At 44.9% G+C, this 72,089-nt stretch overlaps 1 protein-coding gene across 1 annotated transcript; it reads right to left on the bottom strand.

Annotated features, from left to right (window-relative positions):
• Window positions 1-19,824: 19,824 nt before the first annotated feature.
• On the bottom strand, window positions 19,825-68,519 carry LOC134892430 (myosin-6). Its single transcript, XM_063913609.1, has 39 exons — window positions 68,452-68,519; window positions 64,787-64,823; window positions 60,800-61,008; window positions 59,711-59,854; window positions 58,228-58,384; window positions 57,627-57,654; window positions 57,440-57,545; window positions 56,516-56,608; window positions 56,238-56,301; window positions 55,877-55,975; window positions 55,588-55,691; window positions 54,297-54,435; window positions 47,945-48,063; window positions 47,620-47,769; window positions 45,905-46,075; window positions 45,285-45,594; window positions 45,127-45,197; window positions 40,461-40,548; window positions 39,870-39,987; window positions 39,669-39,792; window positions 38,001-38,137; window positions 36,168-36,423; window positions 35,133-35,375; window positions 34,864-35,040; window positions 34,633-34,778; window positions 34,464-34,554; window positions 33,421-33,810; window positions 31,518-31,763; window positions 31,083-31,279; window positions 23,592-23,775; window positions 23,356-23,521; window positions 22,964-23,088; window positions 22,504-22,812; window positions 21,739-21,942; window positions 21,435-21,560; window positions 21,081-21,356; window positions 20,821-20,916; window positions 20,585-20,719; window positions 19,825-19,951 (listed from the first exon to the last, which is right to left on the bottom strand). The coding sequence occupies exons 3-39, from the start codon at window positions 60,998-61,000 to the stop codon at window positions 19,928-19,930; spliced, it is 5,814 nt and encodes a 1,937-aa protein (XP_063769679.1). The 5' UTR covers window positions 61,001-61,008; window positions 64,787-64,823; window positions 68,452-68,519; the 3' UTR covers window positions 19,825-19,927.
• Window positions 68,520-72,089: the final 3,570 nt, after the last annotated feature.

Here is a 72,089-nt window from a genome sequence, read left to right as displayed (position 1 = left end):
ATTATACCCAAATCACTGGATTCCTTTAAATAAATGTCCAGCTCTTTCTTAAAGTCCTTAGTGGGATCTTTCATTAGACGGGAATAAACAGACGAGTCCCTTAATTGGCGCTCACACTCAGCAATATACGCCCCAATGTCTTGAACAACTATCGACCCACCTTTATCCGCCTTACGGATTATGATGTCATTTCTGGTAGATAAATTCTTTAATGTGGTACGTTCTTCAAAAGTAAGGTTTAGGTATACTGGCTCATTCATAGCCTGTACACCTTCTTGCTCTACCATACGGATAAATGTCCTAATTGACGAATTCTGACTGGGGGGGTCGAATTGAGACTTGGGGACTATTTTTGAAAGCTGTCTCGGTATTGCTGAAGAAGCCATCTCCCGTGGTGTCTGACATGGGACTCTGTTGTTAAAATATTCCTTACGCTTCAACGTCCTATTAAGACGATAGACATCCGCCTTCCATTCCAGTGGGTCTGGGATCGTTGTGGGGACAAAGGAAAGTCCTTTGGCCAAAAGGCCATACTCTTGGTCGGAGAGAGTGGTTGATGAAAGGTTGAACACAAGCTCTTTTAGTGACGAGGCGGTCTTAGCTCGTACGATCCTTTGGTTTTGCTTGGACCTCCTCGTCCTCTGCCGCGGCCGCTTGTAGGGTTGCGATTGGGGCGTCCTTGGACCCCCTTCTGGGTCTGTCCTAAAGGGACCGCTCTCTCAGTAGAGGTTGAAGGTGCTGAGGTCATATCCGAATCACTCGCCGACGATGACATGCCAGGTTGTTCCCTGCGTCGCCAATTCTGCTGTCGGCGTCTAGAGAAGATTTGTTGCTGGTTAGACCTGGAGCTACCCAACCAGGGATAAACTTGCCTTTGTGAATAGTCTCTTTGGACTTTTGCAAGCTTGTCTTTTTTAAACCGTATAAGATCTTGACGGTATTTATCCATCTGGGTATTCAGTTTATTCATCCAGTCGGTCTGTGTATCCGCACAGATGATGGTTTTATGTTGTAGCTCAAAGGACTGGATCTGCTCTTTAACCAGGTTTAGCTCCCGGGTAGACTCCTCCACCACCAATAGAATAAGGTCCATCGAGCACTTATTTAAAATTGCCACCCACCGGCGACAAAAAAGTGCATTATAGCGACCTATCGTCGGTGAATTGGATATCCTGAAGCCACGGGGAATTAAATTACTCCGGTAATAATCGGATAATGTAATGCCATGATACATGAAATCACATTCCCTTTGCTTTAGTTTACTCCATTGTCGGTACAACTCCTCATTAGTGTTAGGCACCGTCTCATCAACCAATCTCCTTGCAACCAGGATGGCATTAGCCTCTGCATCAGAGAAACTTAAACGTTCACGTGCATCCTGATGTACTAAATCAAGAGTGGCATCCATATCAGGATTAATCTCCATAGTGCCACACAAAACTCAATCGTGTTGGAGACTATTAACATAAATCAGGGATTGCATATACCACACTCCACAGGCGTTGATTGGATTCTAAAAGGCTGCCAATGAGTACAGCCAAAGCAAATGTCAATGTCCTGGGGAGGTTTTATAAAGTGCCGGGCGCCCGGCACTTTATAAAACCTCCCCAGGACATTGACATTTGCTTTGGCTGTACTCATTGGCAGCCTTTTAGAATCCAATCAACGCCTGTGGAGTGTGGTATATGCAATCCCTGATTTATGTTAATAGTCTCCAACACGATTGAGTTTTGTGTGGCACTATGGAGATTAATCCTGATATGGATGCCACTCTTGATTTAGTACATCAGGATGCACGTGAACGTTTAAGTTTCTCTGATGCAGAGGCTAATGCCATCCTGGTTGCAAGGAGATTGGTTGATGAGACGGTGCCTAACACTAATGAGGAGTTGTACCGACAATGGAGTAAACTAAAGCAAAGGGAATGTGATTTCATGTATCATGGCATTACATTATCCGATTATTACCGGAGTAATTTAATTCCCCGTGGCTTCAGGATATCCAATTCACCGACGATAGGTCGCTATAATGCACTTTTTTGTCGCCGGTGGGTGGCAATTTTAAATAAGTGCTCGATGGACCTTATTCTATTGGTGGTGGAGGAGTCTACCCGGGAGCTAAACCTGGTTAAAGAGCAGATCCAGTCCTTTGAGCTACAACATAAAACCATCATCTGTGCGGATACACAGACCGACTGGATGAATAAACTGAATACCCAGATGGATAAATACCGTCAAGATCTTATACGGTTTAAAAAAGACAAGCTTGCAAAAGTCCAAAGAGACTATTCACAAAGGCAAGTTTATCCCTGGTTGGGTAGCTCCAGGTCTAACCAGCAACAAATCTTCTCTAGACGCCGACAGCAGAATTGGCGACGCAGGGAACAACCTGGCATGTCATCGTCGGCGAGTGATTCGGATATGACCTCAGCACCTTCAACCTCTACTGAGAGAGCGGTCCCTTTAGGACAGACCCAGAAGGGGGTCCAAGGACGCCCCAATCGCAACCCTACAAGCGGCCGCGGCAGAGGACGAGGAGGTCCAAGCAAAACCAAAGGATCGTACGAGCTAAGACCGCCTCGTCACTAAAAGAGCTTGTGTTCAACCTTTCATCAACCACTCTCTCCGACCAAGAGTATGGCCTTTTGGCCAAAGGGCTTTCCTTTGTCCCCACAACGATCCCAGACCCACTGGAATGGAAGGCGGATGTCTATCGTCTTAATAGGACGTTGAAGCGTAAGGAATATTTTAACAACAGAGTCCCATGTCAGACACCACGGGAGATGGCTTCTTCAGCAATACCGAGACAGCTTTCAAAAATAGTCCCCAAGTCTCAATTCGACCCCCCCAGTCAGAATTCGTCAATTAGGACATTTATCCGTATGGTAGAGCAAGAAGGTGTACAGGCTATGAATGAGCCAGTATACCTAAACCTTACTTTTGAAGAACGTACCACATTAAAGAATTTATCTACCAGAAATGACATCATAATCCGTAAGGCGGATAAAGGTGGGTCGATAGTTGTTCAAGACATTGGGGCGTATATTGCTGAGTGTGAGCGCCAATTAAGGGACTCGTCTGTTTATTCCCGTCTAATGAAAGATCCCACTAAGGACTTTAAGAAAGAGCTGGACATTTATTTAAAGGAATCCAGTGATTTGGGTATAATATCACAAGATGTCCGTACTGCCCTTACGGTGGACTTCCCGGTAGTACCGCTTTTTTATACCTTGCCTAAGGTACACAAGACCTTAGAGAATCCCCCAGGTCGACCTATTGTGTCAGCAAGAGGCTCGTTATATCAGCCTATAGCGGTCTACCTGGATGCCTTCCTTAATCCCTGTGTCCAAGCTTTGCCTTCTTACTTAAAGGACACATCATCCCTTCTGCTGCAATTACAGCAAGTGGAGTCGATACCTATTGATACCCTTTTGTGTAGTGCTGATGTGACCAGCCTCTACACCTGCATCCCACATGATGCAGGTGTGGAGGCTGTTAGAATGCTCATTGAAGGCAATGCTCTATACCGGGGTCCAGAGGTGTCCTTCTTTCTACATTTATTGAATTTGGTCCTTACAAGAAATGATTTTATCTTTAATGGGGAATTTTTCCTACAGTCTTCTGGTTGTGCGATGGGGTCCGCTGTGGCCCCATCGTACGCTAATGCTTTTATGTACCAGCTTGAAAATATTATGTTTTATCTTAATCCTTCAGTTAAGTCCAATGTCGTCTATTATAGGCGTTATATTGACGATCTTCTGATCTGCTGGGGTGGTTCCAGGGAGGAGCTTACCAGTTTGTGGGAGCAACATAATGCCTCAGAGCATGTAGTAAAATTCACATATGTGATTGATGAGAAGCAAGTTAATTACTTAGATGTTTCCATTACTCTTAGCTCTGGTCAGCTTAGTACCTCCATTTTTGTTAAAGACACCGACAGGAATACATTTTTGAATCATCAAAGTTTTCATCCATTGGCCCTTAAGAAAGGGTTGCCGTACTCACAATTTTTGCGGGTGCGGCGTATCACATCGGATCCTCAGGAGACCATTATGACCCTTAATGCAATGTTATTGAGGTTTGCACAAAGGGGGTACCCCATCAGGGAACTTGAGAAATCAAAGGAGGCAGTTCTCCGTATTCCTAGGCAACAATTATTGAACCCCAGGCCCGATCAGAACTTGGAGGGCGATAGACTACCATGGGTAAGCAGGTTCACTACGAGCTCTAAACGAATAGTGAGTAAGGCCAAACAACTATGGCCCATCATACAAACTGACACTGCTTTGAGTAGTCTATCTAACACTAGACTACTTCCCAGTCATACTAGGGGTAGCAATATAGGGGACCATATTGTTCGCCTTGATGTAACAAATATGGCTAAAAGTAATCAATCCCATTTTCTTAGACCTAAGATGGGGTGTTACAAATGCCTTGGATGTGCCACATGTAACACCTTACAAACCGGCACTACTTTTAATCATCCCCAAACGGGTCAGAAGATCCCCATTAGACATCGTCTTACGTGCACTACTACCCATGTAATTTATTTACTTACATGTCCCTGTGGTCTAGCCTATATAGGCAAAACTATACGACAATTTAGGGAAAGGATGGCACTCCATAGGAGTGCCATTAAAAAAGCGTTTGAGAAGGGCACAAGTGATCAGCCCTTTGCACGTCATTGTTTGACAGCTAAACATGGGGTGGCTAGCATTAGGGCTATCCTTATTGACCATACCCCTATTTCTCTGAGGGGTGGCAATAGGGATAGATTACTTTTACAGAAGGAGTCCCGTTGGATTTTTAGGTTGGGAACATTATCCCCTGGTGGCCTTAATGAGAATTTGGGCCTCCAATGTTTTCTTTAGGGCCATATAATATATATTTAATTTATCTTGTTGTGGGATTAGCTATCTGTTATTTGCTAAATTGCTCATTGTTAAGCATTAATGGTTAATACTCTGCTCGACTAATAATAGAGGTACTTAATATGTCACTATTGAGATATTATATTATTCTGACTAGGTATTGCTGACCTCTCCGTAGGCGATGATTTACGTGTATTTTAATTGTGTTGTCTTTTTAAATGTATCATGTTTTTTGTACAGGCTCTCTGGACGCCTGCAATTGTTTAATGTTGGTTTCTATGACAATCTCCCTGTCCCGCGGCGCACCGTGACGTCATCACTCAGCGACACGGAAGCGTGCAGCATGTGCGGGCGGGCGGCGGCGCCGTGAGGACAGGTGAGTACAATCTTTGCATTAATGTCGTTTTGTCTGTGGTGTATATAAATGTTATATGTAGATGTTTTTACTGTTGTCTGAGCCCTGAGGACGGGGTGATTTTCCCCGAAACATGTAGGCTAATAAAGGAAATTTTATCTTCATAACGATTAAGCCTGCTTGAGTGCCGCCGTCTTTCATTACCTATATATATATATATATATATATATACAGAAGATTCAGCTATCCTTAACCCAGCAAAATTACAGTCACAAGAACGCCATGGCAGCATTATACTGGCATGGTGTTACTCATCTGCCCAGCATGAGAATCAGAGGCAGAACTCTGGGAGGCAACGGAGTCATCTGCCGCCGGGCTCCTGCTCTGAAGGGGGGCACCTCTCCTCCCATTCTGTGACACCATTGAATTGAAAGTTAATTGATATCTGTCGCTGTCTTTTCAGTGGCCGACTTCCTCACTGGTCCCTGCACCTTACAAATCACACCCTCTTTATTATACTGAATATACACATTTTACAAGTATCACACCCAGGATTAGAACCCACGACCTATTATACTGGAAGCAGTCACCTTACTGATGAAGCTGTTTGCTCCTGTATAGGAAATATGAGAATTTTAACTATATGAAGATACTTCTCGGACAATTACACGTAACTTTATATAGTTAGAATTCTCATGCTTCCCGTACAGGACTAAATAGCTCCATCAGTAAAGTGTCTGCTGTCAGTATAACAGGTCATGGGTTCTAATCCTGGGTATGACTGCTAAGAATTGTGTGATTTAAAATAAAAGACAATTAAATGTATAAATACAGTATATAATTTTTTTTCAGAACACCACACACACACACACACACACACACACACACACACACACACACACACACACACACACACACACACACACACACACACACACACACACACACACACACACACACACACACACACACACTTATCTTAATATAGGAAATATGGGGGGCACCAATATTTATCTTGCCTCCGGGCAACTGGGACGAACTTACGCCACTGATGAGAATGCAATTAATGGCCACCCTGGGCCACATTGCCAGGTCACTCACCCATACAGTGCATGTGTATAAGTAGATTTAGGGCATTTTTGCATAACTCCGAGTTGTACAGAACTCGCTTCGGTCAGATCTGTTTTTCCTTGAAAATGAGCATTTTAAGGATTCAATTTTAAGGGAGTATCATAGGCATGTATCAAAGCTCTGTGCGATTCTGAGTTGTGTGTACGGAGAAGGGAAGCCTGTTTCTGACAGATTACTTACACCTAGCCTGGGAAACTAATAATGATGGTTGTGGCGGCCGGTATAAAATCAATGGGCTTGCAGATGCACAAACCCTGAATTAGCATTACGGATTCATGCGCATAAGGTAATATATCAGCTGCCCACAACTATAGCCACGTAATGTGCAATTTAGCATCAGCCCCTTCATCTGCACATAGAAATCAGGTGCATGTACACAAGGCTGTGCATTGCGCATGTTTGCCATTGGTTAAGACATACATTACATTTTTTAATGAATTCTTCATGTTCGTTGCCTGATGAATGATGGATCCAAAATATGTTAATACAGGTTGAGTATCCCTTATCCAAAATCCCACATTTTTGGTTCCCCTACTGAGATAATGACATATATTATACATTGGGGTAAATTTACTAAGATTCGTGTTTTCCCGTTTGAGGTCAAAGTTCAATCACGAATGACATCGAAAGTGTAAATATGCAACTTTTTGAATTGATTACGACTAATTTACTAAGCTGCCGTATTCTGCATTTTCGGGTTTTCCGATGACGATGTCATTTGTTTTTTTTGGCAGTGTTTTACGTGAGTGACTTGTAAAACACTGCCGACTTTAATACAATGAATCTCGTCCGGATCTGAGAGATCCGTGCTGGGCTTCATTGTGCACTTTGTTAAAAAAATAAATAAAGTTTAAATGTTTAAAAAAAATTGCGTGGGGTCCCCCCTCCTAAGGCAAACCAGCCTCGGGCTCTTTGAGCCGATCCTGGTTGCAGAAATATGGGAAAAAATGGACAGGGGTTCCCCCATATTTAAGCAACCAGCATCGGGCTCTGCGCCTGGTCCTGGTTCCAAAAATACGGGGGACAAAAAGAGTAGGGGTCCCCCGTATTTTTTAAACCAGCACCGGGCTCCACTAGCTGGACAGATAATGCCACAGCCGGGGGTCACTTTTATACAGTGCCTTGCGGCCGTGGCATCAAATATCCAACTAGTCACCCCTGGCCGGGGTACCCTGGGGGAGTGGGGACCCCTTCAATCAAGGGGTGTCCCCCCCAGCCACCCAAGGGCCAGGGGTGAAGCCCGAGGCTGTCCCCCCCATCCAATGGGCTGCGGATGGGGGGCTGATAGCCTTTGTGATAAGTGTTTGATATTGTTTTTAGTAGCAGTACTACAAGGCCCAGCAAGCCTCCCCCGCAAGCTGGTACTTGGAGAACCACAAGTACCAGCATGCGGCGGAAAAAATGGGCCCGCTGGTACCTGTAGTACTACTACTAAAAAAATACCCCAATAAAGACATTACACACACACCTTGAAAGTATAACTTTAATACATCCATCCACACCTCCATATACACATACTTACCTTATGTTCCCACGCAGGTCGGTCCTCTTCTCCAGTAGAATCCATGGTGTACCTGTAGAAAAAATTATACTCACATAATCCAGTGTAGTCGGCTCCTCGGTAAATCCTTTTGTAATCCGCGTACTTGAAAAAATAAAAAAACGAATACCCGACCACGAACTGAAAGGGGACCCATGTTTTCACATGGGCCCCCTTTCCCCGAATGCCAGAAACCCACTCTGACTGATGTCTAAGTGGGTTTCTTCAGCCAATCAGGGAGCGCCACGTTGTGGCACCCTCCTGATCGGCTGTGTGCTCCTGTACTGTCTGACAGGCGGCACACGGCAGTGTTACAATGTAGCGCCTATGCGCTCCATTGTAACCAATGGTGGGAACTTTCAGGTCAGCGGTTGACCGAAAGTGACCTCACCGCTGACCTGAAAGTTCCCACCATTGGTTACAATGGAGCGCATAGGCGCTACATTGTAACACTGCCGTGTGCCGCCTGTCATACAGTACAGGAGCACACAGCCGATCAAGAGGGTGCCACAACGTGGCGCTCCCTGATTGGCTGAAGAAACCCACTTAGACATCAGTCAGAGTGGGTTTCTGGCATTCGGGGAAAGGGCTCCCATGTGAAAACATGGGTCCCCTTTCAGTTCGTGGTCGGGTATCCGTTTTTTTTATTTTTTCAAGTACGTGGATTACAAAAGGATTTACCGAGGAGCCGAAAACACTGGATTATGTGAGTATAATTTTTTCTACAGGTACACCATGGATTCTACTGGAGAAGAGGACCGACCTGCGTGGGAACATAAGGTAAGTATGTGTATATGGAGGTGTGGATGGATGTATTAAAGTTATACTGTCAAGGTGTGTGTAATGTCTTTATTGGGGTATTTTTTTAGTAGTAGTACTACAGGTACCAGCGGGCCCATTTTTTCCACCGCATGCTGGTACTTGTGGTTCTCCAAGTACCAGCTTGCGGGGGAGGCTTGCTGGGCCTTGTAGTACTGCTACTAAAAACAATATCAAACACTTATCACAAAGGCTATCAGCCCCCCATCCGCAGCCCATTGGATGGGGGGGACAGCCTCAGGCTTCACCCCTGGCCCTTGGGTGGCTGGGGGGGGACCCCTTGATTGAAGGGGTCCCCACTCCCCCAGGGTACCCCGGCCAGGGGTGACTAGTTGGATATTTGATGCCACGGCCGCAAGGCACTGTATAAAAGTGACCCCCGGCTGTGGCATTATCTGTCCAGCTAGTGGAGCCCGGTGCTGGTTTAAAAAATACGGGGGACCCCTACTCTTTTTGTCCCCCGTATTTTTGGAACCAGGACCAGGCGCAGAGCCCGATGCTGGTTGCTTAAATATGGGGGAACCCCTGTCCATTTTTTCCCCATATTTCTGCAACCAGGATCGGCTCAAAGAGGCCGAGGCTGGTTTGCCTTAGGAGGGGGGACCCCACGCAATTTTTTTTCTGAAAATTTAGAACATTCCCCCCCCCTTCCCACTGAAAAACATGCACGGATCTCATGGATCCGTGCATGCCTATACAAACACGGGATAAAAAAGCAGGTCTGTTTTTTTTTAGCACTTTTTCACGATTTGTATTTTATCACGGCAGTGTTTGGCTAATGTCGGCAGTGTTTGTGTTTTGCACTTTTTAGTAAATTCCCGATTTCTAGCAAATTGCAGGCGTATTTGACCGATGGTGTATTGATTCGTGATTTTTTCCTAGGACTTCCAAAATATTACGAATGCCCTCATCACTGCCGTGATTTTTACTTAGTAAATTACCGAGATGACACTTTGATGAAAAAACGGCATCTCGGTCAAAATCGGGACCTTAGTAAATATACCCCATTATGTGTATATATAGATATATTATATAAATACACAGAGTCCACGGCACTCCCAAATCCCTAAGGAAACTGAAATCAGAGCTGAACAGCCGGTGCCCTCCCGATGGCGACAGCGGAGCTGCGTCCCTTAATGTATACTGCAAAGACAGGCGGCACTTGCGGCGTTTGAAATAAGGACAGACACAGAGGTCTGATGATCAACGTTTCAATGTCATATCGGCATTTTCGTCAGGATATATAATATAATATACATATATATTTGTCATTATCTCAGTAGGGGGACCAAAAATGTGTGATTTTGAATTTTGGATAAGGGATACTCAACCTGTATACTGTCATGGAACTATTCAGTGACTTCTAATATCTTTACATGTTACAGTGGGATATGGTCAGGGCCGGCAACAGAAATCTTGGGTCCCGGTATAGTTATATCTTTGGGGACCCCTCAGATTATATATATTAAAGTGCAACGGAATTTGCTGCGTTATATAAAAAACTGTAAATAAATATATATATATATATATATATATATATATATGTATTTATCTAGCTGTACGCATATATAAATATGCATATCTCTCTTTCTTCCCCCACACACATCAATGTCTCCCGCTCTCCTTCCTCCCACAGACCCCACAGCCTGTCTCTCCCCTGTGACTCCATGCTGCATTCCCAGCACTCCACCCCATCCAAAAGGGTATCCGTTCAGATGGTCGACCATGTTATGGTCGACAGTCATTAGGTCGACCATTATTGGCCGACATTGACATGGTCGACATGGACACATGGTCGACACATGAAAATGGTCGACACATGAAAGGTCGACACATGAAAAGGTCGACATGAGTTTTTTAACTTTTTTTTCTTTTGGGGATCTTTTCCATACTTTACGATCCATGTGGACTACGATTGGAACGGTAATCTGTGCCGAGCGAAGCGGTAGCGGAGCGAAGGCACCATGCCCGAAGCATGGCGAAAGAAGCGAGCCATGCGAGGAGACGCGGTGCACTAATTGGGGTTCCCAGTCACTTTACGCAAAAAACGACACCAAAAAAAGTTAAAAAAAACTCATGTCGACCTTTTCACGTGTCGACCTTTCATGCGTCGACCATGTGTCCATGTCGACCATGTCAATGTCGACCAAATAGTGGTCGACCTAATGACTGTCGACCATAACATGGTCGACCATTCATACCGGAACCATCCAAAAGCCCTGTATCCCCTCACCAATCCACTCTTACCCAGAGGAGAGACTCACCTGCGCTGCACTCCCCAGTATCCAGACCCAAACACCGCACAGCAGGTACCATGCGGCCCTCACCCCCCACCAGAAAAGGCCGGAGCAGGGCATGGGAATCCTGACAGTGGAGCTGCTGCCATGTCGCGTAACTGCCTGCAACAAAGCTGGACCCGAAAGGAGCGGGCGCACACTTGCTCTGCACACCATGTGTGATTGGCTCCTGTCACTCTGAGGCTGTGGCCATACCGCCGACAGCTCGCTGGCCTATTTGGATAAGACGGCTCACATCCCTTTACATTGTGGCCCAGTACAGGTATCTCCTTTGACCCCCCCGTCGCCGTCCTGGGGATGGTTAGAGAGGTAAATGTACAATTACTAATGAGTACAGTGATGCGTAACTTGAAACATAGATATTGGTTAAACTTTTTCTTTCTGCAGCGGGGTACACTGGGGTTCCACAGGAAATAACATCGGGGTGTAGAGTAGGATCTTGATCCGAGGCACCAACAGGCTAAAAGCTTTGATTGTTCCCAAGATGCTCTGCGCCGCCTCCTCTATAACCCCGTCTCTGCCGTGGGCAGATACTCTTGGTTACAGCAATTACATCAGTCACTAGCCAAAAAATCCTGACTCTCGCCCCCCCTAAGACCAGGGTGTCATCTAAATGGGCCATTTCTTCCTCACAATCCACACATGTTTCGGATACCTCATCCGATGTAGATGGCGCTTTCACTGACCCTTCAGACTCTGAAGCAGATGCTTCTGATGGGGAATTTCTGACACAGGTGGATGTTCCTTGTCGCTTGGAGGCTATCAGGCTGATACTTCAAATCAATGATGATGAAGGGCTTCCAGTTACCTCTGCGAAACCAGATAAGTTTAAACGACCGAAGGTTACTAAGTTGGTTTTACCTCATTCTGACCACTTGTGTACGAAGGTGCTAGCTCTTTATCCCCTCGCTAACAGAGTTAAGTAACAATTAGGAAACACCGCCGCCAGTGGACACACAAGTTGCGCGTCTGGTGGTCTCATCTGCTCTGCCTGTCACTACTGTCATCTCCCAGAGGGGACCGATGGATAAGCGCGTGGAGGTTTGCTCGAAGTCTATTTACACTCTTGCCTGAGCTATGCATAGGCTTACTATTGCGGCCTCTTGTGCTGCTAAAGCTATAGAGGCCTGGGTTCAGAAAGTTGAGGCGGAAATACCGTCTAATTTTCCTGATAATGCTAGGCAGTGTCTTTCATATATTATTACGGCCTCCCATTATATTTAGGAGGCGGCATCTGATGCAGGTATCCTGGCGGCCAAAGCATCTACTACGTCTATTCTGGCTCACCGGCTCCTCTGGTTGCGGTCCTGGTCTGTAGATCTGGACTTTAGAAAGTCCTTGGAGGTGATCCCTTTTGAGGGAAACATACTTTTTGGGGAAGATCTCAACAAGATCATTACTGATTTAGCATCTGCAAGGACTGCATGTCTGCCTAGTACTACTCCTTCGGCTCCGAAGGATAAGAATACTTCCTTTCATTCCTTTCGACCTCCAGGTTAGGCAAAGGGTCAGGCTTACGCAATACAGGCGCGCACTTCCAAATCCACTAAGCCCAAACTTAAACGTGCCTGGGCTGCCCATCAGCCTGCTTCCAAAACAGAGTTGAAGACAACTTCAGATGCCTGGGTACAGGAAGTCGTCACTCACGGATACGCCATATCCTTCAAAAAATGTCCCCCTCATCACTTTTGCCTGACAGATATCCCTTCGGATCAGGTAAAGGCAAAGACTCTCCGTTCAGTGGTTCAGTCCCTCCTGGACACAGGAGTGGTAGTGCCAGTACCTCTGGTTCAGAGAGGCAGGAGGTACGATTCAACGCTGTTCCTAGTCCCGAAACCGAATGGTTCCTTTTCGGCCCATTCTCAACCTCAAGTCTTTGAACAAGTTTGTGAGGGTCTCCAAGTTTTGTATGGAAACCCTTCGCTCTATTGTCCTGGCTTTGGGGCCAGGGGACTATATGGTATCCCTGGACATATAGGATGCTTACCTACATATACCTATTGCCGTGTCGCATCAGCTATACCTGCGGTTTGCTATTGGCAACCTCCATTATCAATTCCAGGCCTTACCCTTTGGACTGACTACGGCTCTGCGAATCTTCACCAAGGTAATGGTGGTGATGACGGCCCTGCTCCGCCGTCAGGGTATCAGGATCCTACCGTATCTGGACGTCTTGCTGATCCTGGCGAATTCCCCAGACGTTCTCCTCCGTCATCTGGATCTGACGGTCCAGTTTCTTCAACTGGAAGAAATCATCCCTGGTCCCTGCTCAGAGCATGGTGCACCTGGGAGCGTTGTTGGACACACACAATCAGCGGTTGTTCTTGTCTCAGGATAAAGTCTTGAAACGTCAGGTCAGGATGCAATGCTTCCTTTCTCGCCCGCGAGTATCGATACACTCGGCGATACAAGTACTAGGCCTCATGGTGTCGGTTTTCGACATGGTAGAGTACGCTCAATTTCATTTCCGCCCTCTGCAGAAGCTGATTCTTGCCAAGTGGGACGGCCTGCCTCACCGGATCAGGTCTCACATGATCTCCTTGTCTCCGGAGGTTCATCTGTCACTGAGCTGGTGGCTACAGGACCAACAATTGTGCAGGGGTCGTCCCTTCTGGATCTCCAACTGGTTCCTCCTGACGACGGATGCCAGTCTGAGGGGTTGGGGTGCGGTGTTGGAGCAACACTCTCTTCAGGGTCGGTGGACCAAGGAGGAGTCTCTCCTCCCGATAAACATTCTGGAATTGCGGGCAGTGTTCCATGCTCTGAAACTGCCCCAGCATCTAGTACAGAAAAGGCCTGTTCATGTACAGTCGGACAACGCCACCACGGTAGCGTACATAAATCATCAAGGCGGCACTCAAAGCCGCATGGCAATGATGAAAGTGTCAAAGATTCTTCAATGGGCGGAACGCCATCTGCCAGCCATCTTGGCAGTGTTTATTCCGGGGGTCCTCAAATGGGAAGCGGACTTCCTCAGTAGTCAGGACGTACACGCCGGAGAGTGGAGCCTTCATCCCGAAGTATTTCAACTCCTAGTGGACAAGTGGGGTCTACCAGATGAAGGCCTGATGGCGTCTCGACACAATCACAACGTTCCGGTCTTCGGAGCAAGGACAAGGGATCCTCAAGCGGAGTTCGTGGACACACTGGCAATTCCATGGAACTTTCGGCTGCCGAACATGTTCCCTCCGGTGTCACTCCTGCCCAGAGTAGTGAGGAAGTTCAAGCAAGAAGGAGGAATCCTACTTCTAATAGCTCAGGCGTGGCCCAGACGACATTGGTTCTCAGACCTACAGGGTCTCCCGCTGGAGCGTCCTCTTCTGCTTCCACAACGACCAGACCTCCTCGTTCAGAGCCCTTGTGTCTACCAGGATCTGGCCCGGCTGGCTTTGACGGTGTGACTCTTGAAGCTTCCATACTAAGGGCTAAAGGATTTTCTGAGGCGGTCATTCAAACTATGTTGAAGACCCGTAACCAGGCTTCTGCTCGGATTTACCATAGGGTCTGGAATTCTTACTTTACTTGGTGCGCATCTAACAATCATGTCAACTACAAGTTTAGTACGGCCTAATTTTTGGCCTTCCTACAACAGGGCCTGGACTTGGGTCTTCGGCTGGCCTCCCTCAAGGTTCATATTTCTGCCTTGTCGGTATGGTTTCAGAGAAAAATTGCGACTCTGCCTGATGTTCATACATTCACTCAGGGTGTTTTACAGATTCAATCCCCCTATGTCCCACCTGTGGCTCCTTGGGATTTGTTGGTGGTTCTTGAGGCCTTGCAAGAGTCTCTGTTTGAACCTCTTGAATCTGCGGACCTTAACTGGCTTTCTCTTAAGGTCTTGTTTCTGCTGGTTAATGCCTCTGCTAGACGGGTATCAGATTTGGGTGCCTTGTCTTGTAGGTCCCCCTATCTGATTGTTCACCGTGACCGGCGGTTCTTAGACCGCACCCAGGTTATCTACCTAAGGAGGTGTATTCTTTCCGCCTTAACCAGGAGATTGTGGTTCCGGCCTTTGTCTCTCCTGAATTGTCTTCCAAAGAGAGGTCTTTGGATGTTGTACGGCTCTCCGTATATATGTGAAGAGGACAGCCTTCGTTAGGCAGTCTGATTCTCTCTTTGTACTGTTTGGTTTTCACAAACGTGGCTGGCCTGCTAACAAGTAGACCGTGGCCAGATGTATTAGAATGGTGATTGCACATGCTTATGTACAGGCTGGCCTTCCAGCTCCTGCTACCATCAAAGCCCATTCTACTCGGTCTGTTGGACCTTCTTGGGCGGCCCGCTGTGGTGCGACCCTTGAACAATTGTGCAAGGCGGCTCGTGGTCCTCAGTGAACACGTTCATAAAGTTCTATGCCTTCGATACTTCCACCTCCCAGGATGCTTCCTTTGGACGCCGGGTTTTTGTGCCTGCTAGAGTGTGTCCCCTCCCATGAGGAACTGCTTTAGGACATCCCTGATGTTATTACCTGTAGAACCCCGGGCCCTCATTCCGAGTTGTTCGCTCGCAAGCTGCTTTTAGCAGCATTGCACACGCTAAGCCGCCGCCTACTGGGAGTGAATATTAGCTTAGCAAAATTGCGAACAAAAGATTCTCAAAATTGCGTATAGAAATTTCTTTGCAGTTTCTGAGTAGCTCGATACTTACTCTGCCACTGCGATCAGTTCAGTCAGTTATGTTCCTGGTTTGACGTCACAAACACACCCAGCGTTCGCCCAGACACTCCCCCGTTTCTCCAGCCACTCCCGCGTTTTTCCCAGAAACGGCAGCGTTTTTTCACACACACCCATAAAACGGCCAGTTTCCGCCCAGAAACACCCACTTCCTGTCAATCACACTCCGATCACCAGAACGAAGAAAAAACCTCGTAATGCCGTGAGTAAAATACCAAACTTCTTAGCAAATTTACTTGGCGCAGTCGCAGTGCGAACATTGCGCATGCGCAATTAGCAGAAAATCGCTGCGATGCGAAGAAAATTACAGAGCGAACAACTCGGAATGAGGGCCCCAGTGTACCCCACTGCAGAAAAGGAGATTCATGGTAAGAACTTACCTTTGTTAAATCTCTTTCTGCGAGGTACACTGGGTTCCACAGGGCGCCCACCCTGACGCACTTAGCTTCTTTGGGTTTGTATGGCATTAGCCGCTGATACCTTCTCCTGTCGTGAGAATGTAGTTGTATGTGGCTACTAACGGTTGTCGTCTCTTTTACGTGCTACTGCATTGGACTGGTTAACAAAACTGAGCTCCTGTGCATGGAGGCGGGGTTATAGAGGAGGCGGCGCTATGCATTCTGGAAACAGTCAAAGCTTTTAGCCTGTTGGTGCCTCGGATCAAGATCCTACTCTACACCCTGATGTTATTCCCTGTGGAACCCTGTGTACCTCGCAGAAAGAGATTTAACAAAGGTAAGTTCGTACCATAAATCTCCTTTCTTTTTTTTAAGTAGACTTATCTTGAAAGTGCTTTATTCACTCTTCATTTATCTTTCATAGACTGTAATGTATTTTGTTCAGTGTGTTATTATTTTTTGAAGGGAATAATCAATATATTCTGAAAGTTTACGGGATTTATGTTCTCAGAGATTTTACGTAAGACTGGGATCCTCCTTTTTCTGCTACAAAATCGTATTAAATTTGAAGGATTCCCTCCTGAAATCCTTTATTAATATGTTCCATTAATTAATTTATATCATTTAACTTGAGCCTCCCTTTATTAATCCCTGAAATGTTGTCACATAATGTCCTTGATGTGGCTTCATCACTTTTATTTTCAGATAAAGCTGTGGTGTAAAGTTGCAAAAACATAGAATTTAATGGCAGATAAGAACCACTTGGCCTATCTAGTCTGACACTCTTTTTAACCTTATTGTTACCGCAAACGCAATCAGATCCTTAGTTCTTGTAAGGGTATCCTTATCCCATGCATGTTTAAATTAGTGATGAACGGGTTCGGTTCCTCGGGATCCAAACCCCCCCGAACTTCACCCATTTTACACGGTTCCAAGGTAGCCTCGGATCCTCCCGCCTTGCTCGGTTAACCCGAGCGCGCCCGAACGTCATCATCCCGCTGTCGGATTCTCGCGAGATTCGTATTCTATATAAGGAGCCGCGCGTCGCCGCCATTTTCACTCGTGCATTGGAGATGATAGCGAGAGGACGTGCAGCGTTCTCTCAGTTTCTGTGTTCAGTGTGCTGCAAATATCTGTGCTCAGTGTGCTGCAAATATCTGTGCTCAGTGTGCTGAAAATACAGGTTGAGTATCCCATATCCAAATATTCCGAAATACGGAATATTCCGAAATACGGAATGTTTGGAGTAGAACAGAGATAGTGAAACCTTTGTTTTTTGATGCCTCAATGTACACAAAGTTTGTTTAATACACAAAGTTATTAAAAATATTGTATTAAATGACCTTTAGGCTGTGTGTATAAGGTGTACATGAAACATAAATGAACTGTGTGAATGTACACACACTTTGTTTAATGCACAAAGTTATTAAAAATCTTGGCTAAAATTACCTTCAGGCTGTGTGTATAAGGTGTATATGAAACATAAATGCATTCTGTGCTTAGACTTGGGTCCCATCACCATGATATCTCATTATGGTATGCAATTATTCCAAAATACGGAAAAATCCGATATCCAAAATACCTCTGGTCCCAAGCATTTTGGATAAGGGAGACTCAACCTGTATCTACGTTCTCTGCCTAAAAAACGCTCCATATCTGTGCTGCATTGTAGTATATAGTAGGAAGACAGTGTAGAATTTTGCTGACCACCAGTATATATATAGCAGTACGGTACAGTAGTCCACTGCTCTACCTCTGTGTCGTCAAGTATACTATCCATCCATACCTGTGCTGCATTTTAGTTGTGTGCAGTATATATAGTAGGAGGACAGTGCAGAATTTTGCTGACCACCAGTATATATATAGCAGTATGGTACAGTAGTCCACTGCTCTACCTCTGTGTCGTCAAGTATACTATGCATCCATACCTGTGCTGCATTTTAGTTGTGCGCAGTATATAGTAGGAGGGGACAGTGCAGAATGTTGCTGTGACCACCAGTATATATATAGCCGTACGGTACAGTAGTCCACTGCTCTACCTCTGTGTCGTCAAGTATACTACAAAAGTTCAGTAAAAATCTAAATTAAAAGTGTCTGATGAGAAGCGTAAACTTGCCAATATGCCATTTACGACACAGAGTGGCAAGGAACGGCTGAGGCCCTGGCCTATGTTCATGGCTAGTGGTTCAGATTCACATGAGGATGGAAGCACTCATCCTCTCGCTAGAAAACTGCAGTGCCACTACTAGATGGGCCAGGTGTTTGTGTCGGCCACTTGGGTCGCTTAGCTTAGCCACACAGCTACCTCATTGCACCTCTTTTTTTCTTTGCATCATGTGCTGTTTGGGGACTATTTTTTAAATCTGCCATCCTGTCTGACCCTTCAGTGCCATTCCTAGATGGGCTAGGTGTTTGTGTCGGCCACTTGGGTCGCTTAGCTTAGCCATCCAGCGACCTCGGTGCAAATTTTAGGACTAAAAATAATATTGTGAGGTGTTCAGAATAGACTGGAAATGAGTGGAAATTATGGTTATTGAGGTTAATAATACTATGGGATCAAAATGACCCCCAAATTCTATGATTTAAGCTGTTTTAGAGTTTTTATTGTAAAAAAACACCCGAATCCAAAACACACCCGAATCCGACAAAAAATTTTCAGGGAGGTTTTGCCAAAACGCGTCCGAATCCAAAACACGGCTGCGGAACCGAATCCAAAACCCGAAAAATTTATGGTGCACATCACTAGTTTAAATTGCTCTACTGTATTTGCCTTTACCCTCTCCGATGGAAGGCTATTTCACTTGTCCACTACCCTTTCTGTGAAGTAATTTTTCATCAAATTTCCCCTGAACTTGTAATGATACATCCAGCCAATGTAATGATACATCCATGAGATATTCTCCCAACTGTTCTGGTGAAGACTTGTACAATAGGAGAATTCAAGAATTAATTGGACATTTGTTAGAACTAGAAAATATATAGTAATATATAGAAAGGCAGACTAGCTGGACATATAGGTTGTGACAAATTCAGGGCCGGTTCCAGCGCTTTTTGCGACCCGGGCGGGAAATAGGGGGTGTGGCTTCGTGCAGGGGGGCGTGGTCAGTTACGCCCCCTGTTCAGAGTAGCGCCGCTGAAACGCTGTGCGGTGCGCGATGACGTCACCATGCACCGCACAGCAAAGGTCCTCTCCACGCAGGGAAACTAGACGCGTAGCGTATAGTTCCCTTCGTGGAGAGGACCTTTGCTGTGCGGTGCCTCGATGACGTCATCGCGCACCGCACGGTAAAGGTCCTCTCCATGAAGGGAAACTAGACGCTATTCATCTAGTTCCCTTCGCAGCGGGCAGCGGGACACAGCGGGCAGCTGGGGGCAGTAGCGGAGGGCAGCTGGGCAGTAGCGGATCTTGCCATGGTGCGGCGCCCTCCGGATGGCGCCGGCGCCCCGGGCAAAAGTCCTGCTTGCCCGTGGCAAGATCTGCTACTGGACAAATTCTATGTTACGGCTTTATGGTGACGCATTTTCCCATCCAGTGATTGTTTCCCCCACTGGAAACACATTACTCAGTATGCTTATGTTTATATGATTCTGACTCCTGATTCATCTTATGATCATAATTAGTGGAATAATCAAATTTAGCCCCCAAAATTAAGCATAGATTATGGCACATGGGTAAGTCTATTGTCTGTAAAATAATAGAAGTTCTGAATATGGTACATAAGGCAAATAAGTGTACAGACATTGTTATAGAGAGTTATGCATTATGCAGACACTCTTTATTTTAACGTTGATTACAGAGTATGTACAATTTCACTAAAACAGCACTCCTGGGAACGTAGCCTCTTTATTCTTCATCAAGGACCTTTTGCTGTATAAGAGACACAAAAAAAATTATGTCAGAGTGAAATCTACGAACCAAAGCTACATGTATCTTCAGTAAACAATATGGTCCGTCAGCCTGTGATTACTGATTGTCTGTGGTACATTTGCAGATTGTGTGGAACCCTATTCTTTGGTCAGTCTTTTATATGATCTATATATCACGGAGATCATCTTAAACCCAGACTGAACAGTGTTACAACTAAATCCTACCTAAGTCAGCTGGCCAATTATCATTGAGGGGCCACATATAAAGTGATTTTAATTCAGGTTGAGAACAGAATTTTATTATACAGTTAATTTCCAGTGTATGAAGAAGAAATTATGAGGTGTAAGAAAAACAGCAATAATAGGACAGGACAGGACCTATATCACTAGGGGGGCAGTGTAGATGTATGTGTGAAAGAACACCATACGGATGTACGATAAGTCACAGTGAGCACACATACCTATATTATATTGGATTATTATTGATGATTCTAAGTCACTGGTTTCTGGGAGACTGCTAATTGTTTCCAAGCAGGCAATCATTTTGGGAGACTGCTGATTTTTTCCCTGCAGTCAATCATTTTGTGCTTTACACTTTGTGTGAAACATACACATTTTCCTCTATAGCACTCACCTTGCCTCCCACATCTCTGCTCTTGGCTCTCAGCTTATTGACCTGAGACTCCGCGATGTCTGCTCGTTCCTCTGCCTCATCCAGCTCATGCTGAACCTTCCGGAACTTGGCCAAGTTTGTGTTGGCTTGTTCCTCCTATCAGTATAAGACAGAGATAAAACATGTTTAAAAATGGAAGGAAGAATAAAAATATAGGACAGAAAATAAGAAAAACGGGTGACAAGGTATTGACTTACAGCCTCTTCTGACTGTCTCTTGTAAGCCTTCACTTTCAGCTGCAGCTTGTCAACCAGGTCCTGAAGACGAGCCATGTTCTTCCTGTCCTCTTCTGTCTGTAGTGAGAAATTAAAGAATAGAGAAAGCGGAGATCAGAAATAAGTGTGCTGCGATATATTTATTAAAAATATGCAAATATATTGTATCTTATTCTTTTTCTGATAAACAATACCAGTTTACAATTTCATATTTTATTAATGTTATAATTTTTAAGGCATACCTGGTAAGTGAGCTCTTTAATGCGCCTCTCATATTTCCTCATCCCTTTCACAGACTCTGCATTGCGCTTCTGCTCAGCCTCCAGCTCATTGTCCAGTTCCCGAACTCGAGCCTCCAGCTTCTGCAGCTGTTTCTTGCCTCCTTTCATGGCAATCTGCTCAGCTTCATCCAGGCGTTGCTGAAGATCTTTGATGGTTTGCTCCATGTTCTTCTTCATCCTCTCCAAATGAGCACTCGTGTCCTGCTCTTTCTTCAGCTCCTCAGCCATCATGGCAGCCTAAATACAGGACATGTGTCACACAGTTATTAAACTATGAACTGGGTAAATCAGGGAAGTCGCTTTTTAGTTACATACATCAGTAATTGCTTTCTTGGCTTTTTCCTCTGCATTGCGGCATTCCTGAATTGCCTCTTCAACCTCTGTCTGTAGTTGGGACAGGTCAGACTCCATCTTTTTCTTCTGATTAATCAGGCTGGTGTTCTGTGTGAGGGAAATAGAAACATAACAGTCAAAGAATGGTGGGAACTAAGTCTGACTGATATTTATTTTGGGAGGTTATAAAATCTGGTAGCTGAAACTGATCACTTATCTACACAGTGACAAGCAACAAGGAATAACATATTATCTATGGAATGAAAAAATCATGTTCCCCTCTGACCTGAGAGTGGAGGAGTTGGACCCTCTCACTGGTCTCTATCAGCTCTTGCTCTGCAAGCTTGCGTGCTCTCTCTGTCTGTTCCAACAGTGACCGCAGTTCCTCCAGCTCAGCTTGGAGCAGCAGGTTCCTCCTCTCCACAATTGCAATGTTTTCTTTAAGATCATCATTGGCCCTTAATGTATCATCCAATTGAATTTGGGTGTCCTGTGAGCAACAACAAATCATTTATTCTGATGTCAGTCACTTCATGACGTGGGTTAATTCTGTACAGGTGATTTTATTTTTGGCCCTCTGTCAGGGGCCATTTTAAGAAAAGAGTTATCCTGTGTGTATATTTTTTATGCATGCTCCCTCTCCCTGGAAATATGGTGCTGATGGCTGCGACAATAACAAAGATTCTTGCACAGTGCCAGATTCTTTGCTATCTTTTGCACATGTAGCGATAAAACGTAGCACTACCGAGTCTGACTTCCAGTGCGTAATGGCGTAGGGATCCAAATGAATCCTTCTCCATTGGGATCTCTTCCCATAGGGAAATCATTTAAGTATTTTTGATGAATTTAAGTCACCAGACTAGTGTATGAAAATGGAGTTTTTACACCTGCTTTTGTTTAAATGAAGTGATGATGAATAGACCCTGAAGTGCGGTTTGTTCTTAAACAAGCAATTATATTTATTTTTTTCCACAGAGGAACAACTAAGGTGGTAAGAGAATTCTTACTGTACAAGTATGTTGGCTACTATTGTTAAAACCTAGCAAATTACCTTAAGAGTACTGTGTGCCACTTTCAGGTGTTTATGGGCCTCAGCTGCTGCACGATTAGCCTGGCTGAGCTGAATCTCCATTTCATTTAGATCACCTTCCATCTTCTTTTTGATCCTGAGGGCCTCATTACGGCTCCTAGTCTCAGCCTCAAGTGAAGTTTGCAGTGAATCCACCAGACGCTGGTGGTTCCTCTTAGCTTGCTCCATCTCTTCATCCTTTTCTGACAATTTCCGCTCAATCTCAGACTTTATCTGGTTGAACTCTAGCTGGATGCGCAGGATTTTACCTTCTTCATGCTCCAATGAGGCCTGAAGAGGAAAGGCAGATGTCACTACGCAAAACTTACAACAGCTTTGGATGAATCAAAGTGCTATTTATATGTGTATCATGGTTTGTATCCACACTAATATTGGACGGCTTTATTGTAACTGTTTCCTCTGATAACCCCAGTGTCCTCACCTCAGCTTCTTCCAGAGCTGTTTGCAGCTCCATCTTCTCCTGCTCCAGTTGCTTTCTAACCTTTTCCAGCTCATGAATGCTCTTTCCGCCCTCTCCCAGTTGCTCTGTTAGGTCTGAGATTTCCTCTGTGGAACAAATAGGTATTAAGTGAACGTCATAATAAAGATTTGCAATTCTCTAAGTTGTTCTTTTATAACCACTTACCCACCATGTACTCTTATTAGAAATGCATTTATTACAAAATATCATTTCATTGTATGAATATGTCATAAGAAGACCATATTGTTGTAAGGAATGAAGCATGCATGTATGAATGCTAAAATCAATTGTGGTCATTTAACTATATATATATATATATATATATATATATATATGGAATCATTATTTCTAACCTTGAAGGTTTTTGTTTTCCCTCTTGAAAGTCTCAAGATGCTCCAGAGACTCCTCATAGGCATTCTTTAACTTGAACAACTCAGTGCTGAGGGAGCGAGCTTCCTTTTGTGAGGACTCCAGCTCCGTCTGTGATTCCTCAAATTTCTGCTTCCACTCAGCTAGGATCTGGAAAACATGAAGGTGGTCAGAGCCATATTTCCACACTTTTCCCTAACATGAAATCATTTTTAATCACCTTATCAAAGTTCCTTTGTTTTTTGTCCAGTGCAGCAGATGCAGCATTTGATCTCTCCAAGTCCACCATCAGATCCTCTATTTCATTCTGCAGTCTGTGTTTGGTCTTCTCAAGAGATGAGCATTTTGCATTTACAGCCTCTACAGCTTCTTCTGCTTCCTGAAGCCGCTGCGCTAATTTCTTCCTACCAGAGAAGGTGTAGTAGTGCAGAAATCATAAGGCTATAGACAAGATACCTGAGAACTAGACATAATAATGATTCCAGGAAAAATGAACAAAGTAATAATAAATAATAAATGCTTATGCAAACAAATACAATACTTTGAGGGTCATGCATTCCCATATCCATGCAATGAACCTCCCATAGACTTTGTTTCAACCTACAAGTTTTTCACCCATCATGGCGGCACAGGACGAAGCAGAGCCTTCTAACAAACAAGCTTTATGCTCGTCTTATACAACAGCATGAAACATAATCCAAGCAAAAAGCTTCTCTGTTGAAAGGAATTTTAAAGCTGAGATGCATTAAGACACCTGAGCCGATGTTAGAGAAGCAATGGATCACTCAAGCAATGTGAGGAGGTGGTCAGGCATCACTCAGCAAGCAACCACAGGCTACATATACGAGAATAAAGCAGCAAAACAATGGCACAACGGATAAAGTTACAGTAGCTCTGTGTCACGAACCTCGGGCAGCGGCGACCGCGCTTGTCCCTGCGGGTGGCCTGGTCTGCCCGGCGCCTCTCTTCCCCTGTCAGTCTCCAGCTTCAGCGGCGGGTCGGCGCTGCTCTCCGGCGGCTTCCCGGAAGCAAGGGCGCCGCCATCACAAGCAAGGGCAAGGAGGCGGAGCAGGTCTGACGTCACCTGCCTGCTCCGCCAATCAGGCTAGGGCGGGGAATTTAAAATCAGATACCAGGCAGAGATCCGATGCCTGAGTATCTTCGTTTCTCCTGTGGAAGCTATGATCCAGAGCTCCCTCGTCCCTGCAAGCATCCTGTGCTTCCAAGCATCCTGTCCCTGCAAGCATCCTGTGCTTCCAAGCATCCTGTCCCTGCAAGCATCCTGTGCTTCCAAGCATCCTGTCCCTGCAAGCATCCTGTGCTTCCAAGCATCCTGTCCCTGCAAGCATCCTGTGCTTCCAAGCATCCTGTGCCTACAAGCAACCTGTGCTTCCAAGCATCCTGTGCCTACAAGCAACCTGTGCTTCCAAGCATCCTGTGCCTACAAGCACCTCCGTGCCTCCAGTTACCTCCGTGTCTCCAAGCACCTCGTGCCTCCAAGCACCTCCGTGCCTCCAAGCACCTCCGTGCCTCCAAGCACCTCGTGCCTCCAAGCACCTCGTGCCTCCAAGCACCTCCGCGCCTCAAGCACCTCCGTGCCTCCAGTTACCTCCGTGCCTCCAGTTACCTCCGTGCCTCCAGTTACCTCCGTGCCTCCAAGCACCTCCGTGCCTCCAAGCACCTCGTGCCTCCAAGCACCCCGTGCCTCCAAGCACCTCCGCGCCTCAAAGCACCTCCGTGCCTCCAGTTACCTCCGTGTCTCCAAGCACCTCGTGCCTCCAAGCACCTCGTCCCTCCAAACACCTCGGTGTCTCCAAACACCTCCGTGCCTCCAAGCACCTCCGTGCCTCCAAACACCTCCGTGCCTCCAAGGGTCTCCCAGCACTCCCTGTACTCCCAGTACCTCAGTGCCTTCAATACCACAGTGTCTCCAATATCTCAGTACCCCAGCCTTCATTATTTCTACAAGTCTTGTCTTACAGGAGACCTACAAGAATTCCTCTGGGCCTCCCGCCTGCCGTCTTAGTTCTGCATGAGGAAGACCTACATCCGGCCATCTCTACTACGACCCAGTGGCGGTTCCTCTTCCCGGTCATCGGAAGAAGCCCCGAGTCCACAACACTCCCAAACCAGGTCAGTGATAGTATACTCAGGCCCCATGGACTCGGGGGATCGGAACACGGACTCTAGTGCCATCCAGAACCTGGCTTCTCGAGTGCAAAGTCAGGAAGCAGCACAAGGTCAGGTGATGCAGTACCTCCAGCAGTTGTCCGGGCGTCTGGATCAGATTCAGGCGTCTCTGGCCTCAGTAATTCCGGCTCCTGTTCCAGCAGTCGCACCAGTTGCCGTTGCCAGCAATGTTCAACCATCGGCCGGTGTCACTCCACGCCTTCAGTTGCCTACTCCGTCCCGCTATAATGGGAATCCCAAAAATTGTCGTGGTTTCTTGAACCAGTGCGAGGTACATTTCGAGCTACTTGCACACAACTTTCCTACAGACCGGTCCAAGGTAGCATATATTATTTCTCTGTTGGAAGGTTCTGCTTTGGATTGGGTGTCTCCATTATGGGAACGATCTGATCCCATGGTTTCCAACTACACCAACTTCATCTCGTCCTTTCGAAGGATTTTCGACGAGCCCGGCAGAATGACCACTGCTTCTTCCGATTTGCTCCGTGTTCGGCAGGGCGCCCGTTCCGTGGGCCAGTACGTGGTTCATTTCCAGACCATTGCTTCCGAACTACGCTGGAATAATGATGCCCTGAGAGCTGCCTTCTGGAACGGTCTTTCCGACCGGCTGAAAGACGAGCTGGTTACTAGAGATCTGCCGGATCCATTAGAAGATTTGATTTCCCTTTGCGTCAAGGTGGATCTTCGGATGCAGGAGCGTGGAAGAGAACGTAACCGTTCGGATCGTTCCAGGTTCCGGAATCCTACTCCTAGGCCGGTGGCCTCACCTAGCTCAGATGAGCCCATGCAAATTAACCGCTCCCGACTGTCTCCGGAAGAACGACAGCGTCGTCGTGAGGGTAAACTCTGCCTTTACTGTGGAGCCGCAGATCATTTTCTTAAATCTTGTAAAGTCCGTCCGGGAAACGGGCAGACCTAGCTTGTTCCGGAGGAGTCAAGCTGGGAGTTACGACAAAAGCTTCTCCAACTTCGGACTGCTTGCTTCCAGTAACTCTAGTCTCCAATTCAGTCTCCAGGTCTTGTGAAGCCCTATTGGATTCCGGAGCTGCAGGGAACTTCGTTTCTTCCTTCTGTGCCCAAAGTTTGGGTTTAAAGTTACGGCCTATCGAGCGGCCAATTTCACTGACGGCTATCAACGGGACTAGAATTTCCAAAGGTCTCATAATGTGGCGCACGGGGCCAGTTAAGCTGCGGGTCGGGGCTCTACATCAGGAAGATTTGGAACTCTTGGTAATCCCAGAAATGCCCCATGATCTGGTTCTTGGAATGCCTTGGCTGAAAAGTCATAACCCCCACATCGATTGGAAGTCGTCACAAATTCTGTCCTGGAGTTCCTTTTGTCACACTAATTGTCTTACTCCTGTTTGTCCGCTCCGTGTTACCTCCAAAACGGATGAAGAGCACATTCCGGAGGCATATCAAGGGTACAAGGACGTATTTTCGGAACAAGCTGCTGACCTGTTACCACCTCACAGGCCTTGGGACTGCCCTATTGACCTTGTCCCAGGGAAGACGCCACCTCGTGGTCGCACATATCCTCTGTCTCTTCCCGAGACTCAAGCCATGTCGGAGTATATTAAGTCCAATATGCTCAAGGGATTCATTCGCCCCTCTTCCTCCCCTGCTGGTGCAGGCTTCTTTTTCGTGAAGAAAAAGGACGGGGGGTTGAGACCATGCATCGACTACCGCGGCCTAAACGACATTACTATTAAGAATAAGTACCCCTTGCCACTAATCACAGAGTTATTTGATAGGGTTCGTGGTGCCCGCATTTTTTCAAAACTCGACTTGAGAGGAGCTTATAATCTTATACGCATCCGAGAGGGGGATGAATGGAAGACTGCCTTTAATACCCGAGATGGGCATTACGAATACTTGGTGATGCCGTTTGGTCTTAGTAATGCTCCCGCGGTTTTCCAGGGATTCGTCAACGAAATCTTTCGTGATATGCTGTATCAGAGCGTTGTGGTATATCTGGACGACATACTGATTTTTTCCAAGAATCTTGTCGAACACAGGACTCAAGTCAAAGAGGTGCTACACCGTTTACAAGAGAATCATCTCTACGCCAAGCTTTCCAAATGTACCTTTGAAGTAACATCTATTCCGTTCCTCGGTTATGTCATCTCGGGGACGGAGCTTCGCATGGATCCGGAAAAGTTGTCGGCCATTCGTGATTGGACTCAGCCTCTTTCCCTGAAAGCAATACAAAGGTTCCTGGGCTTTGCGAACTACTACAGGAAATTCATTAAAGGTTTCTCCACCATTGTTGCACCCATTACTGCCCTGACGAGAAAGGGTTCTAATCCTAGTTTGTGGCCTCCGGAAGCCATTGTAGCTTTTTCTCGCTTAAAGTTAGCTTTCACGACGGCTCCAGTTCTCCAACAACCAAATTTCGAGGAACCCTTCTTCTTAGAAGTTGATGCATCTTCAGTCGGGGTGGGGGCTGTCCTCTCCCAGCATTCCTCTGATAAGAAATTACATCCGTGTGGCTTCCACTCTCGTAAATTCTCTCCAGCCGAACGAAATTACTCTATTGGAGACCAGGAACTCTTGGCAATCAAATCTGCCTTGGAAGAATGGAGATATCTTCTAGAAGGGGCTAAACATGTGTTTACCATCTACACGGATCACAAGAATTTACTGTACATCAAATCCGCACAATGTTTGAATCCTCGCCAGGCGAGATGGGCACTTTTCTTTTCCCGATTCTCGTTCATTATCAAGTACCGTGCCGGGACTCTCAATATTAAAGCAGATGCGCTTTCCCGTTCACAGGTTCCCACAGACGAGGATGAACCTCCGGAGCGGGGTTTAATTCTGAATCCAGTTTCTGTCTCTGCTGCTTTAACTACTCCAGCTCCTCCTCCTGGAAGAATGTCCGTACCAGCTAGATTCCGCCCAGGAATACTACGGTGGGTCCATAACTCCAAGTTTTCCGGTCATCCCGGCGCTCAGAAGATGTACAAGTTTCTGCAAAGGTCTTACTGGTGGAACACCATGAGGAAGGATGTACAAGATTGCGTTAATTCATGTCCCCAATGTACACAACATAAATCTCCTCGTCTGCCTCCTGCAGGGTTACTTCGTCCTCTGCCTATCCCTGTGAGACCCTGGACTCACATTTCCATGGACTTCATCACTGACTTGCCCTGTTCCAAGGGTTGCAACACCGTTTGGGTTATCGTTGACCGTTTTTCGAAGATGGCACACTTTGTGCCCTTGACTGGTCTTCCGACAGCACCGAAACTGGCTCTATTGTTTATCCGAGAACATTTTCGTTTGCATGGGTTGCCACAAGAGATTGTTTCTGACCGTGGAGTACAGTTCACCGCCAGGTTTTGGAAAGCCCTTTGTTCAACTCTACACATTAAACTTAAGTTTTCGTCGGCTTATCATCCCCAAACAAATGGACAAACGGAACGAGTCAATCAAGATCTAGAGACTTTTCTTCGGTTGTATCTCTCTCCTTCACAGGACAACTGGGTGGAGTTGTTGCCTTGGGCGGAGTTTGCCCATAACCATTTGTTTCATTCTTCCACTGGGGAATCACCATTTTTCGTCAACTACGGGTTCCATCCCCGTGTTCCGGAATTTCCAAGCCTTCCGATAATAGAGGTTCCTGCTGTAGCGTCCACTCTACGACACTTTGGACAAATTTGGAGAAAGGTTCATGCTAATCTTAAGCAGGTTTCTGTTCGGTACAAGTTCTTTGCAGATAAGAAACGGCAAGCCGCACCTCAATATAAAGTTGGGGACAGGGTATGGCTGTCCACACGGAATCTCCGGTTGAAGGTGCCCACCATGAAATTCGCTCCAAGGTTCATCGGTCCTTACCCTGTGCTACAAGTCTTAAATCCTGTGGTCTGTAAACTGGGTTTGCCTGCCCATCTTCGCATACCTAACGCCTTCCATGTTTCTCTACTCCGTCCCCTCATACTGAATCGATTCCACTCAGCACTCCCAAGGCCAACGTCCGTAGTGGCAGAAGCTGGAGCGGAGTTTGAAATCAAAGCTATTCTGGACTCTCGTTATCTTCATAAAAAATTACAGTACTTGGTGGACTGGAAGGGTTATGGACCTGAGGAGAGAAGTTGGATTGGGGCTACTGAAGTAACGGCTCCTCGTCTGATTCGGATCTTCCACTCCAGACATCCGACTAAGCCCGGGAAGTGTCCAGGGGCCACTCCTGGAGGAGGGGGTACTGTCACGAACCTCGGGCAGCGGCGACCGCGCTTGTCCCTGCGGGTGGCCTGGTCTGCCCGGCGCCTCTCTTCCCCTGTCAGTCTCCAGCTTCAGCGGCGGGTCGGCGCTGCTCTCCGGCGGCTTCCCGGAAGCAAGGGCGCCGCCATCACAAGCAAGGGCAAGGAGGCGGAGCAGGTCTGACGTCACCTGCCTGCTCCGCCAATCAGGCTAGGGCGGGGAATTTAAAATCAGATACCAGGCAGAGATCCGATGCCTGAGTATCTTCGTTTCTCCTGTGGAAGCTATGATCCAGAGCTCCCTCGTCCCTGCAAGCATCCTGTGCTTCCAAGCATCCTGTCCCTGCAAGCATCCTGTGCTTCCAAGCATCCTGTCCCTGCAAGCATCCTGTGCTTCCAAGCATCCTGTCCCTGCAAGCATCCTGTGCTTCCAAGCATCCTGTCCCTGCAAGCATCCTGTGCTTCCAAGCATCCTGTGCCTACAAGCAACCTGTGCTTCCAAGCATCCTGTGCCTACAAGCAACCTGTGCTTCCAAGCATCCTGTGCCTACAAGCACCTCCGTGCCTCCAGTTACCTCCGTGTCTCCAAGCACCTCGTGCCTCCAAGCACCTCCGTGCCTCCAAGCACCTCCGTGCCTCCAAGCACCTCGTGCCTCCAAGCACCTCGTGCCTCCAAGCACCTCCGCGCCTCAAGCACCTCCGTGCCTCCAGTTACCTCCGTGCCTCCAGTTACCTCCGTGCCTCCAGTTACCTCCGTGCCTCCAAGCACCTCCGTGCCTCCAAGCACCTCGTGCCTCCAAGCACCCCGTGCCTCCAAGCACCTCCGCGCCTCAAAGCACCTCCGTGCCTCCAGTTACCTCCGTGTCTCCAAGCACCTCGTGCCTCCAAGCACCTCGTCCCTCCAAACACCTCGGTGTCTCCAAACACCTCCGTGCCTCCAAGCACCTCCGTGCCTCCAAACACCTCCGTGCCTCCAAGGGTCTCCCAGCACTCCCTGTACTCCCAGTACCTCAGTGCCTTCAATACCACAGTGTCTCCAATATCTCAGTACCCCAGCCTTCATTATTTCTACAAGTCTTGTCTTACAGGAGACCTACAAGAATTCCTCTGGGCCTCCCGCCTGCCGTCTTAGTTCTGCATGAGGAAGACCTACATCCGGCCATCTCTACTACGACCCAGTGGCGGTTCCTCTTCCCGGTCATCGGAAGAAGCCCCGAGTCCACAACACTCCCAAACCAGGTCAGTGATACTCTGTTAATCTCACATAAATTAATAAAGTCTGAATTAAAATGCTAATTACCTAAGACAATCTCACTTACTTGGCCTCCTCTAGCTCCTCCGTCCTTTGGATAGCATCAGTCTCATATTTGGTTCTCCACTGGGCCACCTCTGCATTGGCTTTAGACAGAACTCGTTGCAGCTCTGACTTGGCCTCTTGTTCCTCTTCATACTGTTCCCTCAGAAGATCACAGTCATGACGGGCAGACTGCAGAGCATGGGCTAGTGCATTTTTGGCCTTATGGAAAGAGAAAGGTCTTTGACATAATATACAGATATAAGAAGCAAGCTCCCACAATGAATAAAAAAATAGAATGTCAAAAATCTGCTTTATCCCATAGTATAAGGTTTAGTATAAGTATTTAGTATAAGGTATATACTAAATAAACATTAAAGAACCAAAATCTAGAACAATTCCTAAATAACAACCATTTTACTGACATTGAAAAGACACCTTCCTCATCACCAATAATTACCTTACTCTCTTCCTCCATTTGCCGTTTAATGTCATCCAACTGTTGAGTGTACGTTTGCTTTCCTCGAGTCAGCTGAGACACTAATGCTTCCTTCTCATCCAACCTGCGGGACAGCTCCCCATTCTCTGTCTGCAGCTTTGCTTTCTGGGATGTAAACTCACTCAGTGATCTTTGAGACTCATCGTACTTGCTCCGGTGCTCATTCATCTGGTCTTCTAATGTGCGGCACAACTTTTCTAAGTTTGCCTGAATGTCACAAAAGACAAAAGCGAATGTTAGAACAATATAGTATATTTTACATTGAAATTGATTACACAGTAAATCAAGTTTATCACTATATATTTTTTTTATTTTTATTTATATACCTGAAGGATCTGCGGCCCATGTCGCAAAGTAACGATGTAAGATGTTCAGTATTGTGCACATGTGCAGTACAGGTCCTGCGTTGTTGGAAGCAGAACCGCTGTAAATGTGAGTTCATTGACAGTCTGCATCTAATTGGTGCCAGGGAGGGGGTGGCGATGGCAGCTGTTTCCCCAAACGGAGGAATGTCGCCTCTGTTTTGGGGCAGTGCCAAGGCCAAGATCTCTGTGTTCTGATGGGAGATTTCCTGGCTTCTGCGTGACCCCATGGGTCATGCAGCCAGCCAATGATGTCGCAGGTGATCCAATGCTGCATTCTATGATGCAGCACTGGATCACTATTGCAAGCAGGAGGCATCTACTTATATAAGACACCTCCTATTGCATTACCATATCTGTGCATCGCTTCCGCTTCCAAGGAAGCAGTAGTGATGCACCCTCCAACCACATCTGAATCATGGGGATCATTCCGACCCGATCGCTCGCTGCAGTTGTTCGCAGCGCAGTGATCGGGTCAAAACAGCGCATGCGCTGACGCCGCAGTGCGCCGGCGCATGCTGGACAGCCAAATGGCGTCGTTCCCTAGCGTTCGACTCTGCCTGATTGACAGCAGGGTCGGGAGGGGGTGGCACGGCAGCGTTAGGCCGCCGGTTTGGGGGCGCGGTCCGGCCAACGCCTGCATCACACATCACACGCAGCCGCTGCGACCAGGGGCAGCGACGAGCAACTCCCGGCCAGCCGCAGGAGCTGCGCTGGCCGGGAGTTGCTCAACAAGTACAAAAGCATCGCCGCTGTGCGAAGCTTTTGTACTTGTGTGGGGGGGGGGGACAGACATGCGGGGCGGACTAATGTCTGGGAACATGATCGTAGCTGTGCTAATTTTAGCACAGCTACGATCAACTCGGAATGACCCCCAATGCCCATTGTCATTTCTGCAACTTTGCAGATGCATGCAATTCTGCCAAATTGGATGCAAATGTGTTGATATTCATAAAGAGCACCATTTGATTTAATGACACAGGACAAAAAGTTTGACTCCAGTAAAATTGACAGATGGTTTAATTTAATGTCTATTTAATTTAGTAATTCATTTTTATGTGTCCTATAAATTCTTAATAGTAATACTGTTGTAGTGTCTATACTATCCATTGCCAGGCAGCACCACCCAATCAGCTGTCATTTCTCTAAATAAAGATTATGCAATTAAAAGTATAATAATAAATACAATACAACTGGAATTAAGAATTGTGTACTAATTCGGAAATACACAATTATTTTTAAAACAACCTCAATGCTAGACAGCAGCTGCAAAGTCTTTACAGAAAATCACTGTGATGGATTCATGTTTACACCCTCATCATATTCATTATGCAGAGGAAAACTTCAATTATATATGTTTATTAAAAGATGATAGAAGAGGAAGATGGTTACATAGTCATAACAAATAATGAATGAAAATGGCAGCCAATAAATAGAGTGATAACAATAAAACAAGATACTGTAGATATAAAATCCAGATGAAATCCAGATTACTCCTTTACCTTGGATTTTACCACCTGCTCCATGTTGGATGCTACATCATCTAGTTCCAGTTTCAGTTCACTCTTCTCCTTCTCCAGTTTCTGTTTCACTCTCTGCAGATTGTCTATCTGCTCACTGAGCTCTGCCACAGAGTCTGCATGCTTTTTCCTGAGTGTGGCTGCTGTGGCCTCTGATTGCAGAGTGGACTCCTCTAGATCTCTCCTGAGTTTCAGAAACTCTGCCTCCCTCTTTTTGTTGAGCTCCAGTTGCACTGAGGTGGCTCCTCCAGCCTCTTCTAGGCGCTCACTGATCTCCTCCAACTCTCTTGACAGGTCAGAGCGAAGCTTTTCTACCTTGGCCCGCGCTGTTCTCTCTGCTTCCAGCTCCTCCTCCAGCTCCTCAATACGAGCCTCAGGGGTAGAGGAAAGTTGAGATATAAACACATATGCGATAATAAAGGAACTAATATAACAGTGAAAAGTAGTATACAGTATTAAGCAAATTTCATGATTTAGAGGGCGATTCAGCTTGAGTCCCTTAAGTGTTTAAATTGCAATTCAGCCATTTCCACATTTCTGCTGCATGCATGTGCGAGGACTTAAATGGTAATGCGGCGTTGGTGGGGTGCAGTCCGGACAATGGAAGCATTTTAGTGTGGGGGGGGGGAGGATCCAGCATGTGGGGCAGTCTTGTCCTGTGCTGGGCAGCCCCCAGGGGCTGGCTGGGCAGTGGGGCAGGGTGCCATCTGCCCCTCGGGACAGTGCAATTTAAGTGTTCCAGGGCCATTTTTGCATTGCATTCCCTGTGAAAAGCTGGGTCACTTGCTTGAGTCTGCCCCCCAGGCTGAAAGTTGCCAGCCAGCCCCTGGCAGCCCCCCACATGCTAGAGAAAGAAGTTGTAGTTTTGCCAAATCTTGCAACACTACATCTCATACTGAATTTGGCCCTTAGATACATTCTGTAAAGCTATAAAATTAAGATGGCCACGAGAGATATTTAACTAGGGAAAAGTATGCTAATGTGATTATTACAGTAAATATTGGAAACATATTTTTTGCACATACCTGGTGCTCTTTAAGCTTCTTCTGTAGCTGTATGCTTTGTAATTGTTCATCCTCAATTTTGCTATTTTGCTGGCTAATCTCAAACTCATTCCTATTGGAGTAATATAATGTGTTACATTGTTAGAGTAATGCAATATTAAAATAAAAAATACTCAAGACAGATGCTCACTTCTTCAACTTCTCCTCCAGCTGTTGTTTGTCATTCTCAAGATCCATAACATTCTCTTGAGTCAGTTTCAGATCACCTTCCAGCTTTCGCTTGGCTCGTTCCAGATCCATTCTAATTTTTTTCTCCTGCTCCAAAGATCCCTCCAGCTGTGAAAAACAAATAACCGTCAGTAGTGACTTCATCCAGCTCTGCCCAGATGTCTCTAGTCTGCAGGCTACAGGTGTCACGTACATCATCAACCTGCTGCTCAAGCTTGGCTTTGGCCTTGGTCAAAACATTGACTTTGTCTTCTTCAGCCTGAAGGTCATCAAGAGTCTGCTGGTGAGCCTCCTGCAGAGCCTTCTTCTCCTTGGTTAGTTTGGCAATAATCTCATCTAGACCAGCCATTTCTTCAGTCAGGTTCTTAACCTTAAAGACCCAATTATTTAGATGACAAGAAAAATGAAAGGAAATGAAGACTCTCATATCTAAAAATGTATCTGAAAAAATGAAAGCCTCACCTTATTCTCTGTGGCATGCTTCTCCTTTTCCACTTTGGCCAAGGTCAGCTCTAGGTCATCAATATCCTTCTTGAGCTCAGAACACTCATCCTCCAGCTTCCGCTTCTTAGCTGTCAGCTCCGCATTCATCTCCTCCTCATCTTCCAGCCTCTCTGTCTCCTCTTTTAGCTTAGCCTCCAACTGAATCTTGTTCTTGATAAGCTGCTCACACCTCTCCTCAGCATCATTCAAGTTGTCTTGTTCCTGTTATATAGAGATATTTTTGAAACCTATTTCAAAAACCAGTAACTAAATAAAAAGGAAACTTCTGATAAAACAAATCTTTGCCGCGTTCCACAATGTGAGGACTTCCCACAGCCCACACACCACCGCACCCCACCTCTTCCTTTCTCCTCTGTATCCCCCTCACTGATTATTAGTTTTCTATAAACTTTAACAAACTATCTTCCAACAAAATAATGAAATCCTATATGTGAGCCAAATTAGTTTGCATTCGAAGTATGGAAAATGAATTATCCTGCATTCCTTTTAACTTGACTCAGCAAGGGTTTTTGTCAGAAACATGGATTTCAGTCATGTGTTTATGTTTTGGGACCCAAATATGATGGTTTAGGGGATGGTAATCAATTGATTTATAATTATGAACCAGAAGATACAGCTTAAAGAAAAATATAGATACCAGTAGATACACCTTTAAGAAAAACATATACAACAAATATTTTATTATTTCTTAAGATCAAAAATAAAATTATATATATAAATTTATATACTTGTCTTGAAATTAGCTTATAATAAAATAGTTTTAACCTAAAATTAATGCTTTTATTTCCAAAGATCACTATAGGGATGATGTATCAAACCTTCTAAGGACAAGTGGAGGACTTGCCCGAAACCAATCAGCTTCCAGCTATCATTTATCAAGTACATTCAATAAAATTATAGCTAAAAACTGATTGGATCCTAGGGGCAGCTTCTACACCTGCCCTCTTTAGAAAGTTTGATACATCTCCCTTCATATACTGTTAGCAGGCTTACAGATTGAACTTGTAGCTGCAGATCATTTTTCTCTTGCAACAAAGAGACCATCTTCTCCTCCAGCTCCTTGCGCCTGCTATCAGACTTCTCCAGGGCTTCCTTCAGCCTCTGGAACTCTTCCTTCATGTTTGCCATCTCTTTCTCTGTCTCTGCACTCTTGAGTAGGGGCTTGATCTTAAAATAAAGTTTCATCCAGGGCCAGTTCTTGACACACATGAAAGCTCGGATGTTCCATTGAATTACCAGAAGTGCATCTCTGACGCAAAATATCATAAAGTGAATTATGAAAAAGTTGAAAAACATACAAAACAAGAAAATAGGTAAATGACCCTCCTGTCCTCCTTAATGGTGTGACCCCTTCTTCATTGTAGGCTACCCCTTTTAATATATATATATATATATATATATATATATATATTATATATATTATTATAATTCATTGTGAGTGCAGAATTTATATGTGTGTGTGTGTGTGTGTGTGTGTGTGTGTGTGTGTGTGTTAGACACTTTTGTGTCCAGTGCAAGGGAATAGGAGGGCTGCCGGCCAGTCAGCCAGCCTGTTCTGTGTTGTCTTTCTCATTGCTAATATCCTACATATATTATGTATGGCACTCCATCATGTTCAGCTAGGATACTGACTGATAATTTTCTAATGTACTACTTCTTGACACTGTTTGTGTACTGTGTCTTTCTGTTGGTACTTAAAAAATTAAATTGGAAAAACATAAGATTGATGATTTATAGATGTAGGATAAGAGGTGAAATGATGCAAACTTTGTAACATATTAAAGTGCTGATACAATTTAGAAGCTGGGTACACACTAGCACAACGGGAATTTGTTCTGACATAGGATTGAATCACCATCAGCCTGATTTGCCCCTACACAATGGGGCGACTTTAATGAAGGACGGAACGACCATGTTCCGTCCTTCATTAACATAACACAGAACGCTAACGACGGACGCTTGGTTTGATGTGCAGCACATCAGGCCAAGCGTCTATCACATGCGACCATGGGAGCGCGCACTCCTGGGTACACACTGAGCGATGTAAGCGATATGTCGCTCCAAAACAGTTTAGTTAGCTAGAAGAGAGGATATATGACACTAAAGTTAATGGAGAAATATTAGCACTCCTTTTCTTACAGAAAGTATTCATGTAATACCAATATACAGTATATACAGTATACAGATAGATATAACAGTAAAAGTTAAAGATGCATAAGACAACATTAAATTCATTTAAGGAACTACGCTACATAATACAATTTGAAGAATAGCAGGACCAGACATTGGCCCTCATTCCGAGTTGATCGGTCGCAAGGCGAATTTAGCAGAGTTACACACGCTAAGCCGCCGCCTACTGGGAGTGAATCTTAGCTTCTTAAAATTGCGACCGATGTATTCGCAATAATGCGATTACTAACTACTTAGCAGTTTCAGAGTAGCTCCAGACTTACTCTGCCTGTGCGATCATTTCAGTGCTTGTCGTTCCTGGTTGACGTCACAAACACACCCAGCGTTCGCCCAGGCACTCCCACCGTTTCTCCGGCCACTCCTGCGTTTTTTCCGGAAACGGTAGCGTTTTCAGCCACACGCCCCTGAAACGCCGTGTTTCCGCCCAGTAACACCCATTTCCTGTCAATCACATTACGTTCGCCGGAGCGAAGAAAAAGCCGTGAGTAAAAATACTTTCTTCATAGTAAAGTTACTTGGCGCAGTCGCAGTGCGAACATTGCGCATGCGTACTAAGCGGATTTTCACTGCGATGCGATGAAAAATACCGAGCGAACAACTCGGAATGAGGGCCATTGTATTTATTTGTCAATTCACCTGCGCTCCAAAATCTTCTTAAACTCTTTTCTCATCAGCAATCCCCGAGATTGTGCTTGGATTCGAGTAATGATCCTAGAGAGCCGTTCATCCCTCATTTCTTCAAGAGTACCCAACAGACCGGCTTTAAAGAATACCTTAATGACATGGAAAATATGATGTCTGATATCTGCCTCCAATTCAAGGACATAAAGACATATTGCATTATTGTTGCAGGTCACTGATGCGGGCAGAGGCAGATTTTCCAAAAGGCAACACAAGCAGCTGCCTAGGGCCCGATGGACCCTGGGGGGCCCGTCTGCCACTGGACTTTTTCTTTTGTAGGCATTGTTCCCCCCAGCCTACTCTCTGTCTGAAGTAATGCGGTTCTCCTGATTTTAGGAGAACCGCATTAGGGAAGAGCCGGGTGCCTGCTCAGCAGCTGCAGCTGCAGAGAGTATCCTGCTGACAGTGGAGAGCGTGTGCTGAGCCCAGATTGGTGGAGTGTGCCTCTCCCCCCACCACCAGTTACCAACATGTATGTCTCCATGTCCTTGTCCCTTCCAGTCACTAGTGTACGTATCCATGTCCCGTCTTCCCATCCTCTGTCACCAGTCTGTACGTCTCCATATCCCCTCTCCCCAGCCCCAGTCACCATTTTGTACATCTCCACGTCCCCCAGTCACCAGTGTGCATGTCTCCATGTCCCCCAGTCACCAGTGTGTACGTCTCCATGTCCCCCAGTCACCAGTGTGTACGTCTCCATGTCCTCCAGTCAACAGTGTGTACGTCTCCATGTCCTTCAGTCACCAGTGTGTACGTCTCCATGTCCACCAGTCACCAGTGTGTACGTCTCCATGTCCCCAGTCACCAGTGTGTACGTCTCCATGTCCTTCAGTTACCAGTGTGTACGTCTCCATGTCACCAGTGTGTACGTCTCCACGTCCCCCAGTCACCAGTGTGTACGTCTCCACGTCCCCCAGTCACCAGTGTGTACATCTCCACGTCCCCCAGTCACCAGTGTGTACGTCTCCACGTCCCCCAGTCACCAGTGTGTACGTCTCCATGTCCCCAGTCACCAGTGTGTACGTCTCCACGTCCCCCAGTCACCAGTGTGTACGTCTCCACGTCCCCCAGTCACCAGTGTGTAGGTCTCCATGTCCCCCAGTCACCAGTGTGTACGTACCCATGTCCCCCCAGTCACCAGTGTGTACGTCTCCATGTCCTCCAGTCACCAGTGTGTACGTCTCCATGTCCCCCCTTCCCCCAGTCACCAGTGTGTACGTCTCCATGTCCCCCAGTCACCAGTGTGTACGTCTCTATGTTTCCCCTTCGCCCCATCACCAGTGTGTACATCTCCATGTCTCCCAGTCACCAGTGTGTACGTCTCCATGTCCCCCAGTCACCAGTGTGTACGTCTCCATGTCCCCCAGTCAACAGTGTGTACGGCTCCATGTCCCCCCTTCACCCAGTCACCAGTGTGTATGTCTCCATGTCCCCCCTACCTCCAGTCACCAGTGTGTACGTCTACTTCCAGAATGTTTTTAGTTTATGTAGATTTTTTTTCTTCATATTTTCTTATTTTAGGTATAGGTGGTGGGGGGTCCAGACAAGTAAGTTGCCTAGGGCCCCATAAGGTGTAAATCCGGCTCTGGATTCGGGGGAAATACAATGCTAATAAGCTATCACCTTTGTATGTCCAAACTTGTACTGAGTGTGGTCAATTTCCAGTGATCCTAAAAGTTTTTCTGCTCCTTTTCTACTGTCTATGAACTGCCCTTCAGGTATGGCCGCTGGGTTCAGGATTCGGTAACTGTAGAAGAAAATTAATTCATGAAAAAAGTTTGATTACCTTTACTACACATATCTACAAATGTTTAACAGACATACCGCTGCCTGAAATCCCCATACAGGATACGGTTGGGGAATCCCTTCCTGCAGATTCTAATTCCTTCCAGGACACCGTTACAGCGGAGCTGGTGCATCACCAAGGGATTGTCCATTTCACCTGAAACATAACAATACATCTTCATATGGCAACTACACCAAGAAGAGACATGGCTTTGTGTCTGCAGTCATTATCCGGGCTCAGGCACAACCAGTCTCATTCAGAGCAGATAAAAAAATGAAATCTACAGAATATTAAGGTGGGCATACACTATACAATTATCTGCCAGAACATCTGTCCAATCTGGCTAGTTGGAATGAAAGTCTGGACAATCGACCATTTGCTCTCAAACAATGGAAAAGACAAAAACTGTGATTCAGACAAATTAGTTAAATCAGTCATTTAACCAATTTGTCTGAACAACTGTTATGTCCATTTTCTAGTGTGTGGGAGCAAATGGTCAATTGACATTATCAGATTATCATTCTAACCAGCCAGATTGGACAGATGGTCTTCCAGATAATTGTAGTGAAGTGATTTGGATGGAAGAGGGCAGATGCTAAGTGCAAACCTGCATTTTCTATGATAAATACCTGGAGCCTTCCGTTCGTTTGGGATGAGACAACGTACAAAGTGAGGATGTGTGGTTTTCAGATTGGTCATTAGTTTGTTCAGATTCTCCTGTTGAAGTATAAGAAAGATGTTAAGAAACGTGGACACTTGCTATATTATTATAATTATTATTATTAATACAGGTTGAGTATCCCTTATCCAAAATGCTTGGGACCAGAAGTATTTTGGATATCGTATTTTTCCGTATTTTGGAATAATTGCATACCATAATGAGATATCATGGTGATGGGACCTAAGACTAAGCACAGAATGCATTTGTGTTTCATATACACCTTATACACACAGCCTGAAGGTAATTGTAGCCAATATGTTTAATAACTTTGTGCACAGTTTGTGTACATACACACAATTCATTTATGTTTCATAATTCATATACACCTTATACACACAGTCTGAAGGCCATTTAATACAATATTTTGAATAATTTTGTGTATTAAACAAAGTCTGTGTACATTGAGCCATCAGAAAACAAAGGTTTCACTATCTCAGTCTCACTCAAAATTCTGTATTTCGGAAAATTTGGATATGGGATACTCAACCTGTAAATTGTAATAACAGATTCTTATACAGAGCAACACATACCATTGCACTTTATAATTGGAGCAACAGTAATAGAACAAAACTGGGTAATAGCAGACAGTCAGAGGTAGGAAAGCCCTGCTCACAAGCTTACAATCTATAGGGAAATAATCATTGATACACAAGGAATGTGTGCTACCGATTGCATAATGGTTCTGCCAGATTGCAAAGTTCTCAGCGGGCTGAATGATTAGGCTTACCATATTATCCCTTTAAACCAGGACACTCATGAATTACACAGGATCTGTAGCTGGCTGACTTCATGCCTGCATTTCAACTGGTTTTGTTTATTTTATTATTATTTATTAGCAGTTTCTTATATAGCGCAGCATATTCTGTTGCGCTTTACAATTAGAACAACAGTTATAAAACAAAACTGGGCAAAGACAGACAGACAGAGGTAGGAAGGCCCTGCTCGCAAGCTTACAATCTATAGGGAAATAGGCATTGATAGTTGATACACAAGGATAGACGCTACCTGTTGCATAATGGTCCACCAGATTGCTAGGTTCTTAATGGGTTGTATGATATGATCACCCAGCAATGTTGGAAGACAAAATATGTGAGGTTATGTGGACTGTACAGAGGGGATGTAACTGGATAGGGACGCATTGAAGGTTATGTAGGTGGGTCTGGAATTTGGTAGGCTTGTCTGAAGAGATGAGTTTTCAGGGAACGTTTAAAGGTTTGGAGACTAGAGGAGAATCTTATTGTGCGTTGGAGGGCATTCCACAGGGTGGGTGAAGCCCGGGTAAAGTCCTGTAATTTTGAGTAGGAACAGGTAATACATGTGGATGAGAGACGCAGATCTTGTACAGAGCGGAGAGGTCTGGTAGGGAGATATTTTGAGATGAGTGAGGAGTTGTATGATGGTGCAGTTTGGTTAATAGCCTTGTATGTAAGTAAAAGTATTTTATATTTAACATGGTAGAATACCAGTAACCAATGGAGGGACTGACGGAGCGGATCAGGAGATGAAGAACGTCTAGCGAGGAAGATTAGCCTCGCAGCTGCATTTAAAATAGATTGTAGTGGTGAGAGCCTATGTTTGGGAAGACCAGTAAGGAGACTATTACAATAATCAATTTGCAGTTTTTGCAGTGACTTGTAAGATAAGGGCGTATTTTGGATATGTTTTTTAGGTGCATGTAACATGATTTAGAGACAGATTGAATGTGTGGAACAAAGGACAGTTCAGAGTCAAGGATGACACCTAGGCAGCGAGCTTGTGGGGTAGGGTGGATAGTCGCATTGTCAACAGTTATGGAGATATCAGGTTGGTAACTACTCTTGGCTGGTGAGAAAATAATTCTGTTTTGGAAATGTTGAGTTTGAGGTGGCGAGATGACATCCAAGATGAAATGGCAGACAGGCATCCAGTGACACGAGCCAATACAGATGGTGATAAATCAGGTGATAGCCACAAAACCTGTGTAATTCATGAGTGTCCTGGTTTAAAGGTACAGTATGGTAAGCCATGTATGATATGATCACAGAGTAATGGTGGCATGTGGTCAGGAGGATGTGAAAGCGAATTACGACAAAATATGTGAGGTTATGTGTAGACTGTATAGAGGGGATGCAATTGGGTAGGATAGCTTATTAAGGTTATAAGCTTGTCAGAAAAGGTGAGTTTTTCAGGGAACGCTTGTAGGTTTAGAGACTAGAGAAAAGTTTTATTGTTAATGAGAGGGCATTACACAGACTGTGTGCAGCCCCGAACAGTCCTGTATCCGTGACTGGGAGCTGGTAATCCATGTGGGTGAGAGATGCAGATCTTGTGCAGAGTGAAGAGGTCAGGTAGGGAGATATTTTTAGATAAATGAAGAGATGTACGCAGCACGCTGGTGCAGTTTGGTTAATAACCTTATGTATAAGTAAACGTATTTTATAATGAATACTGTAGAATACCGATAATCAATGGAGAGACTGACAGAGGATCAACGGACAATGGGGTTAATTCAGAGTTGTTCGCAGCAGCAAATTTGTTAGCTGTTGGGCAAAACCATGTGTATTGTAGGGGGGGTGGGGGTGCATATATAACATTTGCAGAGAGCGTTAGATTGGGTGGGTATATTGTTTCTGTGCAGGGTAAATACTGGCTGCTTTATTTTTACACTGCAATTTAGATTGAACACACCCCACCCAAATCTAACTCTCTCTGCACTTGTTATATCTGCCCCATCTGCAGTGCACATGGCTTTACCCAACTGCTAACAAATTTGCTGCTGCGATCAACTCTGAATTAGGCCCAATGAATGGTTGGCAAGGAAGATAAGTCTCGCAGATGCATTCAAAATGAATTAAAGTGGTGAGAGCAGTGCTGCAAGTGTGCGGGTACGGGTGGGTACGGCGTACCCTTAAGAATTTAGCCGTGGGTACGGCGTACGCACGCCGCCGGGCCGCCACTCCCTCTCCTGCCGCTGCTCCTCCCCGCGCCGCTGCTAACTTCATTTCGGCGCCGGCCCATGATCACGGATCGGCGCCTAATTGAAGGTAGACACTGAGGGGCAGGAGAGGCACGCGCTGCGCTCTCCTCCCCTCACACACAGGAAGCAGCAGCGCGAGGTAAGCAGCAGGGGAAGGGGGGCATGTGTACCTGGCACTGGCGGCATATCTGGCACTGCGGGGACATATGAATCTGGCACTGGGGGCATCTCTGTATTTGGCACTGGGGGCATATCTGGCACTGGGGGCATCTCTGTATCTGGCACTGGGGGCATATCTGGCACTGGGGGCATTTCTGTATCTGGCATTGGGGGCATATCTGGCACCGTGGGGGCATTTCTGTATCTGTCACTGGGGGGCAATGTATATCTGACACAGTGGGGGAATTTGTGTATCTGGCACTGGGGGCAATGTATATCTGACACAGTGGGGGCATTTGTGTACCTGGCACTGTGTGGCAATGTATATCTGGCACTCTGGGGGCATTTGTGTATCTGGCACTGTGGGGCAATGTATATCTGGCACTGTGGGGCAACGTGTATCTGGCACTATTGGGGTCATATGTGTATGTGCCCCCCCCCCCATATGTGTATCACACCCCCATTTTCATTGGCCATGCCCCATGTGGTGTTTGGCCACACCCATTTTTTTGACGTACCTATAAGACATTTTTTCTACTTGTACCACTGGGTGAAAGTCTATTTTTTGAAAGACCAGTAAGGAAACTATTGCAATAATCAATGTGGGAAATAATGAGTGCATGGATTCGTTTTTGCAGTGTCTTGTATGAGATATGGTCATATTTTGGATATGTTTCTTAGATGTATGTTACATGATCCTGAGACAGAGTGAATGTGGAGAACAAAGGACAGTTCAGAGTAAAGATGGCACCTAGGCAGCGAGCTTGTGGAGTAGGGATGATTGCTGAGTTATCAACAGTGATAGAGATATCAGGTTGTAGTTACTATTGGCATGTGGAGATATAATTAATTCTGTTTTGGAAAATTATGTTTGAAGTGGCGAGATTATATTCAATATGAAATGTCAAAAAGGCGTTCTGTAATATAGACCAATACAGATTTTGACAAATCTGGGGAGGATAGGTAGATGAGTATATCTGTGTACAGATGGTACTGAATACGAAAGAGCTGATTAGTTTGTCAAGAGATGTGGTATAGATTGAGAAAAGCAGAAGACCTAAGACAGAGCTTTGCGGCACCTCATCTGATACAGAAAGTGAAGAGGAGGTGGATTCAGAGAAACAAACAGTGAAAGAGCGATTAGATAGGTAGGATGAGAACCAAAAAAGGGGATGTGTCCTGTAGATCTAGGGATTGTAGACTAAGAAGTGAGTAATGGCCTTTAGACTTAGCAATGACCAGATCATTCACTACCTCAGTGCTGTCTCTGTGGAGTGTTGGGAATGAAAGCCTGACTGAAGTTGGTCCTAGTCCACAGACCCAGACATGTAAACCAATGGAGGACTCCAATATAGTAAGCATATATTTATTCTTATGAAATTTAATTCAATTTTAAACAAACAACTATCATTTCCTCTAACCTCCAGAGACACAAATTTTAATTATGAAACCTCTTTACCCTGTGCAAAGCAGATACTGTCTGGAAAGAAGAACCCTTTTTCTTTGCTCCTTTGCCTTTCCCACCACTGTCTGTGGAATGAGAGAAATAAACATAACAGTTATTATTTACACTACAAATCAGCAGATTAGTGATGTCCTTAGATCAAAAGTTTCTACCTGAGTCAGCACTGGCATAGTTGGCAAACAGAAGAGACAGCAGTTTGAGAGATGACTTCTGGTACAGCCCCACCACAGTCTCGTTCAGTGGGTCCTTGTTCTTCTCCAGCCAGCCCATGATGTTATAGTCCACTGTGCCAGCGTAGTGCACCAGCGCAAAGTGAGCCTCAGGCTTCCCCTTGATATTCCTGGGTTTCTGAAAGTTATTGGACTTGCCCAGATGATTATCATACAGTTTGGCTTTAAAGGTCACATCTGATGCCTTGGGGAACATGCACTCCTCTTCTAGGATGGACATGATGCCCATGGGCTGTAAAGAAACAAAGGTATGTTATCAGGATAGGGCAAAATTACACCAAAACATTATTTAATAAGAAACACAGTTTGCTTTAAGACGATCTACAAAGCTGGACTGGACACATGTTCTAGATATTACAGGTGACATTAATGAATACTGGAGAACAAACATCTGTACAAACGGCTGTTCACACAACAATGGTCATGTCCAGCTTCAAAATCAGTTTATAACCAGTATTCACAACTCAAACATCAGGCCTGTGAATAGTTACATTCACAGAGACGCTCATAATTGTTACTGTGTAACCAGAAGCCAACCTCACCTTCTCTATGAGATCAATGCAGGCCTGCAGGTCCATGCCAAAGTCTATGAACTCCCACTCAATGCCCTCCTTCTTGTATTCCTCCTGCTCCAGCACAAACATGTGGTGGTTGAAGAACTGCTGCAACTTCTCGTTGGTGAAGTTAATGCAGAGCTGCTCAAAGCTGTTAAACTGGTGGTAGAAAGGGTTAATACAGTACATAAGGAAAATGATCTATGTTACATGTACTGTAGAAACAGAAAGACAATACGCAAGGCAGTTATAGGTCAAGAGATCATTCTAGCACGGGGATGCTGAAATACAAATTAAGGCTGAATTAACAGAAAACACATCTCACATACAGATGTGTTCTCATACACACATCGTCTTTACCCCACATGACACAGGACGTCTGGTGGAACTGAGAATCTCTGAGATGAGCAGCATCTTAGTCACATCATAGACGCAGCGAATGCCGCTCACAGTGTAACAGAAATGCCAGGCTGGGGCGTTAACCGCACAGGAATTGGCTTTACACATGTACAAAGTTGCAGATGAAACACAATGGAACTTGGCATGAGGAAATGCTGCAGCTGCTCACATTAGAGCCATTTTTACACAGATTTGCAAATGATGCAAGCCCCTGTGGTCTGTGTGCTAGAAGTTCACTTTTGTCATTTCCAGTTCTTTCATTTATGCAAAAAAAAAAATGCACTTTTAGAACAAAAAAGACACTCAACGCAAACTCAATGCGTCGCATGGGACATGGGACGCAGATAGGGCCTATGTGGCCAGACTGAAGCCACAATATAAAAGGATACATCTGTATTATTCTAGGATAATGATTTACGGTACTTCAATATGACTTTATAAAACTCTATTCTCGTCATCAGGTTTAACTATTCCAAATCTAATATCACTTCAAGACTTTCAAGTAGCAGTCTGCAAATAGTGTACTGTCATCACTGTGCATGTATATACTCAGTGTACCGAGCCATTATCAATGTTAAAATACCCAGTATTCTTTTTTACTTTGTTTAAAGTAAACTTTTAAACATTTTAGGTGAGCAGTGGTCACCGAGAGGTGGGAGAGGGGGGAACGGGTACTCTTTACCTGGGCCCAGGCCTGCTGGAGGGGACTGCCCCCCCCTCCCCCCTTCTTCCCCGTTGCAGATAGAGGCACTGTGGGCAGGGAGAGAGAGGACTGGCTGCTGCGGCAGCCTCTCTCCACAGCTCAGCACACGGCACACACTGCTGTGTGCTGGGCTGGGGAGAGAAGCAGCTGCGGAAGCAGTCAGTCCTCTCCCTGCATGATGTGCAGGGGGAGTGATCCAATTTGCTTGCCGCCTCTGCAGCCGCCGCCCACCAGATCAGAAACCTGCACCTACCTGTGCACATGTGCGCTTCACGGCGACACATTACCTTTGTTTTAAAAAAAAACTTGTCTAAGGAGTAGGACTGACCACACCTCACCATTGTCTCTGCCTCTCCCAGTACCGGGGCCCAGCAGAGCTGTCGGTGCACCTGGTATATTTTGCCAAGTGTGTGAAACACAGTCACCCCAATCTCTTGTTCAATGGAGTCCAGTCATGCTCATATATACTACTAACTCTGTCTAGTTGTGAGCCTCATGGCCTGGTAAGTTTCTATATAGACCAACTATTATATAATTGGCAACTGAACCTATTTATTCCACTCATCTGTTTTAATACACCTCTAACTGACCAAATACTTACATCAAAGATCTCAAATCCTGCAATATCCAACACTCCAATGAAGTATTGTCTGGGCTGCTTGGTCTCCAATGTGGTGTTAATTCTCACCACCATCCACATGAACATCTTCTCGTACACTGACTTGGCCAGGGCACCGATAGAATAGGTCACCTAAGCAATGAGGAAAAAACTGAAATGAGAAAGACTGGAAGGGAATGAACCAAGTTCCTCACAGATGAACCGAGAGACCACAAATAAGAAGGGACTAGAGGCAGTAAATTTAGCAAAGAAAGGTTTGTTGAAATATGATAAAAGAAAATTCTCAATAGAAAACACATTTACTAACCTGTTGGACACTCTGTCCTTTGGTGACATACTCATTCCCCACCTTGACTCTGGGGTGACACAAACCCTTCAGGAGGTCAGCAGAGTTCAGACCCATGAGGTAGGCAGCTTTGTCAGCCTCTGCAACATAAGGTATGTTCATGTGACAACTAAGCCTAAATGCTGGGGTGGTCATGTATAAATAATAGGACAGACATATTTGTGATGCTGTCTATATTTGGTGTAAATGAACAAGATGGCTTCTTTGCAAGATTAAGCTTTGTTCATGGGATGTAGTTAAAATGGCACCAGGCGGGGCTCCCGATAACGGAAATACAGACGCCGGAATCCCGAACAGCGGCATAATGCCGGCATCAAAGATACTGATGCCTGGAATCCCGAACGTTCGTTTAGCAGGATGCGCACGCGTCCTGCCGCGGGGGGTAGGAGGTTAGGTTTAGGCATTAGAAGCGGGGTTGGGGTGCAGAAACGAGAAGGGGATGGTTAGGTACAGGGGAGGGGGTGTTAGGGTTAGGCACCCAGAAGGGAGAGATAGGTTTAGGGTAGGGGGCAGGTGAGGGTTAGGGTACTTTCTGGGGGGGGCTGTCGGGATTCTGCTGGACGGGATGTCGCTGTCGTTATTCTGACCGCTGGCATCCCGTCCATCGGTACATCATATCAAATCCTTGTGCATGCCTTGTGACTAATGCTCTGTAATCTTGCAAGCCATATATCACTCTTAGTTCGGCAAAATGAGGGGGCGGCATACAGGACCCTCCACGGGGGGACCTGCTATAGCCCCCCCCCCTGTGTACACTGGCAGCAGTAGTGCAAACTAGCAGCCTTTGTGATGTTTGCACATGATAGGGAGACTTTGCCAGTATAAATATTCTCTGTAGCTCTGGCGCCATTACAGAGGGCGGAGCTTCCTCTGAGCAGGACCAACGGAATTTTGGCGCCTTCCTCTGCCCAGCACTGCAGCAGCAAGGACACACATCTCCTGCAGTCACTCCGGGATACACAGGAAACTGTTACAGGGGTGTATTACAAGGGGGAGAGCCGCTACTGTACTCACAGGGCCGGTTCTAGACCTTGTGGCGCCCAGGGCAAAAGTTTCCTGTGCCCCCCCCCCCAGGTAAAATAGAGTTGGTGCGTGCCAAAGGTGTGCGCCCGAAAATAGGTGTGTGGCTTCTTCATAGGGAAGGGGCTTGTGCCCCCCTGTAGCTGTGCCCCCAGTAGATATGCCCCCAAGCAGCTGTGCCTCCAGTAGTTGTGACCCCAGTAGCTGTGCCCCCAGCAGCTGTGACCCCGGTAGTTGTGCCCCCCTGCAGCTGTGCTCCCCCCTGTAGTTGTGCCCCCAGTAGCTGTGCCCCCAGTTGATTTGCCCCCAGTAGCTGTGCCCCTGTAGCAGTGCCCCCAGTAGTTGTGACCCCTGTAGCTGTGCCCCCTGTAGTTGTGCCCCCTGTAGTTGTGCCCCCTGTAGCTGTGCCCCCAGTAGTTGTGCCCCCTGTAGTTGTGCCCCAGTAGCGCCGCTTACAAACACAAACAAAAAAAAACCACAATACTTACCAGCCCCGCTCTTGCTTCCCGACCGCTGCTGCGCTGCCCCCCATCTCTGGACGCCCACTCCACTTCTATGGGAGAGACGTCATGACGTCAACAACTGCAACAGGCTGTTGCAGACCTGGCTGCTAAGGCTGATGAAAGACAGCCCCCCCCCCTCACTAGTTCAGGGCCTCTTAAACATGGGCTGCCTGCTCTACTTGCTTTATCTGATGAGGATATTCAGGAGGAGGGGGAGGAATTGGAACCTGATATAGAAGATTCCACTTCTACACAGAGTATTGAGCCCCTCATTGTTGCTATCAGGGATGTATTTTAAATCCCACTGGAAGACAGTGCTGCATCGCAGTCATTTTTCCTAGCGCAGAAGAAGCTCAGCATCACCTACCCTGATTCTATGGAACTAGATGAGGTTTTTAAACAAGCCTGGAAAACTCCTGATAAAAGATATCAGGTTACAAGGAAGTTTTTATGCTCTTTCCCATTTACACCGGAAGGTAGGAAACATTGGGAAGAACCCCCAGCCGTAGATGTCTCAGTCTCCCGCCTTTCTAAGAAGGTGGTACTGCCGGCCCCTGGGTCTTTTCAGCTCAAGGACCCTGGGGTCAGGAAAATAGATACTACACTAGAGTCTATTTACACAGCGGCTGGTGTATCACAAAGACCTGTTATAGCGGGTTGCTGGATGTCTCATGCCATCCATACCTGGACTACGGTGACCCTCATCAAACACATTCAAGACACTGCACGCGTGCTGTGTGACTCTCTCAAGGAAATAGGCACTATTAATGCCAGGACTACTACCATGGCAGTGTCGGCGCGCAGAGCTTTGTGGCTGCGTCAGTGGGTTGCGGACGCAGATTCCAAGTGCAGTGTGGAGTCTCTTCCTTTCTCAGGGGAGTGGCTCTTCAGGGTTGAATTAGATACATGGATTTCCAAGGTCACTGTAGGAAAATCCACGTTTCTCCCCTCTGGGGCCCCGCCGGCTAGGTGTTCCTACCCGGGCCGTCCCACCAGTCCTTTCGGACCACCAGGTTCAGATCTAGGGCCAGAGGTGCCTCCAATGTGGCACGAGGCACCAGGGGTAAGGCAAGAAAACCAGCTGCTGCTGTTTCCCAGGAACCAAGCACCAGTTCAGCTTCCACAAAAGCCTTAGCATGACGGTGCCTCCCCACTCCGAGGGGACCTCGAGGTAGGAGCTCGTCTGCGCCACTTCAGCAGCATCTGGGACGGATCCTGCCAGGATACCTGGGTAAGGGACTTCATTTCCCAGGGCTACAAGCTGGAGTTCATCAGCGCTCCTCCCCAACGATTTTCAAATGAGGCGTACCAGTTTTGTAGGATACACGGGTTATGCTGCAACAGGCTATCCTAAGGTATGTCCAGTCCCAGGTCACTGTTCCAGTACCACTGCCACAACAGGGAGAGGGCTACTACTCCAACCTGTGTGTGGTGCCGAAACCGGACAGTTCGGTATAGCCCATTCTGAATCTGAAATCCTTGAACCCTTACCTCAAGGTTTTCAAGTTCAAGATGGAATCCTTGAGAGCAGTGATTGCGGGCCTAGAGTAACGGGTGTTCCTGGTTTCTCTGGATATAATAAAGGACGCTTATCTCCATATTCCTATTTGGCTGCCTCACCAGGCTTACCTGTGGTTTGCCCTGCTGAATGAACACTACCAGTTCCAGGCACTACCCTTCGGCCTATCCACAGCCCCGAGAGTATTCACCAAGGTGATGGCGGAGATGATGTTCCAACTCCGGGTCCAGGGGGTCAATATTGTCCCTTATCTGGACGATCTCTTGATAAAGGCGAGATCCAGGGAGCTTTTATTGCTCCATATAGACCGTACTATCCAACTTCTGTCACACCATCGGTGGATCCTCAATTTCCAGAAGTCCCACTTGGAGCCAACCCAGCGGCTCCTGTTCCTGGGAATGTGGATGGATACTGTGAAAGTGTTCCTCCCAGAGGACAAAGCAAAAACACTTCAGGAGATGATACGACTAGTCCTACAGCCTATTCGGATATCCATTCATCTTTGCATAAAGATGTTGGGAAAGATGGTAGCCTCCTACAAAGCCATTCAGTATGGAAGGTTCCATGCCAGATCTTTTCAATTGGATCTCCTGAGCAAGTGGTCCGAATCACATCTTCCGAATAATCCGTCTGTCATCTCAGGCCAGGATCTCCCTCCTGTGGTGGTTGCAGTCCTCCAACCTACTGGAGGGTGCAAGTTTTGGGATTCAGGATTGGATCCTCCTCACGACAGATGCGAGTCTGAGAGGATGGGGAGCTGTCACCCAAGGGGCTCAGTTCCAGGGCAGGTGGTCAACACTCAAAGCACTTCTTCCGATGAACATTCTAGAACTTCGGGCAATCTACAATACTCTGCTTCAGGCCTCTCCTCTGCTCAGGGATCGGGCGATCCAAGTTCAGTCAGACAATGCCACGGCAGTGGCTTACATCAATCGACAAGGAGAGCCTGCATGCAAGAGGTGTCAAAAATACTCCTCTGGGCAGAAAGAAATGCAATAGCAATGTCCGCAATCTTTATTCTGGGGGTGGACAACTGGGAAGCGGACTTCCTCAGTCGCCACGATCTCCACCTGGGAGAGTGGGGTCTCCACCACCAGGTGTTTCAACAGATTGTCGACTTGTGGGACTGCCCACAGTTAGACTTTATGGCTTCTCGACTCAACAAGAAGCTTCCCTGGTATTGCTCAAGAACAAGGGACCCTCAGGCGAGGGCAATAGACGCGCTGACGTCTCCTTGGCCTTATCGGTTGGTCTACCTGTTTCCTCCGATTCCGTTGCTCCCGAGGGTGCTCAAACGAATCAGTAATCAAGGAGTCCAGGCAATTCTGATTGCCCCAGATTGGCCTTGGAGGGCGTGGTACGCAGATCTTCTGGACATGTCCGTGACAGACCCTTGGCCACTGCCACTGAGAAAAGATCTTCTGCAACAAGGACCGTTCGTCTACCCGGACTTACGGTGACTTCGTTTGATGGCTTGGAAGTTGAGCGGAACATCTTAGCTCGCAAAGGCCTTTCCAAGAAGGTTATTGCAACCATGGTTCAGGCCAGAAAATCTGTAATGTCAAAACACTATCATCATATCTGTAGGAGATTTGTCTCCCTGTGCGAGGAACGCACATATCCACCTGCAGAGTTCCATTTAGGACGTCTCTTACGATTCCCGCAGGCTGGTGTGGATAAGGGCTTGCGTCTAGGTTCCCTTAAGGTCCAGATTTCAGCTCTTTCAATTTTCTTCCAGAAGAAGTTGACAGTGTTGCCGGAAGTTCAGACCTTCTTGCAGGGAGTTCTCTACATACAACCTCCTTTTGTGCCGCCCACGGCACCCTGGGACTTGAATGTGGTGTTGGAATTTCTACAGTCCTCCCGGTTTGAACCTTTGATGATGGTAGAAGACAAGTACCTCTTGTGGAAGATGGTGATGTTGCTGGCCCTGGCTTCTGCTAGGCGTGTCTCAGAATTGGGGGCCCTATTGTGTAAAAGTCCCTTCTTGTTCTTTTACGATGACAGAGCTGAGCTCAGGACTATACAGCAGTTCCTGCCGAAGGTCGTCTCTGCGTTTCACTTGAATCAACTGATTGCAGTTCGGGTACATCTACTCCTCCGGAGTCGTTAGATGCCGTAAGAGCCTTGAAGATCTATGTCAAGAGAACGGCTCAGTTGAGAAAGATGGATTCCTTGTTCGTGCTATATGATGCACACAAAAAGGGCTGCCATGCTTCTAAGCAGTCCCTTGCTTCTTGGATTAGGTTGACTACTAACCAACAGGCCTATGTGTCAGCAGCCTTGCCAGTTCCACAGTCTATGAAGGCCCACTCTACAAGATCAGTGGGGTCTTCCTGGGCGGCTGCCCATGGAGTCTCAGCCTTACAACTATGCCGAGCTGCTACCTGGTCGGGGAAGAACACTTTTGTGAAGTTCTACAAGTTTGATTCCCTGGCCAAAAGAGGATACCCAGTTTGGGCAGGCAGTACTGCAGGCTTCTCCGCACATTCCCGCCTGTTCTGGATGCTTTGGGACGTCCCCATCGTATTAAGTGAACCCCAGTATCCCTTATGGATGCCAGAGAAAACTGGATTTTAATACCTACTGGTAAACCCCTTTCTCGTAGTCCATAAGGGATAGTGGGCGACCCGCCTCTGTACGTTGACTTCTCTGCAGGTTTTTCTTTTTCGAAAGTTACCTGTTCAGCTGTTGTTATTTTTGTTTCCAGCCATTGCTGGTTGTTTTATGTTATAGTGTGCTGGTTTGTGAATCTCACCACTCGTTGTTATGTTCCTTCTCTCAAGTATATCCTTTCTGCTTTGGGCACTATTTTACTTATAACTGCCTGTGGGAGGGGGCATAGAGGGGAGGAGCCAGCACATCCAGTTGAAAAAAATTAAAGTGCACTGGCTCCTTTGGACCCCTTCCATACCCCATTGTATTAAGTGAATCCCCATATCCCTTATGGACTACGAGAAAGGGATTTACCAGTAGGTATTAAAATCCCGTTTTTCTTGTAGACATGTGGTGGTGCCTGCTTGAAACACAACAACTATACTAAAGCCTTGGTGATTTTGAATAAAGTGTGGACAAATGGAGTATACTGTAGATAGACAATGCTTTGACAAGGCCTTCTTCTTATCTATGGGAGCTGTGAAGGTCAGACTTGCAATACCATCTCTGACTAGCAGAGACTTATGGTGTAAAGTTTTCTTCCTTGTACTACACTGTGCACACAAATGATCTCCATTCTCTCATGTAATACTATTGTATATTGCATCCACCTTACCCTCAGTCCCATCTGGTTCTGCCTGTTCTTCCCTTTGCTTCTGCTTGAACCTCATGTTTCCAGAGTGCATGATAGCTCCAGTCAGCTTGTACACACCAGCCTTTTCCTCAGCAGTGAATCCCAGGACATCGAAGGCACTCTGGAGTCAAAGAGTAAGACAGACAATAAGACCGAAACATAGTGTAATATTGTCAATTAACACATTTCCACCCTTGGTGATAGTGGAAAAGGATGAATATGTCGAAAGTCCCAAATCTAATTTAAGAGTTTCTTCTTCCTTATACCATAGCACCCAAGATGATGATGGATGAGAAGCTGGAGTAAATTCTTACATGTATGCTTTCTTGCAACAGATAGCTGTAAAGCACATAAAGGTTTCTTTTAGGCTTCTCCTAGGTCGAAGCAGTGTAAGTTATTGGGCACACTACCTAATTCCATATTTTTGAAGCACTGTATATCAATACCCGGGTTACATCTTACAATGGACAATTTATAACATCTATATGGTACGGTTGTTTTGTCAATCTTTTATATTTTACCATAAATAAAACAGCTCTTGTTTTTAATACTGGTTTTCTCTGGCTCCATACAAATGTCATGAGAGACATCAGTCTCCACCTATATCCAGTGAGGACCTAGGAGAAGCCTAAAAGAAACCTTTATTTGCTTTACAGCTATCTGTTACAAGTAAGCATACATGTAAGAATTTACTCCAGCTTCTCATCTATCATCATCTTGGGTGCTATGATGAAAGGAAGGAGAAACTCTTAAATTAGATTTGGGACTTTCGACACATTCATACTTTTCCACTATCACCAAGAATGGAATTGTGTTCATTGACAGTATTACACTATTTTGTGATTATTTTATTTATTATGTGATCATCATTGGACCATTTGACTACATTGTGAAAAATACCACTTGAGGATCATCGAAAATATTGGACAGTTTGGAGCGCAAGTGAGATTGTACCTTATTCTTGCATATGTTGTTATAGGTTTGGTGACCTATTTTGTATTATCTCCTGCTGCTCCATTGTGCAACGCCATAGGAAGAAAATGTTTTTCAATTTAACATGACCGGAACATTGTAGTTATAAAACAGAATATTTGTGGGGAAGGGATTTAGTGATGAATCGCAAAATGGATAATCTATTTTATTAGAGTGGGGATTCAAGAAAATGAGATGAGAAATTCAGTTTGATGTGGTCATATAATGAGGGACCCTCATTAGCATATGTAAATGTGCATTTGATTGATTAGGGATTAGTTAAACGTGGAAACTTGCTTACATCTGTTGCTATGAGCTCATCAGCGTCATCTATGGAGGCGACTGTGACTTCTCCTTGGGAGATGTAGGAATAGTCATATGGGTTGTTGGTAACCAGGAGCATGTCTGCCATTAAAAACCACAAAAATATCATAATAGGCAGGAAATAATCACTGTATAAACCATCATAATACAGCAGAAAGGCATAGAGGTGCAGCTCAAGTTCTCTAATGCAGCTGTATAGCATAAATGTCTGGAGGCTACATAATGGCATTAGCCTGAGATAACAAGATGGACATAGAAAGACTCACCCAGAAGCTCTGGCTTTTTATTGGACAGGATTTGGTAGAAAATGTGATAATCTCTTTCAGACTTCAGTTGGCAGATGCAACGAGACTTCTCCAGGAGATCTGAAGGAAAAAGAGGATGAGTGATTGGAGATACAGTAAAGGAGGAGTAAGTGGTAGATGGGAAGGAATATCTACTGTATGAAGCAATGAAAGCTATCATGATTGCCACTGTTCAAGAGAAATTCCTTCATGTTTACTTATGAAATGTTATTCTGAGAAATGAACATATCTGTCTAGACATAAACTCCCATCTGATACAGTAAGCCATTTGTATTTTTTCCTGGAAAGGTGACAGAAGAGAAGAAATTAACTCATAACTCACAGGTCTCTATGTCAGCAGAAGCCAGCTTTCCAGAGGCACCAAAGTGGATTCGAATGAATTTACCCTGGACAATGTGAGTATAAGAGAGGGAAAAAAACAATGAGGAGAGAATGAAATCCATAGGTCAGGAGACAGAGATAAGAAAGGCAGATAAATAAGGAAGATAACATGGAAAAGACAGAAGAGTAATACTGTGTAAGAAAGCTATGGGAAATAGTTCAAGCAGAATAGGTGGTTAGCTGATGGGTGGAATATGATGTGAAAGGTTGGGTACTTACAAATCGGGAGGAGTTGTCATTTCGGAGTGTCTTTGCATTGCCAAAAGCTTCCAGTGCAGGGTTAGCCTGGATAATTTGATCCTCCAGAGTCCCCTGGGATAAAGCATTACTAGGTCAGTGAGACTGAGTCAGATACATCTAATTATATTATTATTGTCTCTCTAATTCTTTTCTTCCAAGTTAGCCTCTTCCCTCTTCTATCATTATGCCCATTAGTGTCATTATTCCTTGCCAGTTGTTTCTATCTCCATCCTTCCTGTTCAGATTCAGCTACACTGAACCCAGGGGCGTATCCAGTACTTTGTAGGCCCCAAAGCCACATTTTGAAGGGCCCCCTGACCCAATGCTTCTAAAGAGACAATTCACTGCAACAGTTGATATTTTTATGTCCCATAGTTGTGTCCTTGTTTAATTTATGAACCATAGTAGTGCCCTAGTTCACATTATGTCACATTTTATGACTGCCAGTACACATTACACATTATGCAGCACAGTACCCCCAATTCACATTATGGCATACAGTGTCTCCAGTTCATATTATGCCACATTACAGTGGCCCTAGTTCATAATATGCAACATTACAGTGCCCTCAGTTCATATTCTGTTACAGTATAGTGCCTTCCTGTTCATTTTATACTACATTAAAAGGAGCAGGGCCAGGGGCATAACTAGATATATTGTAGGCTCCAAAGCAAAAGCTTGTAAGGCCCCCTATGTACCACCCAATGGGGGAAAAAATATAACACGTATCTTTGACAGGGAAGGTGGCCTCTCTCAGCTCTGGGTCCCATAGCAGCTGCAATCCCTGCATCTATGGTAGCTACACCCTTGACTGAACCCGCTTCACCACCACCATCACCACCCTATTATAACAGCCTACTTTCAGTTATGCTGCACACAGTCTTGCCCTGTATGCCCATTCACCTTGTTGGCACTGGCTGCATCCTTTTTTCCTCCAACTGCTGCTATACTAGCAAAGTACTGGATGACACGCTTGGTATTTACAGTCTTCCCAGCACCAGATTCTCCACTAAAAGAGAAAAATGAGAGACATCAATGAGCAACGTAGACACAAATGTTAGCGATGTAGCAGCAAAGAAGATAAACTCACGTGATCAGGATGGACTGATTTTCTCGATCTAAGGAAAAGGAAAAGAGAGAAACCTATTGAACCTCAGATACACTTGGATCAGACAGTACATGACTACAAACTACATATACATACTATACAGTATATATATATATATATATATATATACATACATACATACATACATACATACATACACTCAGTTTATAAAGGTTCAAGTTTGGAACATGGGATTCCTTGGGTTAGCATAACTGAACTGATTCAGAACTACATTAACTTGTTCAGAACATTAAAACGTGTACCATGGCGGGTTTGCTTCGCTTCCCACGTTCGGGCATGTTGGCTCGCTTTTCTCACCACCGGTTACCAATACAAATGGATGTCCACGTGGATAGTGTTCTGAGGCAGTTTAGTTATGCTAGCCCAGAGGGTCCCATGTTCTGTACTTTAGCCATATATAGATAGGCTGTTTCACCTTTACTAAAAGCCTCCTGAGTGCCACTATCTATCTATCTATCTATCTATCTATCTATCTATCTATCTATCTATCTATCTATCTATCTATCTATCTATCTATCTATCTGTCAATCTCTATATTAAAGACAGAGATGCGGTGTCTGACCTGTCAGCATGTACTGATAGGCATTGTCAGAGATGGAGAAGATGTGAGGTGGGGCTTCACTCCTCTTCTTCCCACGATAAGCAGCCACAACCTCTGCATTGTACACAGGAAGCCACTTGTAGGGGTTCACAGTCACGCAGAACAGTCCTGAGTATGTCTGGGAGGAAAGAGTAAATTACATGAAGTTTACTTATGCTGTGGTTTTAAATTATTTAACAAGCTGGCAGTGCTGCTCCTCCGGTAGTATATATCTTCATCTATGTTCAGGCACCCTGATTATGGTTTTGTACTGGGGATAGCATGACATCTGGTATATGTGTGTATATATATATATATACTAACTGTTCTACCCGTTCTTCACACGGGAGTGTCTGATTTTTATGGTTAAATATTTGGTAAATCTATAGAGCTGTAAATTTGAGACGTCAATGTAAGTGAATATTAATCCATGGTTCTTGCCGTTACCCGAGGAGCACCCATAGCAGATATGGTAAAAAGTGACAGGACCATTTTTGTAGTTTATTAAATTCTACACACTGGAGGTACAATCCAAATTTTGATCCGATTGTCCGTTTAGGCGTTATCGTACACGCAATGGAAGACACACATCAGTAATTACATCATTGTGTCAACCCCCTGTTCGTCTCCTTAGGGGAGGTTTATAAAAAATTTAATTATGTAGTTTTCCTAGTTTCCACCTGAAGAATACCTATGTTAAATTTCAGCTTCCTAACATATCGGAAAGTAAGAGAATTAGTGATGAGTCAGTCAGTCAGTCAGTCAGTTAGTGAGTGAGGACTTTTGCATTTTTGTAGTTTATTAAACTCTACACACTGGAGGTGCAATCCAAGTTTTGAAACGATTGTCCATTTGGGCGTTATCGTTCACACAACGCAAGCCACGCATCAGTAATGACGTCATTATTTCAACCCTCTTTTCATCCCCTTAGGGGAGGTTTTTTAAAATTCAAAGTACGTAGTTTTCCTATTTCCCACCTGAAGAATACCTATGTTAAATGTCATCTTCCTAACATATCGGGAAGTAAGAGAATTAGTGCTGAGTCAGTCAGTCAGTGAGCGAGTGAGTAAGTGAGTGATGGCTTTCACATATATATATATATATATATATATATATATATATATAGCTATACCACTCTTGTGGTATGTGTCCACCATACGCAAGGTGTGCATATATCAGGGCGTGACCACACACAAGAGTGGTATACTATATATATATATATATATATATATATATATTGTGTAGAAATCAGCAGCACTCCATCCAAAGATAATAGATAGTAAATAAGCCGGTGCCCTCCACGTAACAACCCCAAATTGGGTGTCCATAAATAAATATATATATATATATATATATATATATAGTAGAGACAGGACATTCTAGGTTATCATCTGACAGTCTTTCTTCAGACATATGTGCGAACTGTCAATATGTACATATGGGATAACATGTTCTAGTCTCTCACATAGATCATCCAGGCTGCATAACGCTCTTTGAGGTTGTACAGCACGGCTGGCTCATGCAGAAAGGTCAGCATCGCCATGTCTTCAATTTTATCAAACTTGGGTGGGTTTTGCTGGTGCACATCACTTTCTTTCACTGTGACGGTCTGGAACCATAAAAAAAGAAAGAATTACTAATACATGAAGAGGACTGCATCAGTCAATACATTTGGCAAATAAATGTGTGCAGGGGAAGGTTTAACAGATTATTGTTTTACATTTAAGAATCTGCACATGATTTCACAATAATCTGTATTTATCAAAACTGTCTACAACTGCAACTGCCTAATCTTATGGGCCCTACACACTGGCAGATATCACTGCACGATATGAACGTTCTCGTTCCTTAATGAATGAGAATTCGTTCATATCGTGCAGTGTGTAGGCATCAACGATGAACGATGCGCGGCCCCGCGCTCGTTCATCATTGGTGCCCCGTCGCTTATGCATGCAGGCCAATATGGACGAGATTGTCCATATTAGCATGCACTGCTATGGTGCCGGGTGACCGGGGGAGTGAAGAAACTTCACTCCCCCCCCACCGCCGGGTCACCCGTCTGCCGTATAAGCGGTCCGGCAGCTCGGTGGTGGGTCAGCCAGTCTGTAGGGCCCTGTATAGTAGTAATAGATTTCCTGACAGACATCTCTTTGTGGCCTGCTTCATCTCTCACATTGGGTCTTCTGCCCACCATCAATCTATAAGGATTGTGTATGGTTGAGTGTTTATTTGTAAATATATATTCATTTATTATTTTTATTTTTAAAAGAATAAAACTTTTAAGAAAATACAAGTTGTACAGTATATGCTTTTTGGTGGGGCTTCAATTGATGGCTTGTATAAATCTAAAAACAATAGCTAGTTCTCTGTGGGGATCACTGCTGTATACATTTCCTAGCAGCTGTCATGTATGTAATAAGACAAACTAAATACAAACTTTATGATGCATTCATAGTTATCTATGACTCTTATAAGTATACTGTATGAGGGCCTGGCACTGGTTTTGCATACATGACAACAACAGCATATAACACTTAGGCATGGTTTCTCACACCTTGCCACCTGCAGTGTCAGCGACCACTTTGCCTCCTTCACGACTGGTGATTTTGGCTTTTACAAACTCCTCCTGCACGTCAGGGATGAAAACTTCAGTCTTAATGTCAAAAATACGAGTCTGAGCCTCTAGTCTTTCTTTGTCCGACTTTCGCAGATATGACGCAGCAGGCCCAAAATCCGCCATCATTGCGTCACCCATTGTGAAGTCTGCAAGAGAGAAAGATATAAATTTAGCCTATTACATGGAGAAATAATATATGACAGTTTTAAGTACTTATGTGACATTACTCTTCTTATGTATCTTTAAAGTGATGTAACACCATACTCCAGTATTTCCACTAATTATAAATCAATCAAAATATTCTTGAAACATTTTTTAACAAATTCTATTCTGTCCAACAGCCATTTAATAAAAATGAATAATAAATTGTGGCGTTTTTTATTGAGTGCAACTTCAAAAATAGCAATTAATTAGATTTAACATAGCCTTTCCTTAAAAATTGCATATTTTTCATTCATGATCTATTCATTTTAATGGGGTTTTCAGAGTGTGTGCTACATGTAGAAATTCAGCTGAAGGGAATGACCCCATTGAAATAGAAATTAGCGATTCAATTAGTCTATTTTTGTGGGATCAAAGCAAGAAGATCTCTTGGATTCCTCTCACTGCCAGCCAATTACAATGAAACCGTTTGTGAAATGACAAGTGATTGTCTCAGCAAGATGGAGTTCCAACAACTCATTGCTCTGATTATTTAGTGGCACGCAATGCTAGTATGTGGAAGCTTTATTATCTTCTCAGGTCCCCAAATCCTCTATTAGGCTACGGCGAACCAGAAGTGAAGACTTTTACTTCCCTTTGGACTATGGTACATTGAAAACCAAGAAAAACAATCACTGAAGCAGATGGTTGTCAACACAGGTCTAGTTATTCTCCTTGTGACTGAACATATTTATTCATATTTATTTATATAATGCCAGGAGACCACACAGCACTTTACCATTGGGAATAAATAGTAATAAAACAAGACCAATAATAACCTTCAAACAACAAAGATAATTTAAGCTTTGGTTGTAGCTAATTATGTTATGTTAATGTATGCCAGTTATATGGCTATTATGTATGTATGTATTTTTATTGTGCCTTGATAAAGGCTGATCAAAACTTCAGATTTTATCTTTTTACTACTGTATGTCCACTGCTCAACCTTTCTCCTAGCTACAGTATGGTGATCATCCGGATGCAGACCTTGGCCAATATTTACTAAGAATTCGAGTTTGTCCGATTTTTTTTCTAAGTCCCAATCCGGGAATTCACTAAGCACCAATCTCGGCAGTGTTTGGACTATTCGGAATGGTTTGATTTGCAAAGTTCCGAAATACGAATGAATAGACCATCGGTCAAACGCGGCTGTTATTTCATAGAATACGGGCATTCACTATTCATTCGTATTTGGGTGTTAGTCTCTGAGTGCTCAAGTGTGGGTCTATTTTTTTTCGATTCGTTAAAAAAAGCAGCAAAAAAATAGACCTGCTTTTTCCAGTCGAGTTTGGATAACTATGCACGGATCAGTGAGATCTGTGCATGGTTATCTATGGGAAAGGGTCTGTTTAGTGTAAAAACTGAAACAAAAATTGCGTGGGGTCCCCCCTCCTAAGCATAACCAGCCTCGGGCTCTTTGAGCCGGTCCTGGTTGAAAAAATCTGGGGGGGGAAATGACAGGGGTTCCCCCATATTTAATCAACCAGCACCGGGCTCTGCGCCTGGTCCTGGTTCCAAAAATACGGGGGACAAAAAGCGTAGGGGTTCCCCGTATTTTTGAAACCACACCGGGCTCCACTAACCAGGTACACCAGCCACCCAAGGGCCAGGGGTGAAGCCCGAGGCTGTCCCCCCCCCCCATCCAAGGGCGGCGGATGGGGGGCTGATAGCCTTTTGAAAAAATTTGAATATTGTTTTTAGTAGCAGTACTACAAGACCCAGCAAGCCTCCCCGCAAGCTGGTACTTGGAGAACCACAAGTACCAGCATGCGGTGGAAAACCGGGCCCGCTGGTACCTGTACTACTACTACTAAAAAATACCCGGAAAAAAACAGGACACACACACCGTGAAAGTATAATTTTATTACATACATGCACACCTCCATACATACATACTTACCTATGTTCACATGAGGCTCTGTCCTCTTGTCCTTGTAGAATCCTTGGGGAACCTGTGAAAAAAATTATACTCACATAATCCAGTGTAGAATCAGACCTTTGTATAATCCACGTACTTGGCAAAATAATAAAACGAAAACCCGACCACGCACTGAAAGGGGTCCCATGTTTACACATGGGACCCCTTTCCCCGACTGCCAGAACCTCCCCTGACTCCTGTCAAAGAGGGTCCCTTCAGCCAATCAGGGAGCGCCACGTCGTGGCACTCTCCTGATTGGCTGTGTGCTCCTGTAGTGTCTGTCAGGCAGCACACGGCAGAGATACAATGTAGCGCCTATGCGCTCCATTGTATCCAATGGTGGGAACTTTGCGGTCAGCGGTGAGGTTACTTTCGGTCAACCGCTGACCGCAAAGTTCCCACCATTGGATACAATGGAGCGCATAGGCGCTACATTGTATCTCTGCCGTGTGCTGCCTGACAGACACTACAGGAGCACACAGCCAATCAGGAGAGTGCCACGACATGGCGCTCCCTGATTGGCTGAAGGGACCATCTTTGACAGGAGTCAGGGGGGGTCCTGGCAGTCGGGGAAAGGGGTCCCATGTGTAAACATGGGACCCCTTTCAGTGCGTGGTCGGGTTTCCGTTTTTTTGTTTTGCCAAGTACGTGGATTATACAAAGAATACAAGATACCCTGGATTATGTGAGTATAATTTTTTTCACAGGTACCCCAAGGATTCTACAGGGACAAGAGGACAGAGCCTTGTGTGAACATAGGTAAGTATGTATGTTTGGAAGTGTGCATGTATGTAATAAAATTATACTTTAACGGTGTGTGTGTGTCCTGTTTTTTTTCCGGGTATTTTTTTAGTAGTAGTACTACAGGTACCAGCAGGCCCGGTTTTCCACCGCATGCTGGTACTTGTGGTTCTCCAAGTACCAGCTTGCGGGGGAGGCTTGCTGGGACTTGTAGTACTGCTACTAAAAACAATATTCACATTTTTTCAAAAGGCTATCAGCCCCTCATCCGCCGCCCTTGGATGGGGGGGACAGCCTCGGGCTTCACCCCTGGCCCTTGGGTGGCTGAAGGGGGGGGACCCCTTGATTTAAGGGGTTCCCACTCCTCCAGGGTACCCCGGCCAGGGGTGACTAGTTGGGTATGTAATGCCAGGGCCGCAGGGACCAGTATAAAAGTGTCCCCCGGCTGTGGCATTATGTACCTGGCTAGTGGAGCCCGGTGCTGGTTTCAAAAATACGGGGGACCCCTACGCTTTTTGTCCCCCGTACTTTTGGAACCAGGACCAGGCGCAGAGCCCGGTGCTGGTTGATTAAATATGGGGGAACCCCTGTCATTTTTTCCCCCAGGATTTTTTCAACCAGGACCGGCTCAAAGAGCCCGAGGCTGGTTGTGCTTAGGAGGGGGGACCCCACGCAATTTTTTTCAGATTTTTTAAGACTTTAATCAACTTTTTAAGGTACACAATGAAGCCCTGCACGGATCTCACAGATCCGGCCGGGATTCCTTGTGTTTTGTCAGGCAGTGTTTTACTCATCACTCCCGTAAAACACTGCCTGATATTACGAATCACATCGACATCGGAAAAAACGAATGTGCAAAACTCGGCAGCTTAGTGAATGATCGTATCAGGATTCAAAAAGTTGCAGTAAAATGCACCCGATACCATTCGAGTTCAAATACCCTTCAAAACGGCCAAAACATGAATCTTTGTAAATATACCCCCTTATTGGACCACCCACTGATGATCAGACTGTCATTGCAAAACACAAACAGAAAACAGAAGTTAAGGGAAAGTGTTTCTTACCTTGTTTTCAATAAAAGGACCAGAGAGTGGACACGTTCTGTGCAGAAAGGAGAAGAAAGATTAAATGTTAGCAATGAAAACACTGAGGGGCTCTGCAGCAGGAATGGGATACGGTCGTTAGGTCGACACAGCTTAGGTCAACAGTCATTGGGTCGACCACTGAAGGTCGACATGCATTATGTCGACATGGTAAGTATGTTGACATGATCATTAGGTCGACAGGTCAAAAGGTCGACAGGTCAAAATGTCGACATGAGTTTAAACCAAAAAAAAAAAAGGGATTTTTCCATACTTGACAATCCACGTGGACTATGATTGGAACGGTAACCTGTGCCGAGCGAAGCGGTAGTGGAGAGAGGCACCTTGCCGAAGCATGGCGAGCGAAACGAGCCATGCGAAGGGACACGGTGCACTAATTGGGGTTCCCCGTCACTTTATGAAGAAAATGACACCAAAAACAGTCCAAAAGCTCATGTCGACCTTTTCACCTGTCGATCGACCTAATTCCCATGTCGACCTAGTGCACGTCGACCTAATGCCCATGTCGACCTTCAGTGGTCGACCTAATGACTGTCGACCTAAGTTGAGTCGACCCAACGACCCGTACCCGGCAGGAACATTTCAGAGAGGGTATCTAGTGAAGATGAGTCTTGGACAGAAAGATTAATATTAGAGGTGTTGGTGGCAGCAGAGATAAGACAGAGTAGAGCCAAGTGATAACAGGATGCAGATACTAGAACAGACACAGACAAGTGTATTTATAGAAGGAGAGAAGACAATGTAGTGAGTGTACGATAGATAGTTGAGGTGTTAGAGATGAGTATGTACAAAGTGATGCATAGAGGACATCTTACAGTGATATCATATATTGTATATTCCCCACAAGCGGTACATTCAACATTATATTATCACTTGTGTAATGTATACATAGCATAACAAGCATCTGCAGCTTTACTGACATCAACCACACTATGGCCCAGATTTATTAAGCCTTGGAAAGTGATAAATTGCACAGTGATAAAGTACCAACCAATCAGCTCCTAACTGTCATGTTACAGGCTGTGTTTGAAAAATGACAAATAGGGGCTGGTTGGATGGTGCTTTATCACTGTGCAATGTATCACTCTCCAAGGCTTGATAAATCTGGTCCTCAATTACAGAAAACACCAGGAAAGTGATAGAGATACCCCATAATACTGCAAGTATACTGACAAAAATATCGGACACTATAGGAAACTCTGATGTACATGCAATATGTGTATGGAAACCTAGTTATGAATCATATTTATATCATCAATAACTCTTAGTAAACTATATGTTGTAAAGATTCCACATAAATTTGCCACTCAAATTATGTCTCTATACACTTAATCAAAGTATAGGTTATCCACTTCATATAAATTTGTATTCTTTGTCATCTATATGCTCATATCATCATCAGAAATATGTACAGTATGACACAGTCATGTTCAACATCGCTGCAGAACATTACATTGTGTCAGACAACCAATTGTATAATACAGCAATGCCACTGTATGAATAGCCCTATGAATGCACTGTATATAAATGCACTTTTATAAAAAACCAACAGCCTGTTTGCTAGCTAAGCCAAAAAATGGACATTACAGCAGTACTTGTAGTGTACGCAGGGGCAGTATACCTCTCATTATAATCACAGAGGTAGAGCAGACATCAAGATTGGAATTTAATATATATGACAAGGGAATATGTACAGAGCAGGTGGCAAGAACATTTGCAGGGACAGAATATTAAACCTTGGAAGTGTTGGGATCGTACAATAGTAGGATGGCTTATATGCATAGACGCCAGAATTTGGAAATCATTATTACAGACGTGGCCATGTTCCTCTTTGCTGCGATTCGGCATGCTGCATCACGGGCCGGGCTGCAACGATTCGAAGCCGGCGAACGCTCCATTAATTACTAATAGAACGAAAGGAGCAATTGTCGGCTGTGAATAGCCGCAATTCGGCGCAGCATGCAGCACCGCAGCAAAGATGAACATGGCTACATCTGTATACTAGGGCCAATAAACTCTTGGCATGACGCTGTATTGTATATTTGCTCCTATAATACAGAGGCTAGATACACAAATTAAGATTTGCATCTTACACAAAATAAAATAAGTGACATTGTGTAAAATCAGGCACTGTGTATGTGTCTGGTAAGTGGGGTTTTACAGCAGCAGCTAATATATCTATGTGTATAGTCAAATTATTCAATGGGTTATTAGGGATATTAATGGGATTTGACATTTTAGCATGAAGGGTGGTTAATGGTTAAAGCCATTAAGGAAACTCATAGATTACTTTTAACATATGTATAATACCAAATATACACATTTATTGGGAGTAAGGTCATATGTTGTTCTTTATAATGAACAAATTATTTTTGTACTAAAGAATGAAGTCAATATTTTGCAAAGGATAAATTATGTTATTACGTCATAGGCAATGCTTATAACACTATAGATAACACTATTAGCTGGCTTCAGGGAGACCTGGGCTTCACAGGGGCTATACAGGTATGGTAAGTATGCAAACAAAGATATATATATTATATATATAGTTACATATTTACCATACCTGTATAGCCCCTGTGAAGTAAGTTAATATCACTTGCATACAGTATTATAATATTACATTGTATATAGTTAGGATCATATCTGCAGTGTAAAGTTAAGGATTATAATGAAATTATGCTTAACAAATAACATGGTATATCATGTCAGTGACTATGGAAGATATAAGATAGTATTTCCGCAACAAATGGTGCAGGATAATCATCTATTGAGCTACATACAAGTCCTAACATTACCTGCAGAGTGTGCTGAGATATGTACTAGTTCCTTATCAACTTGAAGGATTGACAAAGCCTCATGCAGCATGATGTGTGCAGGTCACACAGCTTGCAGGACAGTGGACAGTACCCTAGTTCTGCTATCCAGATGAAACATGGATATAACATGGGACAATATGGTGTTGTCACTTGTGGTAATACCTGTGTCTTCCATTTTGACCTCTGCCTTCACCCATCTTTTCTGATTACTTTAATGTATTTCATTTATGATATTTTGTTATTATTATTTTATTTCTTAATACAGTTATATAGCACACACTTATTCCATTATTCATATTTACATCAGTCCAATCCCCAGCGGTCTTACACTTTATATTCCCAATCACATATACAGTCACACATGTACAATTACAGGTTCATTTATTTTTTCTTTTGTCAGAAGCTGATTAACCTACCAGCATGTTTTAGCATTGATGGAGAAAACTTGGGCACTCGGAGGAAGCCCCCCTAAACACTGTGGAAACATGCAAACTCCTCACAGACAGTGCCTTCCTAGAAATCAAAGCCTGTGTGATGAGGAGGCTGCAAGGTAACCACTGCACCACCCGTGCCAGCCATATGTACTGTACGTGTGTGTATGTATATATATATATATATATATATATATATATATAGAGAGAGAGAGAGAGAGAGAGAGAGAAAGAGAGAGAGATGTACACATCTGTGTTTCAAACCTCTGTTCATGTAGGCCCTCACTCTGCATGCATGGATATCTGCATGACCATTGTGTTCAACCTGAGTGCAGTGCACTGTGTACCTGCTGTGTGTATCTGCCCAATAACTTACCCCAGGCCTGGCTGCTCACTCTGCCTTGGTGACAATAGAACATGTGCCCTCTTTTGTTCTCTTATATCCTCATCTCCTACCTTATTAGGAACATGTCATCTGTCTAAATCTATTGTGGGCTGCTGGCCCCCCTCCCCTTGCCAAATCTATTATCCAGTCCCACACCATTCACCTACAGACTATTGTCTTGGCATTTAGGGTGGGGGTGTGTGCGTACGTTTGTGCGTCTGTGTAACACAACCCCTGAATGACAGAGAGCAGATTGTCAGTGACACAATAAAGCAGGTTAGCCATGTATGGAGAGGCTAGTACCTCTTAAAATTTCACACCCCTTCCCCCTTCTCTGCACTCCTTGACCCCTCTGCCCTTTGCAAGAGCTGGATTTAGGATACACTTGTGTGCATTCCTGAGCCCTGGACAATAGGCAGAGGAGTGACAGTGAGGAGCTATTTCAGGGACTGCGGTGGCCTTGAGCTGTCTACATCCAGTACAGAGAATCCCCTCTTCACAACAATATTCTGTCTTCACAACCTTTTGTTTCAGAAAGTTATTTTTAAGATGCAGCTGATCAGAATACTCACTGTGTTAACTAATTCAGTCCGGCATCCAAAAGAGTCTTGAGCCACAGATAAGCCTATTGTCCCGTAGATACAGCAGTGACAATATATGGGTTAGGTACTGCATGTTTCTCCTCACAAATAACAGTAAGTCAGCAGAGGAAATAACCACATGTTTATGCTGCATTATTATTCAGGTTGAGTATCCCATATCCAAAATGCTTGGGCCCAGAAGTATTTTGGATATCGGATTTTTCCGTATTGTGGAATAATTGCATACCATAATGAGATATCAAGGTGATGGGACCTAAGTCTAAGCACAGAATGCATTTGTGTTTCATATACACCTTATACACACAGCCTGAAGGTAATTGTAGCCAATATGTTTAATAACTTTGTGCAAAGTTTGTGTACATACACACAATTCATTTATGTTTCGTAATTCATATACACCTTATACACACAGTCTGAAGGCCATTTAATACAATATTTTTAATAATTTTGTGTATTAAACAAAGTCTGTGTACATTGAGCCATCAGAAAACAAAATTTTCACTATCTCAATCTCACTCAAAAAGTTCAGTATTTCTGAATATTCCGTAATTCGGAATATTTGGATATGGGATACTCAACCTGTACACTGTTCAGTTGCAGCGTGAGTTACAATAGAACAGGACATATAAATACTTAAAGAATTGTATAGGTATAACTGTATAATCTTATGTAAAACATAGACAGCAGACTGTCCATTTGGAAAGTGAATTCATTTTGATTAAACAGATTGGAAAATGTGATGTGATATGAGGTAATGGAAATGTACTTTAAAATACTGTGGCATATTTAAAATGTGCATTTTTGCATATAGTTAGTGATACGTGACTATGTAAAGATAACAGACAATGCAGCCATTCAGCTGCTCATAAGAATGCTATAGAAAGCAAGACCTTCTAAAACGATAGCTGAAAGAACAGGAAGGTTCCTAGGAATTGTGGGTAGAAACATGGAAGTGTCAGTGGTGCATTTTCATGGGCTTGTATGCATCGTGGCTGGTTGTTGGTGTACACCGGGCTGATGAAGACGACACAGTATTTGCATAATGTACTATGATTAATGTTCCTGTACTAGGTCACTTAAACCATATTCTAGTACTGCTAAATGCTTCAACTTGCACCACATCCCATCAGTAAGAAAAGAAAGTAATCCGCCCATAACAGAAAATAATCATACATTTCCTCATTCCGGCACTCCATCGCTCTTACCCCAGCATCAGTGCAGATATAAATAAAGGGGCTGATTCAGAGGTGGACACTATTCCGATTTGATGGTTGCGATGTTGAACCGATGCTGCATCTTTGGACACAGCCAGCGGGTTAGAGAAGGAGGCAGTGGGCAACGTTTTGCACAAGACAGCATTGGCATAGTTTCGTAAAGCCGCTATGTCAACATTTGAGCCAACCTCTGAATCACGCCCAAAATACGTAAGAAAGGGGCAAGTACAGCCTGCCAACCCTGCATTTCTGCCACCCTAAATCTATGCGAATGTGGCCTTTCTACAAATCATACTTACCTGCTCTCCTGGTAAGGCCTGGAGGCCCCGAAAATCAGCTGGCGATCATGGCCATCCCGGAAAAGTTGGCAGAGCTGGCCACTGCTGTTAGCAGAACAATGATGCGATTCACACTGGATTGCATCATCGTAGCCACGCCCCCTGCTGTACAATGGAGGTAACCTCAGCATTGTATAGCGGAGGGAATGGCCACTATGATACCGCCTCTTATGCCTTGCTCTCTTGCCCCATGAGGCCGCAAACAAAAATCCACAATCTTGTGGCTACCGGAAGTGTGGCATAGTTGATTGAATTTTCCCCTTAGTGTATCCCTAGAAATAATTGCAAGATTTGAACACCATTCAGACTATTAGACTCATGAACAGAATCAAATGTCCATTTGCTACCATCACCAAGGGACTAATTTTAGATTTAAAAGCACTTGTAATGCTGCCAGATAGGATGTAGGACTGTAGATACTGCAGTACTTCTCCAACTGTCAGACAAAAGCTAAAGGAGTCTCTTGGGGGTTTTAATATATTGAAGGGGTGAGATATAAGCTCTTTCAGCCTTTACATTATCCAGGCTCCCGTATTGGTAACATGTGTCTGAGTATTTACTTTATGGTTAGGTCATTAAAAATGGACTGCATTACTTCAGAAAACAGGTATCATTGTTCATTATGGAGCATATAAAGCACAGTCTTCTTGTAAGTCTTCTACTGCAAGTAATGGAAACAATGAAATATCTTGTGTGTCAGTACACTGTGTGCTTGTGCCCTTGTAGCTGCCAGAAAAGAGCCGCCATTGTTTGCTGTGTCAGTGGTACAAAAGGTTCTGCATTTCTCTGCATGAAAAACAAAGGCGCGTATTTGTTACAGTTACAAGCTGCGCATGTGATTATGTCATAAGAATGTACAGAGAGACTGTACCCTACTTATCAGTGAGGGCTACTGTATTGGTCTAAAGTGATTCAGTAAAATATATAGATACTGTAGTCTATAGTCTGTACAGACATTTTGGTGGCTGAACCAATATTCCTAAGAATTCACTAAAAACCTGTGACATAGCTGCGGCGCAAAAATAGAAACACAGAACTATACGACAAAAAATAAGCTAGTCTGCCCTCTTTTGTTTTGTATCTATTAGATGATTGATACATCTATATGTCTCATCAATAGGTGTCTCTCTCATTCTCGTGGAGGGAGTGTGATAGACCATTCAGAAATTACAATGTTTATTGGTCCTTTGCTCACAGAACCCTCCAAAACATCACACAGCCTGTATTATTGCCTGGGATTACATTTTAATATAGGCTGAGTGCCCCTAACCTGAGGGTACTCATTCTTAACTCTAGTTCCAGGCAGCAGTATAGGTGGTAGTGTAGCTTTAAGATACGTCTTCAGTATAGTACAGTACAGTACAGGGCCAGATTAACAATGGGGCAGATGGAGCTCCAGGTCCAGGCCTTCCCATAAAAATAGGCCCATCATAATGGCAGCGTGAAGATGACCAGCCACCCAACTGGCCACACTA

This window comes from Pseudophryne corroboree, chromosome 1, assembly GCF_028390025.1.
Source record: "Pseudophryne corroboree isolate aPseCor3 chromosome 1, aPseCor3.hap2, whole genome shotgun sequence".
Lineage (NCBI taxonomy): Eukaryota > Metazoa > Chordata > Amphibia > Anura > Myobatrachidae > Pseudophryne > Pseudophryne corroboree.
This window is presented reverse-complemented; position numbering and strand designations above follow the sequence as displayed.

What these genes read in the sequence shown, in the direction of transcription:
- LOC134892430 (XM_063913609.1), bottom strand. Translation starts at nt 61,000, where the DNA reads ATGGGTGACGCAATGATGGCGGATTTTGGGCCTGCTGCGTCATATCTG. An exon ending in AAATGGAGGAAGAGAGTAAG is followed by an intron (nt 31,280 to 31,517) that starts GTAATTATTGGT and finishes TCTTTCCATAAG; the next exon opens with GCCAAAAATGCACTAGCCCA. An exon ending in CCAAGAAAGCAATTACTGAT is followed by an intron (nt 21,357 to 21,434) that starts GTATGTAACTAA and finishes TCCTGTATTTAG; the next exon opens with GCTGCCATGATGGCTGAGGA.